Below are 72,089 nucleotides of genomic sequence, written 5' to 3'. Positions count from 1 at the left end.
CACTGCCAGAGGGCACAGACGATTTTGTGGTTTACTGTGATGCATCAATTCAAGGTCTTGGTTGTGTATTGATGCAACGAGATAAAGTCATAGCCTACGCCTCACGCCAACTCAAGGTTCATGAAAAGAACTACACTACGCATGATTTAGAGCTGGGAGCTGTTGTTTTCGCACTTAAGTTATGGCGGCATTACCTATACGGAACCAAGTGCACAATCTACACCGACCACAGGAGCCTAGAGCACATATTCAAGCAGAAGGAACTGAATATGCGGCAACGACGATGGGTCGAGCTGCTGAATGACTACGAGTGCTCCATCAGGTATCACCCGGGCAAGGCCAACGTAGTGGCGGACGCCCTCAGTCGAAAGGACACTGCGCCTAAGCGCGTAAGAGCTTTACAACTCACGATCCATTCTAGTCTACCTTCACAAATACGAGCTGCTCAGATAGAAGCACTGAAACCAGAAAACGTTAGAGCTGAAGCCCTACGCGGGTCAAGGCAACGCTTAGAGCAGAAGGAAGACGGTGCTTACTACGTAACAGGACGTATTTGGGTCCCACTCTATGGCGACTTACGAGAACTTGTGATGGACGAAGCGCACAAATCTCGCTACTCGGTACACCCTGGTTCGGATAAGATGTACCACGATATTAAAACTACGTATTGGTGGCCTAGCATGAAGGCCCACATAGCAACTTACGTCAGCAAGTGTTTGACTTGTGCGCGAGTCAAGACGGAATATCAGAAACCCTCAGGCCTACTTCAGCAACCAGAGATACCACAATGGAAATGGGAGCAAATTTCCATGGACTTCGTTACTGGCCTACCTAGATCCCAGCGCGGAAACGATACTATCTGGGTGATTGTGGATCGACTCACGAAATCCGCACACTTTTTGGCAATTAAGGAAACAGATAAATTCTCCACCCTAGCGGAAATATACCTCAAGGAAGTTGTTTCGAGGCACGGGGTGCCCACCTCTATCATCTCTGATCGAGATGCACGTTTTACTTCGGAACTGTGGCAGGCAATGCACAAGTCTTTTGGCTCACGTCTAGATATGAGCACAGCGTATCACCCACAGACGGACGGGCAGTCCGAACGCACTATCCAGACCTTAGAAGACATGCTTCGCGCTTGTGTAATCGACTTTGGCAACAGCTGGGAAAGGCACCTGCCACTCGTGGAATTCTCGTATAATAACAGCTACCACACCAGCATTAAAGCTGCTCCGTTCGAGGCATTGTACGGACGTAAATGCCGGTCACCTCTTTGTTGGGCAGAGGTGGGGGATAGTCAAATCACTGGTCCAGAACATGTGGTGGACACTACTGAGCGGATTGCTCAAATACGACAACGCATGGCGGCCGCTCGAGACCGTCAGAAGGCCTACGCCGATAAGGGCAGGAAACCACTTGAGCTCCAGGTTGGGGAGCGGGTATTACTCAAGGTTTCACCCTGGAAGGGTGTAGTTCGTTTTGGTAAACGGGGCAAACTCAACCCACGATACGTTGGACCTTTCGAGGTCATTGAGAAAATAGGCAAGGTGGCCTACAGACTGAACTTACCAGCAGAACTCGGTGCAGTTCACAACGTTTTCCATGTGTCGAATCTGAAGAAGTGTCTGTCAGATGAGACCCACGTAGTTCCTCTGAAGGAACTCACGATCGACGAACAGTTGAAATTCGTCGAAGAACCAGTCGAAATCACGGACCGGGATGTTAAGGTCCTCAAGAGCACTAGAATACCTCTCGTTCGAGTTCGTTGGAACTCACGTCGCGGCCCAGAGTTTACCTGGGAGCGCGAAGATCGGATGAAACAAAAGTATCCCCAACTGTTTGAGAACAATACAACCGCTACTGAGGCTGAAGCTACGGAATTTCGGGACGAAATTCCAGATCAACGGGGGGTGGATGTGACACCCCAGGATAACCAGGAAAACCTTACCACTTAACTAGCTTCCTCAGTGAGTGCCATCAAATTTCGGGACGAAATTTCTTTCAACTTGGGGATGATGTGACAACTCGAAATTTAGAACCTTTCTTGTGCCTCGATGTAACATGCTTGTACGTTATGTGATTAGTTGACTGATTAAACTTATTAATAAATGTGAAGTTTTATGTGATTATGTGTTGTGTTGTATGCATATATGTATGTGTATATGTGAACCGAGAACCCAACTAGAGACGACAAGGACCCGACTCGAGACCATGAGGTCTCGAGTGAACAGTAACCGGTTTGGGCCCTTGGCCGGTTGGGCCATTTGGGCCGTAAACCCCTAGCCGATTTATAAGCCCTTTAGGGTGAGCCATGAGGAACTAGTATATATAGCATACTCCTTGTCAACCTTACCACTCTTTGGACAACCACACTCACTCTCCTACATACATACTCTCCTACTAAAACCCTTAGAACACAAGCACACTTCCCCATTCTCAGATCCAATCGGTTGGTACTAGGACTTTCGGTTCAAGCTTGGAATCTACACTTGGAGTTCACCCTTCCCATCCCTCAACCGGTTAGTGTTCTTGATGTTTATTGTTGAATGTTGGTGATTCATGTTATGTTTAGTGTTTGAGTTGATGGTTAAGTTGTTTATACATGAGATGATTGTTTATCAAGATGTTTGTTTGATAAAATAGCTATTTGTTGTCAAAAGATGAAACTATATGCATGATTGTGACAAATCGGTTGATATATCTTGATTTCGGATACATTGCATGATGGGTTATGATATCTTGTGTTAAATAGAGTTTAAACTACTAGATTTTGATGATTCATGAAATCGGTTTACATATATCATGTAATCGACTTAGTATAGAGCCAAGCTTGTGGTGTTATGCTCAAGTGTTTAATGGTTGTTCATAGTTTTGGTTGAATAAGTGTTGAATGTATTATGAATATGTTTTGAATATATGAAGAACTTGATAAATGTGTTTGAATACATGAAGAACAACTTGAATATGCAATAAAAGTGTGTTGAATATTTGAAACCTGCATTGTTTGATCCATTTTTGGTAAATTTTGGACAACAAAACATGTTTAGTGGCTGGTACATATTTCTGCATGAATTCTATTGGATGGTACGATCTGCACAGAATCAGCAACTGTTGGGGAGTCGGAACCCCTGGTTGCGACTCGAAACCTTCAGGTTACGACATCGGTTGCGAGTCAAGAACGCCTGGTTGCGACTCGCAACCACAACATGATGAACCGAGACCACAGGTTGCGACACAGGTTACGAGTCCCGTTGCGACTCGAGACCAAAACATGACAAGCCGAGACCGTGGTTGCGACATAGGTTGCGACTCGCAACCACCAACGACCAGCATAGACGGCACAACTCGAAACCATGTTTGCGAGTCCGGTTGCGACTCGAAACCTCAATATGGGCTTGCTTAGTTACGGGCCTAAGTTAGTGGGCCGGACTTATGGGCTTCTGTGTTAACTGCTATTACGTGTTTTGGGCTTAAGTAGTTGGACTGAACTTGTGAGCCGTATGTGCTACTGTTGATTGAAAATACTGTGAACTGTTAAACGTGTTTGCCATACGTGTTGAACATACGTGCATTGCTGGCTTGAATCTGATACGAAAAATATCTGTGATAGGACCTAATTGATTACCTGCAATTGATTGACCTTTCTGTGTTACTACCGAGCAAACCAAGGTGAGTTCACACCCTCTACAAAGCATGGGATTCCCTGGGTTGGGAACGGGGTTAAGGAACGTGGATTCCTCGTCCTCCTTGGGTAGGACGTCAGTGGTTCAGGAATGTGATTCCTCGTCCGGATGGACGGATAACTCGTACTAGACTAAAACTCTATCACGAAGTCCCTCCTTTTTGTATCGACTAATCGCCGGGCCAATGGCGAGCGGGTCATTAGTTAGATAGCGCTATTTAGGTCTGACAAACCTCACACCGTGCCGCAGAGGACGGGCGTGAACTAATGGATCTGGGGCACGTCAATGATGATAGACATTGATGTTTTCAGGGCACATAAACATGACTACAGTCAGCAGTCGATATGGTAACGAGTCTAGTGTACGCATGGGGTAGCCCCCACGGCCGAAATGCCTGATAACTAACATGGGGTAGCCCCCACGGCTGGAGTGCCGGAGTAACTGGGAATGAACAAGTCACGTTTTTAAACTATGGGGTAACCCCCCACGGCAGGATGCCAGTTAAAGGAAACTGTTTTCGAAATAACTAAAACGAACACCCAACTGTGAACTCACTCAACTAGTTGTTGACTCGTTACTACATGCTTTGCAGGACCATAGGTACTCAGCTGGAGCTTGCATGGAGGGGAGTCGTTGTGGGACACGGATTGCTGCGTGTCGTGTTCTATTTGAAAACATTTGAACTTATGTTATAAATTTAACTTATGCTTCCGCTTGCAACTTAACTTGTTTGTTTTGAAACACCAATCGTATTGGTTAAACTTTTATAACTGTTTTTATGCTTGTTCAGTATGATTGGTGGCTGGATCCTGGTCAGTCACGCCTCCAAGCGGTAGTACTCCGCAGGTGGGATTTTGGGGGTGTGACATTGCGTACCCAGAGAGCCATGGAGGAGGACTGGCTCCATTTGCGTCGCTTGTTTTACACCCACTTTCCCCCTCCTCCACCGCCATCAGTGTAGAGATCTTCAGTACCGTACGGGTAGACGTTGGTGAGAAGACGGCGATTGCTTTGACCGCACAACATTTTTGGAGACTACATTCTGATTCTGACTTTTGTTGACATGTATATGGATGTATTGACACTGATTTGATATTCTTTTGTACTGGGGTGATATAGCCCTTAGTCGATGATGATGTATGACACTATTATGTACCTGTACAGTTTACTATGTTGTCTCGATATATGGCAATCGCAATATTCTCATCATATATGATGTTTGATTGATTATTTATGTTTTATGACATGGGATGTTGTGTGATTGATGTATTTATAACATGGAATGTTATGTAGATTGGTCTATTTGTAACATGAGATGTTATGTACTATTACTATCATTATATACGTACGCTTTATTATGGCCTGACCAACGTGAACACATCTTTTAGAAGATGCCGAGACGTCAAACGCCGATGCCTACCAATGAGGTAGAACTCCAGCAAATCATCGCTGCTGCCATCGCGCAATACGCCGCCTCTCAAGGAGGGACTAGTGGAAGTAATTCTGGCAATACTGGCAACAACAATCCACTTCATGGGTGCACCTACAAGCAGTTTCTAGACTGCAAGCCTGTCAACTTTGATGGCACTAGAGGTGTTGTCGCCTTTGTTCGTTGGGCTGAGAAAACTGAATGTGTTCTTCGCATGAGCAAATGTGCACCAGACCAGCAAGTCACCTACATTTCTGGGCTATTCTTGGATGGAGCCCTATCTTGGTGGAATTTGCAAGTGCAGACTCTTGGAGAAGCTGCTGCCTACGCACTAACCTGGACCGAACTGAAAGAACTTATGCGCAAAAAGTATTGCTCTCGCGCTGATATCCAAAGATTGGAAACCGAGTTCTGGCATTTGAAAATGGAAGGTCCGAAGAACGCGGAATATGTTCAGAGGTTTCACGACCTGTCGCATGTGGTACCTTATATGGTCACTCCTGAATTCAAGCGGATTGAACGCTTCATTTGGGGATTAGCTCCTCAAATCATAAGTATGGTGACCTCATCCAAGCCTGCGACAATCACTGAGGCAATTGATTTAAGCGTGGCTCTCGCAGAGGAGGCTATCCGCCTGAACAAGTTCGATGAGATCGAGGCAAAGAAGAAAGAGACTCACGTCGAGTCATCCGGAGGTAGCAAAAGAAAGTTCTCGAACTTCAAGCAAGGCACCAGTGGTGTTGTTTAGAAAGGAGAGTCAAGCGCGCCAGCTCAGGTTACAACTAGTAGTGGAAAGAAAGGAAAAGGATATATGGGCACCCAACCCAAGTGCAACACCTGCCAGCGTCACCATTCTGGCCGGTGTGGTTTGAAAGTGTGTGAAGCATGTGGGAAACCTGGCCACTTGAAGGATTCTTGTTGGGCCACTGTTGGCCAGGGAGGCCAAGGAGGATTTGGAAACAGAAACAATAACCGGGGTGGGAATGGAAATCGCCCACAAGGAAACAATGGAGGTAATGGGAATCGAGGCAACAATGCAAATCAAGCGGGCGCTGTGAATCGTAACCAAAGGAATAATCAAGCTGAGATAGTTTGTCACGAAAAGGTTGTTCGTATCCCAACCAAAGATGGTGAAACAATTGTGGTCCATGGAGAGAAGCGTGATACGCCGTTGAGAATTATCAGCTGCTTGAAAGCGCGAAAGTGTTTGCAGAAGGGATGTGCTGCCTTTCTGGCACACATTGTAGATAAGAAAGCTGCTGAGCTGAAAATCGAAGACATCCCTGTCGTGAGGGAATATCCAGAAGTCTTCCCAGAGGACTTGCCTGGATTGCCGCCTCTGAGGCAAGTGGAGTTTCACATCGATTTAGTTCCAGGCGCCGCGCCTGTGGCTAAGGCACCCTATAGACTTGCCCCGTCTGAGATGCAAGAACTGTCGACACAACTTCAAGAGTTGTTAGACAAGGGATTTATCCGACCAAGCTTCTCGCCTTGGGGAGCTCCGGTCCTGTTTGTCAAGAAGAAGGACGGTAGTTTTTGAATGTGTATTGACTACCGGGAGTTGAACAAGCTGACGATCAAGAATAGGTATCCTCTGCCAAGGATCGATGATCTATTCGACCAACTGCAAGGTTCAAGCTTTTATTCAAAGATCGATTTGCGATCTGGTTACCATCAGCTAAGGATACGGGAGGAAAGTATCCCGAAGACAGCCTTCAGAACTCGTTATGGGCACAACGAGTTTCTAGTTATGCCGTTTGGGTTGACAAACGCACCTGCAGTCTTTATGGATTTGATGAACAGAGTTTGCAAGCCATATCTCGACAAGTTCGTGATTGTGTTTATCGACGATATCTTGATTTATTCAAGGACAAAGGCTGAGCACGAACAGCATTTAAGAGCTATTCTGGAGCTGCTGAAGAAGGAACAGCTGTATGCCAAATTCTCTAAGTGTGAGTTTTGGCTACGTGAAGTCCAATTTTTTGGACATGTGGTAAATGGAGACGGAATCCATGTGGATCCCACCAAGATCGAAGCGATCAAGAATTGGGAAACGCCAAAAACGCCAACCGAGATTCGGCAATTCTTGGGTTTGGCTGGCTACTATCGAAGGTTCATTGAGGATTTTTCAAAAATCGCTCAACCATTGACGCTCCTCACACAGAAAGATAAGAAGTTTGATTGGGGAATCAAACAGGAAGAAGCGTTCCAGATATTGAAGGATAAGCTCTGCAATGCGCCAATCTTAGCACTACCGGAAGGTACTAATGATTTCGTGGTATACTGTGACGCCTCACGTCAAGGATTGGGTTGCGTGTTGATGCAACGCCAGAAGGTTATTGCTTACGCGTCACGCCAGCTGAAGGTACATGAAAAGAACTATACCACGCACGATTTGGAACTAGGCGCAGTGATATTTGCATTAAAGATCTGGAGACACTACCTATATGGTACGAAATGTACAATTTTCACAGATCACAAGAGCCTACAACACATATTCAATCAGAAGGAGCTGAATATGAGACAAAGACGATGGGTTGAGTTGTTGAACGATTACGACTGCGAGATAAAGTATCATCCAGGGAAGGCGAATGTGGTCGCCGACGCCCTAAGTCGAAAAGAAAGGATCAAGCCCATAAGGGTTAGGGCTTTAGAAATGATTATCCAAACCGATCTTTCCTTGCGCATTCGTGCCGCACAGAAAGAAGCTCTCAAGGAAGGAAACCTTGAAGAAGAATATCTCCGTGGGATGGAGAAGCTATTGGTGCCAAACGAGGAAGGAACATTATGCTTTGAGAAAAGGATTTGGATTCCTCTGTTTGGTGGTTTAAGGAAGGTTATTTTCGATGAAGCTCACAAATCGCGGTACTCTATCCACCCAGGAGCGGATAAGATGTACCAAGATCTCAAAGATTACTACTGGTGGCCTAAGATGAAAGGCGATGTTGCTGTTTATGTGAGCAAGTGTCTAACGTGCGCTAAGGTGAAAGCGGAATACCAGAAGCCTTCAGGACTTCTGCAACAACCAGAAATTCCCAAGTGGAAATGGGAACAAATCTCAATGGATTTTATTACAAAGTTGCCAAGAACGTCAAGAGGTCATGACACTATTTGGGTAATAGTGGACCGATTAACGAAGTCAGCGCACTTCTTACCTATCAGAGAGAAGGATAATACGAGCAAGTTAGCTGAAATTTACATGAGAGAAATTGTTACACGCCATGGAGTACCTCTCTCAATCATCTCTGATAGAGACGAAAGGTTCATATCAAGAATTTGGCAATCCTTCCAAGAAGCTTTTGGCTCGCAATTGAATTTGAGCACTGCTCTTCACCCACAGACCGACGGACAAAGCGAGCGAACTATTCAGACTTTGGAAGATATGCTGAGAGCATGTGTTATGGATTTGGGCGGTAGTTGGGATAAACATTTGCCATTGGTCGAATTTTCATACAACAACAGCTACCACACCAGTATTGGTGCCGCGCCATTTGAAGCTTTATATGGACGCAAGTGCAGATCACCGCTTTGTTGGTCTGACGCAGGTGATAGACAATTGGTTGGTCCTGATATGTCGAGGAAACCACAGATAAGATCGCACAGATCCGAGATCGCATCAAGGGGGCTCGTGATCGTCAAAAGTGTTATGCGGATCGAAGAAGGAAACCTCTAGAGTTTGAGGTAGGTGATATGGTATTGTTGAAGTTATCACCCTGGAAGGGTGTGGCACGCTTCGGGAAGCGTGGAAAGTTGAACCCGCGGTATATTGGTCCGTTCAGAATTTTGGAAAGAATTGGGCTAGTAGCATACAAGCTGGACTTACCTGCTGAACTGAATGGAGTTCACGATACATTTCATGTATCCCATTTGAAGAAAAGTCCAACTCAAGATACCTTAGTCATCCCCACCGACGAGATTCATGTTGACGACACGCTCCATTTCGTTGAAGAACCTGTTGAGGTTACGGATTGGAAAATGAACAAAACCCGCCGGAGCAGTGTCAAGCTCGTCAAAGTCAGATGGAATGCCAGACATGGTCCTGAATACACCTGGGAGCGTGAGGACCGGATGAAAGAGAAATACCCCCACTTATTTCCCAAGAACCCTGCTTCTAGAAGCAGAACTTAAAATTTCGGGACGAAATTTTTCTAACGGGGCGAGAATGTGACAACCCTCACTAATCAGGTATCTGTACGACTTGTTTTAATTATTAATTACTGCTTAATTACTGTGCTTACCTGAAATTGTGGATAAACTGCTACTTGAATTACTGATACATGTACATACCTGCATCATACTTTATTTACTGTCACTACATTATTTACATGCTGAACTTTAGTGACAAACATGATGCACAAAAGCACAGTAGCACAATGAACGGATAACCTATTGAACATGCTGATATAGCCAGCATCAGGCAGTCACTGCCTCTAAGGCATGTATGAGCCAGAGATAGTTACTACACTAATAGTGAGTGTAGAGATACAAGGGTTGTAGAACTGCGTCTCTAGGAATAAGTTACAGTGACAGGATGTGCCTAAAACGTACTCTAAGTACAAAATTCAGCACTCTAACTAAAAATTCAGCATTTGGTTAACTAATAAAGTGCCAAAACATGAGAAAAATATTACTAGACACTTTCCAAAGTGTCGGGAATAAGTTGTGTCACTAAAATTAACATAAACGACACTTTAAAGCTTTGTTAAGCGCTTTAACGGATTACTATCCAACCGAACAACCGGACTTTACCCGGAACATGAAAATATTGCCATTTACATTGTTTATCTTTTTCTGAGCCAGTTAGGGTCCCTGAATACCCTAACACCCGCTTTAACGCATAACACATTAGTAACCGAGTTAATCCCTAACTTAACTAACTAATGCTTAACTAATGGTTGAAATCAAACTAGATTACCCCCCCCCCCCCCCAACCGAATCGGTCACTATGTGACCACCCCTTGTCCTATTTTGATTAAAATAATCAATCATGTCCCATATCATCTAGACATATAATCCTATGGTTAATGATCTTGAACATTGTCTATAAGTACCAACAATTGCACACTTAACATTCACCAACACTTAAACTCAACACACACTCTCTCCCTCTTCTTGCATGCTCTCGGCCGAACCCCCCTTCACCATCCATCCATCTTTCGAGCTTTGATCATCTCATTCCAAGTGTATACAAGTGCTAAGGATCACATACGAGGAGGCTTGGTGCATTCGGAACTCGAAGGACCTCATCTCATTTCTTTTATCCACTCATTCTTCGACTAGAATCTTCCCTAGCCTCGAGCTAGTAGTAAGTTGCTTGAAACACCCTCTCGATCTATTCTAAAGTGGTTAAAACGATATATGACGGTTAAAACTCGTGAACATACAAGATGAAGTGTTAAAAGTCTATTAAAATGGTGAATATGTTGGTTAATAGCACAAGGGTTGTGTAAATCTTGTAAGATTTGTTTTGTGTAGTTATTTGAGGCCGATCTATGTTGTGGTAGCTCGGATCATCATCTAACCCGGATTAGTCATGATCATGGATCATGACATAGAGTTTGTTTAAGTATAAAAAGGGTTAAGTGATGAAACTCTACCACACACTAAACATGAACTTGTGTAAAATCGACTTTACTTATGAAATAGTGTTTAAAACTAGTAGATCTACGGATCTACAAATGGTATTTTCAAAGGACCAAGTGTCAAAGAAATCATATTTTCTAAAGCCGGATCTTACATGAACAAGAATGATTTTTAAACACACAAGTGTGTAAACACTTGTGTAACACTAAGTTTCGACAAAGAACTAGTTTTGTCAATTCTTACAAGAAGTTGTAAAGATAGAATTTCTTTAAAAGCAAGGTTTTTACGAAACCGGGTTGATTTATATAAAGATCCACTGAAAGTAATGGGATTTACTTCATAGTTTTGGAAAACTACAAGTTCATGTGATTCTTGCGATTTACATATTTATTGACTAGTTTGATGCTTTGGACATTGTTTGGTTGAATAAGAAAATTGTTGGTTTGATTTATAAAAGAAAATGATACGCTTGAAAGCGTGACCACCTCCAGTTACAGGGGAAACTCTGGCGAATTTTTTACAAAAACCTAACACTTAGGATTATTTTCACTACAAGTGTTAAAAATACATTTTAGACTTGTTTTCGAATCATAGATTTCACCACGACTTTATTTACAAAATATCGGAGGTGGGATTTCACAAAATAAAACTCGATAAAAATATATATTTAGTATATATTTTCATAACAACACTTGTGAATTTTTATGATTATTTTGTGAACTATACAAATATTATTTTAGGGTAAAAATAATATTACCGAATGTTAACGAATCCAAAATAATACAAACGCCTCTACGATAAATATTTAAGTTACAACGGTATAGTTAACACCACCCGATCTTTAAAACGTAACTTACGCATTTTAAAACATTTATGAACGCGTATTTTGCAAGGTATTATTTTGGAAAATCATGTGAAATAGAATATAATATTTTTGAGGAAAATATTTATATTTTGGAGTTAGAAATAAAATATATATTAAGTGAGACTTAATAATATATTTCGAAGTTATACGAACCTACATGTATTAAATCCCCCATCCTTGGGAAGGAAAAGAATTACCAAGTATTTACAAAATATAAACACGAAATAGTTGTCTAACTATTTCCCAAAAACTTAAACCATGAAGCTAAGGCACGGCCGTCCGTCTAATAGAGTTAGTACGTGTAGGTCGTCGCACAGCTGCTTGATCAGGAGATATACTTGGTAGAGACGCACCACTGTGAGTTCATGTCCCCCTTTTTCTCTTAACTATTTTCAGTTTTCTAAACTGCGGGGGTGAAATACATGTTACTATGATTACGAATATTTCTTACATGGTATGGTTAGCGTAAGGAGGGTTATTATTTAGATCATGTGAGTGGGTAGGTGGAAACTTGAGGCCATTAATCCTCAGGGTAGGACCGAGGGGCAGGAGCGGTAGATCTATCTGGGTGTAGCGAGCCCAGCCCCAGGCCCAGCATAACGGACCTCGGGGTGACTTTGTACCCAACGCATAAATCTGCTAGGTTTGAGTCTTCCTACTTGCACTTCACACATATCAATGGCCTTGCAAACCATTGGTGATCTCTTTTTCCTTATTTGCTACATACCAGGATTTTATACATACAAAGGTTTATTTACTCACTTACACATGAACTCGCTCAACATTATTGTTGATTTTTCAACTTACATGTATTTCAGGGAATTAAAGGATCTGGCGCGGTATGACACGTTTTCCCGCTGCACTAGTTTCGAGGTCATCCGAGTTTAAGGGATGTGACTTTTTCCTGGACGAGTCACAGTTCTTAAACTGTGTTTATTTCTTATTGGTGTTGTGTCGTTTGAACACTATATATGTTGTTAGGATGTAATTTCCGTTAAGACAATGTTGTGTTACGTTTGTTTTAAAACTTAATCCTATGGATGATCTTGCATGGTTTTTATTTCATATAGCTTGTTATGATTAAGCTATGGTATTAAGAAGTCACACCAAAATTAACCACGCTTCCGCAAAGCCAGGGTGTGACAGGTTGAAAGTGATAGTGATGATGATACTGAATATTGGGCAAGAAAATTCAAAGCCGATATGAAGCTGATCGCTGAAAGTGATAGTGATGATGAAAAAGTTAAAAAGAAAAAGAAAAAGGTAAAAACACCAGTGAGCAGTGATGATGAAGATATGTTTGTAAACAGAAGGCAAAAGATAAAAGAGGTTCCAAAGTTTAAAGTTGATGCTGAAGTTAATGCTAAAAAGATTCCTGTGATGTGTGAAAACTGTGAAATTTTCAAAAAGAAAAACAGTGAACTGATTAATAACATAAATCGGTTAAAGGAATCTTATGATGTTCTGAACAAGTCCATAAATCAGTACAATCAATCAAGTGAAGAACAAGCTACTGCAATGAAGACACTTCAAGGAGCATTCATGATCAAACAGAAAGTTGTGAATAACTACATTGAGAAGTGTGCTGCTTTGGAACAAAAGCTTGAGTTGCAAAGAATTGAAACAGAAAGAGTTAACCGTTTGTTAAAAAGTTACTCATGTACTTCTTATGTCATTGACAAGATTTATCCGACAGTTGAAAGTATGAAGGCATGGGAAGATGAAGAGGTAACTGAAGAGAAGGAGGTTGGAAAAATTGCTGATGAAAAGACTTCTGAAAAGAAGAAGAATGACACGAAGAAAAAGACTGACAAGAAAGAGTCTGGTAAGAAACAAGGTGTCAGTTATAACAAGTGTCCACCCCCGCTGGAAAATGGATATTTGCCAAGATACCCAAACGATGAAAGAGTTAAAAAGGCAACAAATTTACAGTGGGAGTCGGAGTCATCAGTAAATTTGCCAGATAGTATTGATGTTGTGTTTACATCGTCTGACACTGATCAACAGTCTCAATTGATGAAGAAAGTTGTGGATCATGTGTTAGAAAACGATGAAATAGAGGAGTCAAAGTCGGAATTCGTGTCAGAGTCAAAGTCTGGGTCAAGCACTCCATGTCAAACAGAAAAACAGGACAAAATAGTTTATGATAGACAATTTTTGTTATCAAAATCTAATTTGGATGATGGATTGTTCAAAGTTGCATACACTTTGAATGATTCTGACAAATTATATTTTGATGAAGAATTTCCAATAAGAGGTGTCAAAACTGAATTGATAAACAAGGTTTTCAAACTCACAGAAATTAATATTTCTGAAATAAAAGACGTATGTCTTAATGAAAAACCAAGACCTTACACCTCAAGAGTTCAACAAAGATTAAACAAGAAAAAGAATTACACTTCTGGTTCAGGTTTCCAAAAGAAATCAAACCATAACGGCAATTTCAAAAAGAAAGGGTTAGGTTTTATTCCTACAGAAAAACAGAAAAATGAAAAATATGTTCGTGATTTTAAATCCAAAATGTCTTTTGTTTCAGGAACATCATCCGAGGAAGAAGAAAAGAAAGATTTCTGGAAGCAGTCAAATAATGAATTTCTTGCAAAGAAGCAAGATGATTTAAAGAAGATGGCTGAGGAGAATACAGATACGAGAACCTGTTTCCGGTGCAACACTGTTGGACATATTGTCCGAGATTGTTCTAAGGCAATACAATCAAAACAGGGAGTATCTCGTAAACTCAAAGAGAAAGTAGTTGAGTTTGAACCACCAATTGATAGAGAAAAATTGTTTAAAAATTCTAAATTTGAAATTGGTGAGTGTTCGAACAAGTTCTACAAGAAGAGAGCTAAATTTGACAACCAGAAATGGTTGTTAAGAAAGCTGGTGAAAGCTCTAGCGATGATTCTGATAGATCAACATCAGAGGAGCTATCTTCGGGCGATGAAACTGATTCCATAAAATCAGTTGAGCCACAAGTTGTTTCAAAATGTGAAGCTGATGTAAAAGTTGAAAGTTCGGTTCTGATTGTGAATGATGAGGAGTTTCCATCACTTCGGGCTGAGAATTATAAAAAGAAAATTGGTAAAATTGAAATTTCTAACCAATTTTATAATGATAAACAGGAATTTGATGCTGAGAAGGTCTTTAACTCCAAAGTTCAACATATTTTTGGTAAGATGATTGATCGAAAAGTCAAAGGGGTTAAAGAATTTTATGAGAAGAAAACAAAGAAAGAAAAGGTTGAACCATCCCTGGTTTGTGACTGGGATGGTACATATTATGAACAGTAAGTTTCAGGACTTGCCGGAGCTCCCAGGTTGGTAAGCGTGGAGCATGAATCGGCATCTTTCTTGAATTTTATTCGGTAACGTCAATCATACAAATGGTAAAGAGGTTTGTGTATGTTTGTTGGTTATATATACAAGTGGTTAGACGATTTGATTGAATATGGTAAATCAAGGACATTAATTTGTACTTGTATTTTCCTATAACTGGTTGGGAGACAAGATGATGAATCACATCCCCGAACATTCTTTTGATAAACCTACAAGTGGTAAAATCAATCAAACTTATTTTCTGGAAAAACCATTTTGATTAAAACAAACTTAAGTGTTTCGAAATCTAAATGGGAAAATAGTTTGTTGATAGGGGGAGTTCTGATTGTTTATGCGCTAGTGAATGGCGAATTGATGCAATTTGATATTGGTTGTCAAGTTTTGTATAGTTTGTTTTCTGATTCAAGTGTGTTTAGATCTTAGATAGTTTTCAAATTTCTTTAATGTGTTTGCATTTTAGGGGGAGTAGAAAATTTCAGAAAATCCAAAAACATTAGAAAATTTGAAAAAGCCAAAAACATGATAAAACTGAAAATGAGTTTTTTGTTGCATAAAAGAGGAAATGATAGTACATCAGTGGACTATCACAACACGCTAAAGAAATGTAAAGTAAAAACGTGATAAACAATCTTACTGCGGATGTGCCAGTAGGTTTTCACACACTTAGTAAATTAAAACAAGATATAAACCTAATTCAAACTTACTTGATTCGTGGGTAACTATTCTTGAACATATGGGTAACCCCCGAAATCTTGTTTGAAAGGTCCCATATTCTGAGATACTAGGTCTTTATACTCAGTGATATCTGGGGTATTATCCAGGGACTTCTGCTGTATGGAAGTACTGACCTAGTCCTCGGATAATACTTTCTGCAAAAAGCTTTGAAATATAAGCTCGCCCTCAGCATGCTGATGAAACAATAAAATTGATAGTCGCTGCTGTTGTAATCAAAAGATCCTCTAAAGGGGACCCACCTAAAGTCGAAGCCGTCATCTCTCTGCGTATACGGAAGTATCGATCTGAGCTCTCACGGCCCTCGCACATAACCCATTTACAGATATCATCTGTAGTATACTCACCTGTAAGACTGAATATTGGGATCTGGATACAGGAGTATATTCGAGTGGAGTGATACACAATTAAGTTTAAGTTTCTAAAACATTAATATCGTATCTCGAATCGATTGAAATTTGTGTGAAAATTTAAAGTGGATCAATATACTGACAATCTAGGTAAATTGTTTAGAACTAAAAATGTTTAAAGCTTAACGGTGTTAGTGATTTGTCTCATACTGATATGATCCTCTTGCACGAACTCACAAAAATACTTTATTTCAATCCAAAAAGATTTTTGGTGTGTTTTAGCATAAATCTTTTTGAAAAAGTCAAAAAGATTTTCGACGACTGATATTGAAAAACAAATTTTCAAAATTCCAAGTGCTAAACATGATGAACATATGGTTTGGGAGAGTGTGTTTGTTTTGATAAGAAACAGGATACAGTTCCAAGTGGTTCATCAGGATCTAGTTGGTTGATGTGTTAGTGATAGTTTGTTTGAGTAAATGTTTGTCATAAATCTTATGTTTGTGGTAGAATTTTGTGCAGAATGAAACAAGATTTGAGGGGAAGCATATGTTGATAATGAAGAATCTTTAAAGATGTTAACATTCAAGAAAAGAAGATTGTTGGTGATAAGAGAAAGAAAGAGAGAGAGAAAAGCCCAGAGACTGTTCAAGACTGAAGATGTGAAGATATAGCATTGTCGTGACTCGATGGACGACTCCGTCAACATCTGAGGGGGAGTCTGTTGGTGCACTAAATCTGTTGACTTCGTCTTGGATCGAGTCTTAGTTTTAGAGTATTAGATCAGTTTTACGAGAAAACTGGATATTGTATGTGTGTTTAGAGATAGGTTCGCTTATAGTAACATAGATAGAGGTCCGCTTATATGTAATCTAATAGTTCCGCTTCAATGTCACTTGTGAGGTTCGCTTATACGTACAATGTTGGTCCGCTTATTCGGACATGTACATTGAAGCGGATCCTCATGCACTATATATAGTGCCATTCAAGCGAACCAGAGTGAAGAAGTCTTGTAACTCGTACCGAAGTGCTGCCGGATCGAGATTTGATTGTAAATTGTCAGAAATCAATACAAAAAGATGTTTAAAGTGATTTGCAAGCTATTTCTACGTTGATTACTTGTTTTCCGCACCTGTAGTTGACGAAAACTTCTCTGAACGACTCATTTGGGTCGAAACACGATCCTACAGTATTGTACTAGTTATTTCCTACGAATAACGAGAGTATTGATATTATATATTTTATTATTATTTTTTGAGTAAACTGCAATTTGCGTCCTTGAAGAAAGGGCCTGGTGTCATGTTGAGTCCCTATTTTGAAAATTTGCTTGTTGAGTCCCCTGTCATGTAAAAGTGTTACACTTTGAGTCGCTGGAGTTTTGTTCCGTTAAAATATTCCGTTAAGTAGGTAACGGAGACTCAAAGTGTAGTGTTTTTACATGACAGGGGGCTCAACAAGCAAAATTTTCAAAATGAAGACTCAACTTGGCACCAACCCTTTCTTCAAAGATGCAAATTGCACTTTACTCTTATTTAGTTTTTATTTTATTTTTTTGATAAAAAGTGAATTTACTTCCTACAGACGTTTTCTTTGAGAAATCCCGAATAAACCCATAAAAGTGAGTACTTCCATAGGTGTTGTAGTCACGTACCACTTTAGAATTGCCAACAGTGTCAAGGATAAATTTTAGATCCCATGGAGTTCCAAAAACTGTATACTTCCGAAAACTAGACTTCATGCAACCAAATTAACATTTGGGAAATTTTGAATATAGCTTATGCCTCATTAAATCTTGAACACCTTCTAAAAACACATATATGCTTCCAACTATACCCAAATGTTTTCAGTGAAAACAATCTCGAACGATCAACAAAGGTCAACTTATTCGATTCATAAGATAATTAAAGGTCGTTGGTGCATTCGTTAATAATAAAAAAGAACATAACAAGAGATTCACATCAACCATACCTCGTACGGAAAGTCATCTCAAAAACATCTTCCTCTCTCACCTTCAATCTAATACTATTCATGGTTAAGGTATAGAGAATACCCAACTATAACTCTTTTTACTAAGGTTGTCAAATATGTATACAAAATAAAAATACAAAAAAAAAAAAAAATAAACGAATTGGATGACACATTAAATTTCGTTTTCTTGAAAAAAAAGTTACAATTGCTTTCGTGTCTGGTTTGTAAAATATGAAAATGAACGAATAGTCAAAAAGTAAGATATATACATTCTTCAATAAATTTACTTATTGGATTAGATTTTTTTTTTTGAGCGAAAAATTTGGATCACCGTCACTAGAGTATCATCGTGCCACGAGCGGAACCACCCGATCATATTCATCTCCACTAGGCATAATGCCTATACACCAATTCAGGAGGAAACCCAATAAATATGGGAAAACCCTCTTTGTGGGGATCGAACCCATGACCTATTGATCCTAAAATCTTATCTCACCCCAAGATACTACTAGGCTATAAAGCCATGGACACTTATTTGATTAGATACATATAGTAGTTTAATACATATATACAAATAATTTCTATAGTGTGATACATATAACGTAATTCCACCTGTCACAAACGGGCCGTGACCAAAGGATCTTACGGCCTCTCTCTCTCTCTTTCGCGTTTGCGACGGCTTCATAACATATAACATCTTTGAGGATCGACAGGTCCATCATAGATAATATAATGTGTTAAAACTTTGAACATGAACAAGAATGAAAAAAGGTTTTATATCTTGATAAGGGAGTTAATATTCAGACACTATTCTACTCTATATATATAGAGAGAGAGATATAGAATGAAAAAAAGTTGTGTGAATAAAATTTAGAGGTGTGGGAATATTGGAATGCGTTAATAATTAGAAATCCATAAGACCAAAGGGTATGGGGCTCGGCTTCCCCCCCCCCCCCCCCCCGTCCCCCACGTTCCGGATCGTCCCACACCGCCCCCGGCGGTCCGTCGGCGTCCCTCACGTCCCCCTCAAGACGGCAGCGACGAGCCAAATGGTGGGGCCCCCTTCATTTCTTCTCTCTCTCTCTCCTTTATTTTATGTATTAATTTTTTATTATTGGGTAGTCCCCACACCCTTGGGTAGTCTCTTTTAGATGGTTATTCATCGAATGTGACGTAACGTCTACGTGGCGGATAGTCACAAAGGGACTACCCAAACCATATCCTATGGTCTAACAAAAAGGTCTTTTATCTTCATTATCAAGCCATAACACTTTATTGACCTTTCGAAGCAGTCAAATCAAAAATATCGGCCTGCAGGCTGTAGCTTTCGAGAAAAACACAACACTCATGTCCTAATCCTGAAGTTTTTCAAACTGTGCTAGTTACAAGTTGAAAAGTGCACATATGGATTCTTTCCTATTACCAAATATTGACTATTATGCTCTATGATCAAATACAACTGATCAAAGATTTCTTATGGTTCCTAGCCATATTTTATGCTCAAGAGATCAATCTTTTTCTTTTTTTATTTCTCACATTCTACTTTAACACTAGCTTGCTTTTGTTAAAAACATCACCTAGACGGATGAATGTTGCACCATCAATTAAGAACACCCTGCAACGGTGGTGTGCCAACGACAAGGAGCTGATGGTTTAGTCGGCCCACATGGCCACATATGGAAGGGGACGAATTAAACAAAAAATATCCAACTTATAATGAACGATTCCAATAATGCCACATTTCACCCTCTACTTAAATCTCATAATTTTTTACTTATATCTTATTGGGTAAATTACATTTTTCGTCCTTTATGTTTATACCGGATTGTAATGGATACCCTTTAACTTCAATAATTATAGTCACAATTTTTTATTAGGAAACTCAGTATACCTGATTCTTCGTCTTTACAAATCTCCTCTCTCTCACCACACTTTTCGTCCTTTATTATTTTCTAAAACAAAATAAAAAAGGACGAAAAGTGTTGTGAGAGAAAGGAGATTTATAAGGGGAAGAATCAGGTGTACTGAGTTGTTATTGTTGTTGTTATTATTATTATTATTATTATTATTATTATTATTATTATTTATTTTAAAGTTTTTCGATTTTAATTTTTAATATTATATATATATATATATATATATATATATATATAGAGAGAGAGAGAGAGAGAAGATCATGCGAGAACCACCTCTTATTGCGAGAACCAATGTGAACACAACCAAAAATGCCTAAAAATAGGTAAAAATCACACAATTTTTTTTAATATTTTTTATATAAAAATCGCTGCTTTTCGAAGCAAAAAAAAAAATTAATTTTTTTTTAAAATTTTTTTGGCCACTAAAAGTAGCAATTTGAGCATAAAAAATATTAAAAAAAAATTAGATTTTTTTTTTGATTTTTTTTTAGATTTTTTTAGGTTTTTTGGGGTTTAGTTTTTAGCATTTTAGCTTGGGGGGGGGGGGTTAGGTTTTTGGGGGGTGGGGGAGGGGGGTTTAGGTTTTAGCATTTAGCTTGGGGGGGGGGTTAGGTTTTTTAAGGTTTTTTTTAGCTATTTTAGGTTGTGTTCACATTGGTTCTCGCGGTTCTCGCAATAAATGGAGTTCTCGCATGAGCCCCTCCCTATATATATATATATATACACACATATGTGCATGCATTATATATGTATCTTCTTCTAACTTTAATATTAATATCATATACTGTTTGTTTTGTGTGCAAGAAATAGTATAGTTTAAATTCTTTATAAAATTACCAAAAAAATTATATTATAATATTTAACGAATTTATTTCTTTAATTTTTTTTTTGATTGCTATACTGAGTATTAGTATCTGTAACCTCTAATCTATAATATATAAAGTTTTAGAAAAAATGTGGATAATTAGGTCCTAATTTTTTCAAGCAAGCCTGGGTTGACTGACAACCCAGATGATCCGACATAACGGACTATTACACATAGTTTACAGTTTAAAATAATAAAGTTTTAAACTCGAAAGCTTTATCATGCATTATCATGCTCTGTTCTTCACATGAACGTCTCCATGAAGATAGTGGTTTAATGGCGTTCGGTTCTTCGCATGATTGATCGTCCGTCCGACGATTGCTTTAGAGTTTACCTATCTAAACGCCCACAAAAAGGTTAGTGTTTATGTTAATAAGTGAGAAAATCGACAAGAAAACAAGTTCAGTTTGTCCGAGCAAAATGTCTGGCTTGCTAAGCATTGTGTTTGTCTCTTTAGTTATGTCAGACTCACTAGGCATAATGTCTGACTATTTAGTTATGCCTGACTAACTAGGCATAATTCTTGGCTTGCTATGCATGCCTGGCTCACTAGGCAAAATGTCGGACTCTTTAGTTATGTCAGGCTCACTAGGCATAATTCTTGGCTTACTAGACATAATGTTTTATAAATAGTCCAAAAACCTCATTACATCATAATCCATATATATTGCCTTCAATACGATTTCCGGAAACCCAATTAAGACCCGAACTTGATTAGGCTGCAATAAATCATTCATTGAGCGTTGTAGCTCTTTTTGGGTCAATGTGACCCGTTATGTGACTTGAGCATGCTAGCTCTAATCTCTAACAATCTTTTATTTATCATTTACTTTACCTGACCCCTAAGAAGGCATTGTGCATACGAGTTCATGCCTCCTATTTTCTTAGATTACCAAAATTATCAATTCTATCAAAGAACTCAATTTTAAATCTATCTTGCAGGTAGTTTGCCTCACATTTTAGTAAGTTTAGTCATATTTTCACATAACAGGCATGTCCTTGGCTTGAATGGTTGTTTTACCCAAAATGCTAAATGCACTTCACTTGGGTTAATCTAATACCCAAATTTGACCCATCCCTCTTTCGTCGGGCCATAAGCCCCTACCGAAAGCATGACGTTTTATACATACCTAGCACGAGTCAAAACCATGACCCGTTATCAATACCTAGAGATTCTACTTACCATCCATGACATTTCATGTCCATACATCATGCTTACCTTTAAGTATGAAACTTAACAAACAAGCATCAAATATCATATTCGAATGGTGATAACTTCATCATTCGACCCGTTTGACTCGGTTGTCCATTTGATCCATTCCTGGCTTGCCCTTTTTTGCATTTCAAACTAATCTTTATATTGTTTATCACCATGATGTGATTCAACGCGAATTTTAACCCATTTGACCCGTTATGGCTTACGCCATTAGGACTCCTTTTCATATTTCTCTGTCTAATCACTAACATGTGATTTACTTGCCGTTTCACTTATTTAACTCGTTATGGTTTACACCATAAGATCTTGTTTTGTATAATTCATTGGTTTACTACCAAAAACTCATTTTTTTCTCGTTTGACCCGTTTTGGTTCGCGTCAGCAACTGCTTACACTAAAAACTCATTTTTACTTCTTTGACTCGTTTTGGTTCGCGTCAGCAAGTGTTTACACCAAAAACTCATTTTTACTTGTTTGACCTGTTTTGGTTTACACCTTAGGGTCTAAATTCTAAAATTCTTTATTTGATCACCAAAGTGTGATCTATCATAATCTTACCCATTTTGACCCATTTGGTCTACACCATGGGTCCCGACTTTAACATTGTTTATTTCCAACTACTTCACATTTCTTATATAGTGATTCTATTATAAGATATGTAAGTTTTACATACCTTGCTCCCGATCATGCATTCTCGCATATTTGACATGCTTAACTCATTCATTTCCAAGCTCTCACCTAGCTTGTCAAGAGTCAAACTATCACATAACATCCACAAGATGGTTAGATTAGCCATCTTATATTATGACCATCACACCTTATGGACTTTTATACCATCTTTCTTATTCGATCTTCTTATAGGTCAAACTGCCATTTGACATATATAAATGCACTAACAAGTTCATGGAACTCATTTAGGCATTTTATCATATACTTGGTAGGCATCATTTTTTAGGCTATCATATTAAACAATTTTATCAATACTTGCTAACAACCATTCATAGGATTATTGACCAAAGCTTTTCATGTAATGTTAGCATCAAGATTTCACTTAGACATTTTACCAAACACCCTATGTGCATAATTTTTAAGCTTTTCTTATTAACTCAATTTGTCATTATTCTATGATGTATTGCAAAATACATCTTTTATTCGTGTCAGTTTGTATAGTTTTTCGTTACATTTAGTTTTGTTTTTCTTTAGAATATGCATACTATTGATAAAATTGTGTTTCACAGGTCTTGATGTTTAAAGTTGCTGGAAATGAGTAAAACGAGTTAAAATATTGAAAAGTCAAGTCTTGGAGCATGTTGGAAAGGTTGGGGAGTTGAAATAGAGTTAAAAAGCTGAAAAATCACTCTCTGGCACCCCGTGAGAAGTCTCTGGCACCTGGCGAGAGACTGAAGGATGTTATGCGTGTAAAAAAACAACGTGGCACCCCGCCACCCATTCCCTAAGTGGGTGGCGCCCCGCCAGAGGACGTAGCTGGTATATTTTTACGAAAATAATAAGGGGTTGTTATGGAAAGTGATATATATATATATATATTGATCTTAAACTTGGAAAAAACCCTAGTTACGAACTTGGGACATCTTGGGGTGATTGTTGAGCAATCTTGGAGCACTTTTGGAGATCTTGAAGCTTTGGAATCATTGGTACGCGTTCGGGACGAAGCATTGAAGACTTTATCGGGTTTCTCAATCCCTTGTTTTGTCGTTTTTCTTCTTGAAACTCGTTACAATGAATTCTTTGTTGAACATCTTTGATTTGTTTTCACGTTTTAACATGCTTGGCTAAACTTTTAAGCCAGCTAGACTTGATGAATGGATTAATATGAAGTTTTTACCGGTTTTGTTAATTGCATGATTTTTATGGATTAATTGTGATTTGTAAGAAGTTTGGTTTAATGATTTGATGTATATGCATGCTTTGATTTGGTTTGTTATGATCATTCGCTTCATATGATTCTTAGTGACGGTCTTTATCTTAATATAGAGTCATATTAGGGTATAGGATTTCGGTGAGTGTCTATATCACGTTAGAGAACCTTAATTCTTTAGGGAGAATCGGCCGATAACCCCTAGAAGTAGTTGATGTTAATTTACTAAGTCTTAGTGTTCTACTAGTCCTAATACCTGGAAAGTGAGGGGCTATTGGTAGGTCTTACCCGACGAATAGCTTTAGATAGTCCTTGGAAAAGGTTGTGTCTTAGTTGCCCCGTCGGTTTATTAGTCTATTAAGTCAAGTTAATTAATTCAAACTACCCTAGATCTATGATTGGAAAAGAGTAGGTCAACATTAGGGTACTTACACAATAATTAGACAACTGGAAAGGCGTCTAATAACCGGTAGAGTTAACAACCTAGGTAGTTCCACAAGTTTTTCCTTGAGAAGGGTCGAGGGGCTTAGTTGGACCTTAATAGGTTTAGTATCATATGATCCCGCTTCCATAATTCATGCATTTAACTTAATCGGTAATCCCTTAAAAACAATCCAGGATTCTTGTCTAGGTGGTCTCGTTTTCCATATAAGAAAAGCCTTTCAGTCTTCGTTCGTATTAATTTAATTCTAGTTTATATTTTTTGTTTAAATAGATTTCCTAGATTTTCCGTACCCCCCCCCCCAAAAAAAAACAATTAAACAAGTTAAGTCGTGTCTGTAGTATCTATTAGAGTCTAGTCTACGTGATACATAGAGTCTTGTGGTTCGATATCCGGACTTCCTAGGTTTATACTACAGTGATCGGTACACTTGCCGATTGTGTGGTTTAGGTCGAGTCTAGAATTTAAAGCTTTGTAGTGTCTAGCTTAGAGAGTCTAATTTAGTTAATTTTTATAGTCTGTTTAACACACATCAAGTTTTTGGCGTCGTTGCCGGGGACTCTTTGGCAATTGCGTTGATTACTTTATTTGAACTTAACTGACATCATACGTGTTACTTGCTTTTGTATATTGAGTCGTGGGAGTTTAATTGTTCGTGTCTTTTAGTTTTCTTTTATTTTTATTTTATTTTATTTATATTGAGTCTAGAAAATATGTGTGAAATTTGTGGAGGGCCCCATTTTACAGTTAAATGCCCACAATATGAGGGGTCCTCTGCATATTATTATGCTAACCCTTATGTCCAGCCGCAACCATATTTTTCACAGGGGTATTCCTCGTACCAGTATGAGGAACCGTATCACCAGCCCCAACAGCAAAATTCTGAAGTCTATGAGCAGGACCAGCTGGATAGGATAATGGGGTTGTTAGTTCAACCGGTAGCTACGGATGAGACTACTCAAAAAAATGATTCAAGAACATGAAGTCCTGTTTCAAAATCACCAGTCTATACTCTCAGACACTCGATGTTCAGTAGAAGAAATGTCTAGGAGATTAGAAGAAGTAATAGAAACTGAGAATAAGGGCATCATTGATTTTGGTTGTGAAGAAGAGGAGATTATGATGCAAATGGCTAATTGCGAGATATTGAGAGAGTGTGTGGAAGAAGTAGACGAGTGGCAAGTCTACCGGGATCATCGGTTAAGGGGGTAGATGTTGATGAGGAATTAGATTTAGGAGATTCCTTAGGTAGTCTGTTTGATGATGAGGTAGAAGTTGAGGTAGAGAAAAAAATGTTAAGTTGGGAAGATGAGTTTTTAGGGGAGTTAGAAGTTTTATCAAAATCTGAACAAGTAGGGGAATTTGATCCATTACGTGATTTAGCAAATTTAGAAGCCCTACTATAAGGTAAACCCGAGAAAATAAGTGAACCCACACCGCACGTAGAAATTAAGTGTGGGGATCTTCCCAAGGAAGTAGACAAAGTGGTGGAAGAGGAAGAACACCACAGCTAGCCCGTGCTACTTATAATAAACGAAACAAAAAAATCAAAACCACGGGAGAGGGCAAGGAAAGGAAAAATACAAGGAGGAAAGGAAGGAGCAATTGAAGCAAGACCAGTCTTCTCGTTACATGCCGCACATTCGGTTTCTTCCAGGTAAATTTAAATTCTGTTGGCCTGACCTGTTTCTAATTTTTAAAATATTTTATAATCCCACCACTAAATTTTTAACTATTTTTGTGGACCGGGTGGAATTAAATGGGTTAGACCGGGTTCAGATCAAAGAGAAGCCTCCTAATTAAATTCAAGCGTGGGGAGGTTTTGTAGAGTTTGTATTTTGAGTCTTTTATTTTGTATATTGAGTCTTATTTAGTAGTGTTTGAGTCGTATTTTGTTTAGAGTCAGTACTGCTTTGGTTTTTGCTTATTTTTGTTTATGTAGGTTTGAATCGTACCACCCGTACTCGATCTCCATTCAGGTGATTTTGGAGCTGCTTTTCAAATTTCAGTCATTTACCAAGTGTACACTACAACAAAAATGGCTTTTTAGGACCTTTTATGTGGGACATTTATAAAAGAGGGTCCTAAAAACTATTTAATATGACTAATTAACTTTTAGGGTCCTTTTATAATATACTCTACTAAACCGGTGTCCTAAAAAACTATTTAATAGGATGTTTGATTTTTTAGGGTCATATTATCATATAATTTAATAGGACAGTTAAAATGTAGATCCTAATAAAGTACCTTATAATACATTTAATTACTAATGTCCCATTATGTAGTACTGTATTAGGACAGTTGATCATCTGGGGTCCTATTATAACATAACTTAATAGGACACGTTATAGTTAAGTCATAAATGTTTAGTGTTATGGGACCCTTTCTAGTCGAAGTCATATTAGAACTTAACTTAATAAGACACTTGACACTTGGTTCTTAAAACTTTAAACTTTATAGGACGCTTAATTATTGTGGTGTTATTATAATACACCGTAGTATAACACTTGATATTTGAGTCATAAAATATTAGTTTTATAGGACGCTTATTCGCTAGAGTTTTATTATAATATAACTTAAAAAAACACTTGACACTTGGATCTTATAAATTTAATATTTATAGGACGCTTAATCATTGTGGTATTATTATAATACACTGTAATATGACACACTACAAGAAAAATGCCATATACTGGCACACATTTTTTATGATATTTAGGTTTTGTGCCACTAATTTATGTTTAGTGGCACTTTGTGTGTGTCAATTTTGATTAGCACATACTTTTAGTGACATTTAGCATTTGTGTTTATAGGTTTTTAGTGGCAATTTATGTATACTACAACACACATATTTAATGGAATTTGGCTTTTATGCTACTAATTTAGTTTTTTAATGTCGTTTTACCTATGCCACTTAAAAATAGAATGCTCATTTGAGAATTTATGTCTTTCCATCCTTAAAACACTTTACTAATGGGGTAGTGGTTTATTTACAAAAATAATGCCTTTAAACATGAGTTTTTTCCCAAAAGGGTGTTGGTGAAAAAGTTATTTACTAAAATGGGTGATTTGAAAAATAATTACCAAAATGGGGGGGTTTTTCTATATTTTTTTTATTTTTTTAACTAATCTGTTATAATTCTTCTATATTTATTTAATCAACCTATCACATTTATATTCTTTTCTTCCATCTAACCCATTATATAGATTTTTTTAACTAACTTATTAATTATTATATATATATTTTTCTTTTTTTTATAATGAAACCCATGTTAAAACAAACTAAGTGCTAATACCTCTCATCTACTGTTTTAATTTATTTTTTTTAGATTAATTTTTCTTTTACTATTGTTCATGTAGTTGATTACCAATTCAAATGAAAACCCATAATATAGTATTTCCTAAAGTTACACAAATTTTATTAACAATCAGTTGATGTAAACATGAACACATGCCTCATTTACAAAAAAAGAAAACCATGTTTGTGTTTGATTGTTTGTTCGATTAAAGTTAAATAAATAAACATGAACGTGCTACTTTAGTGATCGTTTACATCTCTAAAATTAGAATGATTTAGCTTACATAAATGTAAAAGGAAATAAAAGAAAAAATGTTATGAAAAAAGAATTATATTTTGGTCGGTTAAAAAGTAAATACAATATAAAGAGTAATTGTTTGGAGAAAATAAATTAAAAACATATTAGGTTAATTGAAAAAAAAAAGAAAAAAAATATAATAGATTAGTTAATAATAAAGAAATAAGAAATAACATTCATTTTAATAATTTTTTTTAAAAATCACCCATTTTGATAAATATTTTTTCCACCCTCACTAATTTGGGAAAAAAGTCATTGCAAACATCTATTTTGGTAATTATTTTTCAAATCACCCATTTTGATAAATAATTTTTTCACCTACACTCTTTTGGAAAAAAACTCTTTAAACATCTTGAGAGGAAGAGTTCTTAAGTTCAACTCTCAATAACTAGAAATTAGGTTGAAAAAAGATCCTTAAAACCCTGTAACAGCAATTTTTCCTTCAAATCATTACTCCCTCTAAGACTATCCACTATCACAACCCAACCCAACCCAATCTTTCATTAAAATATTAATTTCTCTCTCTTTCACTTACACAACCCAACACAATCTAATTTTTCACCCACATTCACAACCGAACCTAAACTAATATTTTATTATATAAATTTGATAGTACTATATATAAAACAATACAAATAATGCAAAAGAAAAAATATATATTATAGTATGTTTCAACCGGTTGCAACCTTTGGTTGCTTGAACGATCCGGTCGTAACACTAGAATAACTTAGTTTTGTCTTTTCTTGATATATGACAACCGGTTGAGGTTAAAGTTCACCATAGTGTATAGTCTAAAATTTCTTCTCTCATGTACGCAATTAACCCTGCTCACTCCCAATTCCCAAACTTTCTTTCTTTCGTGAAACCCTTTTAACAAAACCCTAGCCACATCTTTATGTAGTAGTTTTTTATTAATAACCTTTGATTTCACTAAAACTTACTAGTAAAATAGCACTAATTTATCTAGTTAATTTCGATACATCATACATACACGCATTCATAGCTATTTTTTTATGTAAATAATTATTAAGTAAAATTACAAATTTGATTTGTTTCAATTAAAATGTAATCAACTTATTAAAATATATTTATTATCATTTAATTTTCTCTAATTCTAAGTCACTCTCATCTAACACTATGGGGTATGGGGCGGGGTTGTGGCGTGGGTTGGGTACAAATGCCCAAGTCATCACCCCGGATGGGCTTGGGTTTCGGCGAGGCCTCTTGGGCGGGGGGTTCAGCCCGGGCGTTGGGCAGGGCTATCAAGATGACATGGCGAAATCTCATTGGCCAAGATAAGTAGCCTTTTGGGCTAGTCGTTGGCCAACGGCTATGTGTTTAAAAAAAATTATTTTTTCACTATAAGTACTCACACTTCTATTAATTTTTTACCACAACTACTCCATCTCTCCTATAATCATCTCCATCTTATTTTTTAAAAAAATCTCATCTAACCACAATACGAAAAATGAATCCTCATAATCGTGGTTTCAACCCGAACAATCCGTGGGCATACCAAGAAACACCTAGCCCACCATCCAATCGTCTAATTGCTCCCTTTTTAATACACTCCCTTATGCCGGATATGGCTGGTTACGCATCGTTTATCTCGAATCGTTTGTATACTAACTTCCCTCACACCGACGATTCTATACCTGGCCCGATTCCACAACGCCCATCAACCTTTCCCAAACCGAAACCGTCCCCGAAACTCAACCCCCCAACGATGGTTCTTCCGCATCCAAACCCATCAAGAATGGAAGTCACAAGAAAAAAAACCGAGGGCGAGAAAGCACTTGAAAGCGACAAACGAAAACAACAAAGATGGTGCTTAAAGAGGAAGTTGCATTGGCGATGGCTTGGGTTCAGAAATATCTACATCCAATTTTAGGTATTTTTAAAATTTTTGTAGCCCTTATTTTTATATTATTTTTTTATTATATAACTTTGTAATATATTAAATGTTATTTTTATTAAAATAGGAAATTCTCAACATAGAAACTATTTGTGGGATGTGGTAAGTAAAGCATTCCACGAAGAAATGGAAAGGGAGCTTTATCGTGAATATGATAGCTTATCCTCGAAGTGGACCGAGATAAGGGGACAACTCACCAAATTTAGTGGTTATATACAAAAGGCAAAGCAAAACCCAAAAAGTGGTGAAACCGAAGCCGACTTTGTTACAAATGCGTTGGTTACATACAAATCGAATGTGGGAAGCAACTTCCGTTTCATGCATTGTTGGGACATTTGTAAGTTCCATCCCAAGTGGGCGAATATCCCCAGTGGTAGCGAAACTAACACGTCTTCTAAAAGGTCAAGGACACCCTCGTCCCAAGCCCAATCGGATGCACGAGATCAGGAGTTGGAGGACGATGTGGATGATTCGCCAGACCGGCCAGAGAATACGGAAGAGATGCCGCAAAAAGGCGTGCTCAAAAATCAAGATCGGGTACGTCATCGCCTTCAGTTGAGAGTTCGGGTTTGCGTAGGGGAGTACACAGCGATCAGTTGGAAGACATTGCATGCAAGTTAGATACATTTAACGTATTCCAACAACAAAGTGCCGAAATTCGGAAGAGCAAATAAGATAGGGATGCCCTTAAACAAAGACGAGATGATATGAAATTTCTAGCTCAGTCCATCGATCACCTATCAGGTGAAGAGTTGGAACTAATGTTAGAGACGAGAGAAATGATAAAGAAAAAATATTCTAAGCACTAGGAATTTTTTTATGTAATATATTTTTATTTAAAAAACAATTAAAAAATATAAATTTGTTTCTAAAAAATATAAATATGGAGGTTTGGGCTGGCCACGCCCCAAACCCTCAGCCCACCAATGGGGTCAGCTTAGCAAATCTCACCCAAGCCACATGTCGGGCCAGCCCCAAACCCCCACCCCACCGTATCCTACGATCTAAATATGTTGAAGTTTCCCCGCCCAGTTTTCCCCCTTCATCATAAACCCAAAATTCCCCTCGTTCTCAAAACCTAAACTGAATCAACATCCTTCTATCACCCTCTTTTTTTTTTCTCTGTCGCTCTCAATCTTCCCTACCGCAACAACTCAGAGGTTGCTTCCACCATTCAAATCGTCTGTTGTGGGGCTGCTCCGGCGGTGGTGATGTTTAGGGCCGGCTCAGGATGTAAATGAAGTGAAGCGGTCGCTGGGGGATCTCAATTTTTCTTAGGGTTTTTGAGTTCTTGATAATAGTTATTCAGTGAAAGGGATAATAAAGTCGCTTGGAGGTAGATTTAGTTATTTTTTTCTGTGTTATTTGTTTCGTTGTGCCTATTTTTTAGTTTGGTCGTGTATATTCTTGTGGTCTATGGTAATGCCCTATTGATATGTGCTAAATACTTTGCGACAACGCACATAAGGTGTTTGATGCAATGCAATGCGAAAGAAAGATATGTTGTCTAAAATATAATTGGTTAAGTTTTATACTTAAGTTTGATATAATTCATATAGAGTTTTATGAAAGTGTTGATAACCATGTCCTTTTGTTATGCTACATGTTATCTTTCCCAGGTTCTTTGCAGACTTGGCAAGTCAAAAATTCTATTTCACAATAGTTAGTCGTTGAAGGTAATGTTTGTCAATCAACTGTTGGAATTTCGATATTTAGTGTACTCATATCTAATTAACTTTTAGTGTGAATTTACATGATACTGTTAGTTAAAAAATTTACTTACTTTGGTAATTAGTGTGAAGGAGCATGCTTCAACTCCAAACAAGTCTCAATCTAGTGCCAGATGACACTCAACTTGCTGTCATATGTATAAATCAAAGCATTTTTCCAAATGAGGTTCAATTTACTTGAAAGCCATGGGCCACTACCAATCACAGCTTCTTGACCTTGTGTTTCATGGGAGTAAGCCACTACCCTTGTCCATTCGAGCAGCTCTCAAATCCCTAATTGAGCAGGTTCATAATTACAATAAAGTGACATGGTTTTTATCATTGTGAATTTACATTTTTTCTCGTGAATTGGGTATTATTCAGTTGTCCTTATAAGAAATGAAAAGTTAAGTTGCTCACTGTGCAAATTGTTTTGTGGTACATTTAGATTACTAATTGTATGACAACTTGGCAATTGAAAAATTAAGCATTCCTTTTGACCCCACCCATTGAGACCTATGTTGTCAAAGACGCAAGGCGCAGGCGAGGCGCATCGGCCTCGCCCGGAGCCTAGGCGCAAGGCGCAAAAAAAGCGTGGGCTTTTTTAAGAAAAGCGCACATAGAGAAAAAAAATATGTTATGCTTTGAAAATAAATAAGATTCCACATATATAATTAAAAAAACTATTATACATGCCATTTAAGATCATGGAGCTAATAGTTAGTAGCAAAAGTTTAGGACTTATATGTTGTAAGTTTTGGGTGTGTGAATAAAAGTCTTAAAATGTGGTAAATACTTTGTCCCACATCGGTGTGGGGACAAAGTGAGTGGTTGTTTATAAGGTAAAGTCTTCACTACTCTATTGTAGCTTTATGACATGTTTTACCACAAGTCTTCACTACTCTGAGGTTGAATTTGGTTGAACTCATGCGTGCCCGCACCTGCTGTGCGCTGCGCCTCAGGCCGTGCCGTTTTTGTTTTTTGGTTGAAAAGTTAAGTCGCTCACTGTGCAAATTGGTTGAACTCATGCAGCTCCGAAAAGCCCGGACCCTCGTAACCCAGTTCAGTTTCGTTTTTTTTTAATTTTTTCTGCTGTGCGCTGCGCCTCAGGCCGTGCCGTTTTTGTGCGCCTTTTTTGCGCCTCAGGCAGTTTTTTTTCAAAAAAACCCATTTTTGCGCCTAGGCTGCCACCAGGCGCTATTGGTGCGCCTAGGCGCGCGCTTTTTGCGCTTTTGACAACATAGATTGAGACTTTACTTGTATAACTAATTGCATTTGCTTAACTGAGACTATTTTCTGTAACACGTTATTTCTTGCTTACAAGGTCAGTTTAAAATATCAATTTTGGCTTTTTTTTGTGATATTTGGTGTGGAATTATGCTGCCAACATCTAAGTTCAGTTACTTGTCTAGTGAAGAAGACCTTGTTTTACAACTAGGGGTGTAAAAGCCGGGCTACTCGAGATCAGCTAGCTAGTAGAAAGCTCGAAATGAGCCGAGCTTAATCGAGCTCAAAACGAACCTATTATATATATATATATATATATATATATATATATAATAATCTTAAAAGATTATGATAAAATAACTATTATATATTGTGTGCGTACATTATGTTATTGTATATAACCTTATAAAAATACTAATTAGAATTAGTAAAAGTTGATCAATGAATATTAATGAGCCTAGTCCAAGTTGAGCCATGATCTACTGTTGCATCCAAAATAATTTGACTCATTTACTTTTCCAGGTAGAAGAAGCTTAGCAGCAGTGGCGTGTGGCGTTTACTAAAACGAAAGACAAGCTGAAAATTTTGTTTAATGAACGATGAAAAGAGGCGAACATAGAAGAAATCAAGTGAGTAGTGTCTGGTTATGTTTTATATTGGGTTGGGTTGACCCATAGCCTATTTAATCTCTTAATGTAGTTTAATCATCCATTAATGGTTTCATATGCCTTTTCATATCATCACCTATTTTTTCTAATAGATCTGGTTTATAGACAAAGAGAGTGTACAAGGGATCGAGAGTTTGGTTTCATATGCAATTGTAAGTAATATGCTTATATATTCATACACATATTTTTTCTCTGTGTTCTTGATGCTGTTAAAAATACTTACCTTATTTTTGTTACTATGTCTAATATAGGCACAGATGCAACAACTTAGTTCTAATCTTCCCGAGGGCTCGATCGATAAGCCTGGACCAGATGATGTTTTTTTCTAAAGTAATGGGTAATGATCGAAATGGTGATGCCGTTATATATGGTCTGGGTGTTCGTGCTGCTGATGTTTGGGGTGTAATACCAAGTCATTCGGCATGTCATAGAGAAAACATCCAATTGAAGTCTCAATGTGAAGAACTTACTAGTACTGTGGTCCAGTTACGAGCCCAAGTATTAGAGATGGAAGGGTCGAGGGGTGGTTCTAGTGTTCAACCTCTTGCATCACAACATTTCCCCAATGTAACCAATGGACATCAACGTTTACGGGTATTTTTCTATATAAATCTTTAGTGTTCCACCTATTACATGACCACAATAGTAATCTGCTTCATCTTTAATCCTATTAGTTTTTCATCATGAATAACATCAACAACTAAAAGTTCCACTACAAAGGATTAGTGTGTAGTGTGGTGGTGGCTATTCTTGTTTGTAAATGTGGGATTAATAAAAACCATTTTTCCTTAGTTTATTTATAATAATGTTAGCCTGCTAGTGTAAAACTTTATTAATTTTTTTGTAAAATGATTTTTTGCACTATTATGACTAGAGTTTAATAAATACTTGTTGAAAACTAAAATCTAGGTCAGAGATGAAGTTTTTCTCAAAAGCATTCTAAACTCTACCGATACTGTAGCAAGAGGAAGGGTCCAGAGCTTGGACCCAATGATCTAGTTGGTGGTACAAAGATTGGACCAAAATGGTGTGAGGTAAACGTTCAAGTACCAATAAAAAAAGATGAAAACTTGGTAAGACCATATGGTTTATTTTCTACAATTCAAGATTGTATTGGTGCATCCATCGCATGGCCCTATCCATTCATCTCGGTATGTATTTGTTAAACTTGTGATATAAATAATGATAATATCATGGAACTTAATGCTTATACATGGATGTAGGTAGTCCATGATGATTGAGGACGCATGATGACTCAAGATTTTATGCTTCTTATTTCTTTAATTGCTCTTAATTTCTTTGTTAAATGTTAAGACTTTATGTTAAATAATGTTATAACTTATTATGGTTAGTGCTTTTGTTATAAACATGCTTATGTGAAATATAATGAAGTTTTATTTCTTTCATTAGTTGATGTTATACAATAACTATTAAGATATTATATGTTGATGATCTGTTTATAAAATTCTTTTTATACTCTTATTTGGGATATTAGGACTATTTTCTTGATATCAAAGTAACTATACCGTTACATCGTAAGGGTCCTATAAATTAATTTTTAAGGACGTTTGTATGTGTATCAAAAGATTAAAAGTAGGTAATCGCATATTAGAACATTGTAAAAGTGTCCTAATATGTTCTTGTTAAGACACTATTTAAGTTGTCTGTAAACATATTATGCGACCGTAAAATTGGTTTCATAATCTTATTTAGTCTATTAGGACCCTTTTCTTGGTACTAAATTAGCTATAATGTTACATCATAAGGGTCCTATCAATTAATTTCTAAGGACGTTTATAAGTGTATCAAAAGATTAAAAGTATGTAAGCACATCTTAGAACATCGTAAAAGTGTCCCAATATGTTTTTCTTAGGACACTATTTTGATTGTTCAAAGACATATTATGCGACCATAAAATTGGTTTCATAATTTTATTTGAGATGTTAGGACGCTTTTTTAGTTCCGGGACTTATTACGACCCCTTTACATGAAACGCTTTTACCGTTGGTCCTATTAAATGAAAGGTCCTATAAAATAGCATTTTAGGACGCTTTTGCGCGTACTAAAAACCCAGTTTTCTTATAGTGGTACCAGTCAGAGTCAAAGCCGATCGCGACCGAAATGCTATACGATCGAGCTGGAATGGACGAAAGTTTGTGAAGCTTATGCGTTATATTACCAGCTAAGTCCTTACCGATTTTCCCTTTGTCTTTTATTTCTTATTTATTTTAGTCTTTTGAGTCGGTTTCCATCCTACATTGAGGGCAATGTAGAGTTTAAGTGTGGGGATAGAAAACTATCATTTAGGGTCTTAGTTAGTAGAGTCTTGAGTCATAAAAATTTGAAAAATAAAAAAAAATAAAAAATATAAAAAAATAAAAAAAATTAATTAAAAGATTTAAAAATAAAAAATTTGAAAAAAATCAGAAAATGTCCTTTGAAATAAGAAGTTTGCAAAATTAATACGGAAAATGATAGAAAAGATGAGTTTTTGCTCGGGTTCAACTAATAATAATATGAGATTTAAATAAATCGAGCTTGTGTCTAGTTAGGGATGTGTGGATAGGCACGGGTTTGGTTTTAGGTCCCTTTGAGTTAATATTACCTTAATTGTCGGTCTATTAGTGGGTTTTCGCCTCGGAGATATGGGAAATCAAAACTGCCAATAAGAGTATAAGGGGCACCGTTATGAGTTAAAACCATTAGAGTTTGTGATCATGCGAAAAAAATATGAAAAAAATAATGAGCTATTAACTAAATGAAAGTAGCGCATTTCTATGTAGTCTGGGTTGGGGATAGTGACTCTACAGCCGGATTACCGCTAGGATGTGTGAAATCGAACTTGCAAAGAAAGTAAAAAAGTACCGAAGCCTAAGTAATCCGAGTTGGTGTAAGGCCCCAAACTCGGGAACCCAACTCGTTGGTAATACGATAAGCAAACATAGTTCTAGACCAAAATGTCATCAATACGCAGCGGAAAAATTTAATAAAGCACGAACAAACTTCAAAGTACTAAAACGACTAAAGTGTGTTAATTGTTCAAAACACGAGAAATGCCAAAACATTAAAAGATGCCGGGTAACCGCTGCCAATACCCAAGAGCCGCCAACATTCAAATCTTCTTCTTACCTGAAATACATGCTAAAAATCGTCAATTACATTGAGTGAGTTCTATAGTAATAAGTTTTTTTATAATGAATGTTCTTTTAAACATTTTAGTTCAAAACCTTTGAACCCATTCCGGTTCTAATAAAATAGTTCGCAAATCGTCATTTCCTTTTTAAAATACTAGTTTGGCATAAGTACAGGACTACATGCCTAGGTCACATAATGCGACCTAACACAAACCGTTGCGACCCCGAAGATCTCAACAACATCACACATAATCCGTCGCTACCCCGAAGGTAACGGCAATTGGGTCGCATCGACTCCACCGCTTGGGTTGTCGCTTCCCATCCCGCATAACCGTCGCCACCCCGAAAGCAATGACTGAGGACCCGATGCCCTCAAATAACTAAATAAATAAAATAGTACACGTAGGCAAACAATTATTTCAAATCAAGCTCTCGCACAAAATACACGTATGCCTACTAAATTTAGAATCACTTAAGCATGTATTTCAGCCCAAAACAAATAAAACATGGAAAGATGGGTGATAGAAGTAGCCTTAATGAAGTGCACAAGTTGACAAAGCTAGTAAACTGTAGAGAAGAACGAACCCTAGAACGAGCTCAACGACCTACACGTTTACAAACTGTATCATAACCTATTCGTCTGATTCATGTCTTTCATTTAAGTAGTTCCTTAACAATAACACCCTTCTGCCAAACCCATATAAGCTTAGTTGTATGCATGCCATAGTGACTTCATGCATGAAATTCATGCGTGAGCACCATACATATATAAATGGATATTTATCCTCAGTACCTTAAGATTCTATAATTATAAACCCATGAATGTCATAAAACACCCATATCCATGACTTACTTTAAACAACCCTTCCCATTCATTTTATTTACGATTCATGCCACTAATATTATTATCATATACATGCAACTGTTGATTTCTTCAAGCATGTATACAAAAAAAAAAAAAAAAACCCTGCAACATCCAAACCACACCCCAATCCCTTGCGCATGAACCATCACCATATGCACGACTACATCGTCAACCATCCGAACCGTATCCATATTAAACCCTTATCAGTTTTTACCCCAACCCCAAGCCATGAACTAATTATAAACACTACACACAGACGGGGTACCTATGATTGCTTGAGAGGATTGTCCAAAACCAAGATCGTTTCACGAACCGCGTGTGATCACCAACTAGAGACTCGCTTCTAACGGAGGAATCGTGCACCGTCAAGAACACACGATACCCTAAAGAATTATACGATCCATCGTTATTCGCTTCATAACGAGCCTCGGTCAAGACGATAAACTTACCCGTAATTTAAATCGAGATGTATGCGTTACCTCAGAATCGGAGGAGAACCAAGAAACCAACCGTCTTTCGTTTCTTTGCCTGTCGCTGTCTACCGCACCCCACGACACCCTAATCAATAACATTCTCGTTAACCTCCATATATAATTAAAACCATGACAAAGATCAAGTTCAATTCATCATCATACCTGGGTTTGATGAACCAGACGCTCGAAGTCTTTTCCTTCCTTTCTGATCAACGCCGCAAGGCTTGGTGAAAGTGGTTATGAGAATTGACGGTTCACGATGGTAGGTCTTAAATATGGAATGTGATAATGACACTTACATTAAAACCCCCTGAGTTAACACTTGTTGTAGCTTTCTTCCAAAGCTACATAACTTACAAGTTTTACTAATTACCACTTGCACCCCAAAGTTGTTTGGTATCCATAAATTCACAATATACATAATGTACAACATATGTGAGAACTAGGGACGTTACAAGTCTAGCCCCTTAAAGGGGTTTCGTCCCCGAAACCTTCTGTACTAGAAAACAAATGCGGATAGAGCTCTTGCATCTCTGCTTCAGGCTCCCAGGTAGCCTCAGACCCCTTCCTGTGCCTCCATTGTACTTTAACCAAAGGAATAACTTTGTTTCTTAAATGCCTTTCCTTCCGGTCCAATATTGCTACCGGTTGTTCGATGTAGTTCAATCTCTCATCAATTTCTACGTCATTCAGCGGTAAATGTGCATTTTCATCCGCTAAACAGTTGCGTAGGTGGGACACATGAAATGTGGGATGTATCCCTGCTAACTCATCTGGCAATTCCAATCTATAGGCATCCTCACCAATGCGTGCCAAAATTCTTAACGGTCCAATATACCGCGGTCTTAACTTGCCTCGCTTCCGAAACCTGATAACACCTTTCCATGGGGAGACTTTAAGCATAACCCGGTCCCCAACATTGAATTCTATAGGTCGACGTCGTTTGTCAGCATAAGACTTTTGTCTATCTTGCGCGGCTTTCATTCTAGCTTTAATCTCATCAAATTTTTCTGATGTGGCCTTAACCACATCCAGACTCCCTAACTCTTTCTGACCAATTTCACCCCAACACAACGGGGTTCTACACCTCCGCCCATAAAGCATCTCGTAAGGCGACATCCTAATGGTGGCATGATAGCTGTTGTTATAAGAAAATTCTGCCAATGGCAGATGGCTATCCCAACTACCACCAAAATCAATAACACAAGACCTAAGCATATCTTCAAGTGTTTGTATAGTTCGTTCCGATTGTCCATCAGTCTAAGGATGGTATGCGGTGCTAATATGCAAACGAGTCCCCATAGCTTGGTTGAACCTCTTCCAAAATTTAGACGTAAACCGTGTGTCTCTGTCCGACACGATTGACACTGGTACCCCGTGTCGAGCAATAATTTCGTTTACAAACAAGTCTGATAGCTGCTCAAAGGAGAATGCTTCACGGATTGGCAGAAAATGAGCGCTCTTTGTTAGTCTATCTACAATCACCCATATAGTGTCATGACGCTTCGATGTCTTTGGTAGTTTTGTGATAAAATCCATAGTAATGTGTTCCCATTTCCATTCGGGAATCTCTAACGGCTGAATCTTCCCATACGGTTTTTGATGCTCTGCTTTCACCTGGAGACACGTCAAACACTTTCGCACATACTGGGTCACGTCATACTTCATACCCGGCCACCAGTAATCCCTCCTCAAATCCTGATACATCTTGGTGGCCCCTGGATGAATCGAATATCTTGACTTATGAGCCTCCTCGAGTATCTTCTCTCTAAACCCACCGAAAACCAGCACCCACATGCGATTACCCATCGATCTAATACCTTGGTTATTTTCGGTCAACATCCCGTGCTGGCCGAATACTCGTTCGCCCTTCAACCTATCCTCACGCAATGCCTTAGTTTGCGCTTCTTTCAACTGTACCAAGAAATCCGGAGTTACAATCAATTGGCATGACCTTACTCGAATGGGTGCGTGTCTCTCCTTACGACTCAATGCGTCAGCGACCACATTCGCTTTCCCAGGGTGATAAAGGATTTCACAGTCGTAGTCCTTAATCAATTCGAGCCATCTCCGTTGTCTCATGTTCAACTCTTTCTGCTCAAAGAAATATTTCAAACTCTTGTGGTCCGTGTATATAGTGCACTTTATACCGTACAAATAATGTCTCCAAATCTTAAGGGCAAACACCACTGCCGCCAGCTCCAAATCATGAGTAGGGTAGTTAACCTCATGAGTTTTCAACTGACGCGAAGCGTAGGCTATCACCCTCCCACGCTGCATCAAAACACAACCCAGTCCCTGTTATGAAGCATCTGAATACACTACTAAGTCATATGTTCCCTCCGGTAATGTCAAAACCGGAGCTTTAGTCAATATCTTCTTTAGCACCTCGAATGCGGTTTCCTACTCCGCACCCCATACAAATTTGGCCTCTTTCCTTGTCAACCGAGTCAATGGCGTTGCTAGCTTGGAGAAATCCTGAATAAATCTCCCGTAGTAGCCCGCGAGACCCAAAAAGCTGCGAATTTCTGATGGTGTCTTAGGAGGACTCCACTTCACTATTACCTCTATCTTAGCAGGATCCACCATGATCCCTTCTGAATTAATAACGTGCCCCAAAAACTGAACCTCGCGTAACCAAAAAGCACACTTGGAGAACTTAGCATAAAGTTTCTCCTTCCGTAGCATCGCTAACACTTCTCGCAAGTGAACTGTGTGATCCTCTTCACTCTTAGAGTAAATCAAGATGTCGTTAATAAACACAATCACTGACCGATCCAACATCGGGCGGCACACCCGATTCATCAAATACATAAATGTCGCAGGGGCATTTGTTAACCCAAACGACATTACCAGAAACTCATAATGACCATAGCGCGTACGAAAAGCTGTCTTCGGAATGTCTTCCTCTCTTACCCGCAACTGATGCTAACCTGACCTCAAATCAATTCGCGAAAACCACTTCGCTCCCTGTAGCTGATCAAATAAATTGACGATGCATGCCAAAGGATATTTGTTTTTCACCGTGAGTTTATTCAACTCCCAGTAGTCAATGCACATACGCATGCTACCATCTTTTTCTTCACAAACAACACCGGAGCACCCCACGGAGAGATGCTCGATCAGATGAATCCTTTATCCAAAAGGTCCTGAAGCTGCTCCATCAACTCTTTCATTTCGGTCGGAGCCAGACGGTAAGGCGCTATGGCAACTGGCTGAGCTCCTGGCAGTAAGTCAGTTTGGAACTCAATTTCCCGTTCTGGTGGCACTCCCGTCAAATCATCAGGAAAAACATCAGGGAAGTCACACACCACAGGCATATCTGCCAACTCCTTACGTTCCACAACATCATCGATGACATATACCAAGTAAGCTCCACACCCTCGCCTCAAGAATTTTACCGCCTTCATCATAGAAATGATTTTCGGCGAAGAGCACACCTTATCGCCATAAACTGTCACAAGACTCCCTTCTAATGACGTCAATCGTATCAATTTTTCCCGACAAACGATATCTGCATTAAATGCGGACAGCCAATCCATTCCCAATACCACATCAAAGCCACCCAACGTAATGATAAACAGTCTAGCAGGGAACCTATGACCTTCCAAATCAATAAAACAATCATCTAAAGCATCAGTCACACTAGTAGGTTGACCCACAGCAGTTTCAACACAAAATGGTTCCTCAATGTTCCTAGGCATTCTACGCAATTTACCATAAAAGGAATGGGCCACAAAGCTCCTACTGGCCCCAGAGTCAAATAACACAGAAGCAGGAACATCATTAACCAGGAATGTACCTGAAACAACATTCGGATCAGTCTTTGCCTCAGCCTTAGTCATCGTGAAGGCCCGTGCATTTGCCTTCGGTTTCACATCGTCTTTCTTGTCCTCAGCATGACCCTTGCTTGACCCCTCGCCCTTTTTGCCCTTGCATTCTCTGGATATGTGCCCAAAACCCCCACATTTGTAACACTTGGGGCCAGCCTTACAATCATTAGCAAAGTGTCTCGTTTGCCCACAACGGAAACAAAGAATGCTCTTCATTGAGCACTCCCCAGAGTGTGTTTTTCTGCACTTCCTGCATGTACCCAAGTTCTCAGTTTTAACCCGCTTATCAACTGTATCCCCATGTTCACCCCTAAACCTCTTATTCGACCCAACCCACTTCTTTTCTGGTTCCTCCATCTTCTCTTCAACTGCTAATACATCATCGTAAAGAGTCGCACTTAGCTCAACTGCTGCATCAAAATCAAGAGGAGCATGAGCCTTTACCAAGTGCCTATCCTTATCAGGCAACCCCTGAATGTAATGTTTCTTCCCCATTTCATCATTCCTAGACATGTACGGTATGAGACGTGCCATCTCAATGTATCTGGAAGTATACTCCTGGTGTGACAATTTCCCTGCTTTGAAAGTTAGGAACTCTTTCTCAATCTTCTCAATTTCGTTAGGAGCACAAAATTTCTTTTAAATTCTCTTGGTTTTGATATAAGATAGTTGGGAATTGGTCCAGTGATCGTTCCTTTTGTTCTATAAGCTTGAGGTGGGATTAGTGGACCGTAGATCCTAGCGTGAGACCCTAGGTAGATTGACCGCACTCAAACTAAATTCGCATGATAAGGGGCTTAGAACCGGATTTGGGTTTAAAGGGACAGGCATATTTGCAATCGCGGCTAACACAAGTTTTGATTTTAACAAGTATAAATAAGTTTTTGACCCGAGTATTTATCTGTCTCTGATTCCGTTGCATAATTCTTTTTCAAGGACGAAAACAGAGTAAGTGTGCGGAAGTTTGATGTATTGCAAAATACATCTTTTATTCGTGTTAGTTTGTATAGTTTTTCGTTACATTTAGTTTTGCGACCCCTGGATAATAGAGTGTGTTCTGTGGACCTGCATTGCTTTTGCGACTGGTGAGTTGGTGGAGATGTGACCATTTACTGTTCTCACATTGCTTTACTTCACCTCCTCAGCTTTTTAACCTTTGAACCGTTTAACCCTTTGGCCACTTATGTATTTTAGTCATTTTATTTTGTCTTGGGCTACCCCCGTTAGTCAGAGGTTTTTGGGAGATCAGCTCAAAGACTTCTGACTTTTATACACGTGTTTTATTGACTAAAGGCTTTAAGGGTTCAAAGCTTGAAGGCTTAAAGGGTTGGAGGCAGTTAATTTTTGAAATTTAAATCTCTGACAACTGACTTGATTGATGTGTGGCAGTTCATAGGGCGGCGGTTTTGCAGAAAGTAACCGTTTGCAATTATCACTACTATTTGAGTTTTATATTTGGAGATATCATTTAATTTCCACGTTATCTTTTCAAGTTTTCTCTACAATTTCCCTTCTTCTCTTCAAGGTTAGTTCCGACTTCATCTTTATTTCCTTACTTTCTTCATATTTTCTTGTAAAATGGGTGCTCGTAAGGATTTGGCAAAGTCCCTTTCTCGATTAACCCAAGAAGAGGTAGAATTATTTTGTAAGGAATATGGTATTGGGAAAATGTTTAAACCGACTGCTCTTGCTTGTGATGTTCCTATTGACAAATGTCCGGCTGGTCTTATTGCTCTTTACTGCCGTCATTTTGAGTTTTCGAATCTCCGTCATCCGTTTTCCCTCTTTGTTCTAAATTTATTGGAGTATTACTGAGTCTCTTTTGGCCAGATCCACCCAAATGGTATGGCTAGGGTTTTACATTTCGAAGTTTTATGTCATGCCCTTGGGTATGATCCTTCACTTTTGCTTTTTCGCCGTTTTTTCCGATTGGCTAAAAACGGTGATTGGTTCACCTTTGAAACTTCCAAGGCTGATGCTTGTCTTATTTCGTCTATGGTTACAACACTCGGAACTTAGAAGGATCGCTTTTTCTGGGTTTCTGACTGTATTCTCCCATTTAAAATGGTGTGGAGGCACCCGGATGTCATTCTCAATGAACTGGAGCCCTCTGAGTCTAAGTTGAATGACGCTTTTCTCAAAGCCATCCGGGTATGCCCTTCGAGGGTTCGTCCTTTCCCTGAACATTTGCTAGTTATGTTAGGGGTTAGTGATTTGTGGGAAAAGGCCGATCGGGATCCGGTTCTAATGAGAAGTGGCACCGATATGCATTTTCCTTGTTTGCCATCTTTGCATTCTTCTTTATTTATGTCTTATGAATTTTGTTTTTTGTTATTTGTAGTTATGTCTGCCCTGGATTTTATCAAGAGTGACGACACTTCTGATGTTGTGTATGAGGATGTCCCATCTGTTCCTTCCTGATGAAAACGTTGTAGTTAGGACTGCTGAACTAAGGTTCGATGGTTCGGGTTATGTTAGTGTTTCCAATGTGAAGGGTTTTTCCAAACCTATTGTTCCCAAGGCTTCAACCCGGCGATCTACCCGTCGTTTGAAGGGTGTTCCTCAATCCACCTCTACCGAACCGGTGGAGTTGAGCGATGATATCGAAGCTTCTGGGGATCAAGGTGTTGAAGTGGGTTCTGAAAAAGAGAAGAAACTAGTTGTTCATGGCAAAAAGGCTTCAGCCAAAAAGGTTATTGCTACCCCTGTTCAGGGTTCTTCAAGCAGGGATGTTGAAGGGTTGGATTCGGATGCAGTTTATGTGCCAGGTTGGTCGGTGAAAATTGATAACAGTTTCAAGGATGCTGCTGTTTGTGAAGATGCTCTGAGTCACATTGTTCCTCCTTCAGTTCATAATACTATTTCTGAGATGGATGATGACATGATGTTATCTCACATGATTCTGAGTACCTGCAACCTTGCTGCCATGCTTCCTCAGGGTGTTGCCCGTTTTCATCAATGGATGGAGGAATATGAAGAATTTTCTAAGAAGAAAGATAAGATGAAATCTTCAATGGCCGCGATGAAGAAGGAGATAAATGGATTTGCTGAGAAAGAAGAGGCTTGATCAAAAAAGGTTGATGATTTGTCTAAGCAGCACGAGATTGAAATGAGTGATTTTAAGAAAAGCTTTGAGGCCGATCGGTTGAAGCTCAAGGCGGGTAAGGAGGCTTTGTCTGTTGCTTAGAAAGCCTTTGATGAGGAGAAGGAAAGCTTGAAGGCTTTGGTTTCCCGGGCTACCAGCGATAACCAATGGTTGATTGAGCAGGGTTTTCAACAAGTTGTTACTTATCTGCTTCACTCTGCTGAATTTAACTCTGCTCTTTGTGAAGTTTATACTAAGTTGCTTAGCTTGGGAAAACATCAAGGTCTCATCGCTGGTTATAAGAAACATGAAGCTGGGCATCCTCTGGAAAAGTCTCCTTTGTTTCGTCCTGAAGCTTCTGATGTTTTTTAGGGCTCTGTTGAACAGATGGAGAGGCTGACCTATCCTTATATTCATCAGGTTTCTTCTTGTTTTGGTAAGCCTCTTGCTGTGTTACAGGACTTGAAACCGGAGGGCCTTAATGAAAAAGTCTGTGCTGAAGTCTTGGGTTCTCTTTCGAAGAAAAGATCCTACTCAGGAGATAGTGATGACATTCTTTCAAGTGTGCCTGATGCTTCGAACGATGCAAGCTTGGAGGCTTCAGCAGTAGGTGGTGATGGTGGTGCAAAAGCTAAGAAGTCCAAGAAAGCAAAGAAGGCCAAGGCTGAAGGTTCCGGGGTTTCCAAGCCTTCTGCCAATGTTTAACGGATATTCGTAGCTTTCTTAGCACTAAAAAAGCAATTTGTGGTTTGTAATGCTAACTTTGAACAATATTAGGTTTTGCAGGAACCCCTAAGGTTCCTGTTATGTGGTTGTGCTTTTAGGCCTGTATGGCCGCTTTAACAATATCCAAACTTGCAAGTCAGTAGGACTTGTTTTAACTTGTGCTTTGTTGAAAGTCTTTCAGGGCTTTCTTTGTTATGATATTATGTTCAACTATTTTTTTGTGTTTTTATACTTGTGCCTATTTTGTTAAGGCAGCTTGGTTGGTCTTAAACTTTTAAGCTTTTTGGCTATCTATAGATAGATTGAAACCTTTGAGGTTTCAAGTTGTTATCTCGGGGACTTGAAGCCTTGAAGGCTTCCTAGTGCTTTGGTTTGACTTTGTTTGTGTTTAAAATTTTTCATTCAAGTTACATTGTTTTGTTTTCTTATAACTTTGTCTTTGTCGAGTTTGTGTTGTCCTTATGTTTTTTATACCTTAAAGGGTTCAGTGCTATAGTCACTTAGCCTTGGTATTTTTAACAAGAAGGCATAGCACCTATCCTATTTGTTTTCTTGTTTTTGTTTGATTTCGTAAGCCTGTTTCTAAGGCTTAAGGAACATTTGGGGTAGGCTGTTCAAACCTGTCTATGAGACTTCTTTGCTATTGATAATAAGTCTCATGGAGTTGTATTGATCTAGGAACTCACCCCTTATATAGGTCCATTCAACCCTTGAACCTATCGAGTCTAGAATTTAAAGCTTTGTAGTGTCTAGCTTAGAGAGTCTAATTTAGTTAATTTTTATAGTCTGTTTAACACACATCAAGTTTTTGGCGTCGTTGCCGGGGACTCTTTGGCAATTGCGTTGATTACTTTATTTGAACTTAACTGACATCATACGTGCTACTTGCTTTTGTATATTGAGTCGTAGGAGTCTAATTGTTCGTGTCTTTTAGTTTTCTTTTATTTTATTTATATTGAGTCTAGAAAATATGTGTGAAATTTGTGGAGGGCCCCATTTTACAGTTAAATGCCCATAATATGAGGGGTCCTCTGCATATTATTATGCTAACCCCTATGTGCAGCCGCAACCATATTTTTCACAGGGGTATTCCTCCTACCAGTATGAGGAACCGTATCACCAGCCCCAACAGCAATTCTGAAGTCTATGAGCAGGACCAGTTGGATAGGATAATGGGTTTGTTAGTTCAACTGGTAGCTACGGATGAGACTACTCAAAAAAATGATTCAAGAACATGAAGTCCTGTTTCAAAATCACCGGTCTATACTCTCAGACATTCGATGTTCAGTAGAAGAAATGTCTAGGAGATTAGAAGAAGTAATAGAAACTGAGAATAAGGGCATCATTGATTTTGGTTGTGAAGAAGAGGAGATTATGATGCAAATGGCTAATTGCGAGATATTGAGAGAGAGTGTGGAAGAAGTAGACGAGTGGCAAGTCTACCAGGAATCATCGGTTAAGGGGGTAGATGTTGATGAGGAATTAGATTTAGGAGATTCCTTAGGTAGTCTGTTTGATGATGAGGTAGAAGTTGAGGTAGAGAAAAAAGTGTTAAGTTGGGAAGATGAGTTTTTAGGGGAGTTAGAAGGTTTATCAAAATCTGAACAAGTAGGGGAATTGGATCCATTAGGTGATTTAGCAACTTTAGAAGCCCTACTATAAGGTAAACCCGAGAAAATAAGTGAACCCACACCGCACGTAGAAATTAAGTGTGGGGATCTTCCCATGGAAGTAGACAAAGTGGTGGAAGAGGAAGAACACCACAGCTAGCCCGTGCTACTTATAATAAACGAAACAAAAAAATCAAAACCATGGGAGAGGGCAAGGAAAGGAAAAATAAAGAACCGGGATTGGTTGCGGGTCAAAAGCTGGTACAAGGAGGAAAGGAAGGAGCATTTGAAGCAAGACCAGTCTTCTCGTTACATGGCGCACATTTGGTTTCTTCCAGGTAAATTTAAATTCTATTGGCCTGACCCGTTTCTAATTTTTAAAATATTTTATAATCCCACCATTAAATTTTTAACTATTTTTGTGGACTGGGTGGAATTAAATGGGTTAGACCGGGTTTAGATCAAAGAGAAGCCTCCAAATTAAATTCAAGTGTGGGGAGATTTTGTAAAGTTTGTATTTTGAGTCTTTTATTTTGTATATTGAGTCTTATTTAGTAGTGTTTGAGTCGTATTCTGTTTAGAGTTAGTACTGCTTTGGTTTTTGCTTATTTTTGTTTATGCAGGTTTGAATCGTACCACCCATACTCGATCTCCATTCGGGTGATTTTGGAGTTGCTTTTCAAATTTCAGTCATTTACCAAATGTACCAGTCAGAGTCAAAGCCGATCGCGACTGAAATGCTATACGATCGAGCTGGAATGGGCGAAAGTTTGTGAAGCTGATGCGTTATATTACCAGCTAAGTCCTTCCCGATTTGCCCTTTGTCTTTTATTTCTTATTTATTTTAGTCTTTTGAGTCGGTTTCCATCCTACATTGAGGGCAATGTAGAGTTTAAGTGTGGGGATAGGAAACTATCGTTTAGTGTCTTAGTTAGTAGAGTCTTGAGTCATAAAAGTTTGAAAAATACAAAAAATAAAAAATTTAAAAAAATTAATTAAAAGATTTAAAAATAAAAAAAATTGAAAAAATCAGAAAATGTCCTTTGAAATAAGAGGTTTGCAAAATTAATACGGAAAATGATAGAAAATATGAGTTTTTGCTCGGGTTCAAATAGTAATATGAGATTTAAATAAATCGAGCTTGTGTCTAGTTAGGGATGTGTGGATAGGCCCGGGTTTGGTTTTAGGTCCCTTTGAGTTAATATTACCTTAATTGTCGGTCTCTTAGTGGGTTTTCGCCTGGGAGATATGGGAAATCAAAACTGCCAATAAGAGTATAAGGGGCACCGTTATGAGTTAAAACCGTTAGAGTTTGTGATCTTGCGAAAAAAATATGAAAAAAATAATGAGCTATAAAGTAAATAAAAGTAGCGCATTTCTATGTAGTCTGGGTTGGGGATAGTGACTCTACAGCCGGATTACCGCTAGGATGTGTGAAATCGAACTTGCAAAGAAAGTAAAAAAGTACCGAAGCCTAAGTAATCCGAGTTGGGGATAGCGACTCTACAGCCGGAATGCCTCTGGGTTAGGGAAAGCAACGTCTACGCTTGTTAAAAGAAAAAAAAGGAATGAAAAGAAAGAAAATGATGAAAAAAGTTTGATTTTAAATTCTCTTGGTTTTGATATAAGACAGTTGGGAATTGGTCCAGTGATCGTTCCTTTTGTTCTATAAGCTTAAGGTGGGATTAGGTGGACCGTAGATCCTAGCGTGAGACCCTAGGTAGATTGACCGCACTCAAACTAAATTCGCATGATAAGGGTCTTAGAACCGGATTTGGGTTTAAAGGGACAGGCATATTTGCAATCGCGGCTAACACAAGTTTTGATTTTAACAAGTATAAATAAGTTTTTGACCCGAGTATTTATTTGTCTCTGATTCCGTTGCATAATTCTTTTTCGAGGACGAAAAAAGAGTAAGTGTGGGGAAGTTTGATGTATTGCAAAATACATATTTTATTCGTGTCAGTTTGTATAGTTTTTCGTTACATTTAGTTTTGTTTTTCGTTAGAATATGCATACAATTGGTAAAACTGTGTTTCGCATGTCTTGATGTTTAAAGTTGCTGGAAACCGAGTAAAACGGTTAAAATATTGAAAAGTCAAGTCTTGGAGCATGTTGGAAAGGTCGGGGAGTGTTTTTCTTTTTTTTTATTTTTTTTATTTTTTTGAGTTAAAAAGCTGAAAAATCACTCTCTGGCACCCCGTGAGAAGTCTCTGGCACCCGGCGAGAGACTGAAGGATGTTATGCGTGTAAAAAAACAAGGTGGCACCCCGCCACCCATTCCCTAAGTGGGTGGTGCCCCGCCAAAGGACGTAGATGGCATATTTTTACGAAAATAATAAGGGGTTGTTATGGAAAGTGAGATATATTGATCTTAAACTTGGAAAAAACCCTAGTTACGAACTTGGGGCGATTGTTAAGCATTCTTGGAGCACTTTTGGAGATCTTGAAGCTTTGGAATCATTGGTACGCGTTCGGGATGAAACATTGAAGACTTTCTCGGGTTTCTCAATCCCTTATTTTGTCGGTTTTCTTCTTGAAACTCGTTACAATGAATTCTTTGTTAAACATCTTTGATTTGTTTTCACGTTTTAACATGCTTGGCTAAACTTTTAAGCCACCTAGGCTTGATGAATGGATTAATATGAAGTTTTTACCGTTTTTGTTAATTGCATGATTTTTACGGATTAATTGTGATTTGTAAGAAGTTCGGTTTAATGATTTGATGTATATGCATGCTTTAATTTGGTTTGTTATGATCATTCGCTTCATATGATTCTTAGTGACGGTCTTTGTCATAATATTGAGTCATATTAGGGTATAGGATTTCGATGAGTGTCTATATCACGTTAGAAAACCTTAACTCTTTAGGGAGAATCGGCCGATAACCCCTAGAAGTAATTGATGTTAATTTACTAAGTCTTAGTGTTCTACTAGTCCTAATACCTGGAAAGTGAGGGGCTATTGGTAGGTCTTATCCGACGAATAGCTTTAGATAGTCCTTAGAAAAGGTTGTGTCTTAGTTGCCCCGTCGGTTTATTAGTCTATTAAGTCAAGTTAATTAATTCAAACTACCCTAGATCTATGATTGGAAAAGAGTAGGTCAACATTAGGGTACTTACACAATAATTAGACAACTGGAAAGGCGTCTAATAACTGGTAGAGTTAACGGCCTAGGCAGTTCCACAAGTTTCTCCTTGAGAATGGTCGGGGGCTTAGTTGGACCTTAATAGGTTTAGTATCATATGATCCCGGTTCCATAATTCATGCATTTAACATAATCGGTAATCCCTTAAAAACAATCCAGGATTCTTGTCTAGGTGGTCTTGTTTTCCATATAAGAAAAGCCTTTCAGTCTTCGTTCGTATTAATTTAATTCTAGTTTATATTTTTAGTTTAAATAGATTTCCAAGATTTTCCGTAACCCCCCCCCCCCAAAAAAAAAAAACAATTAAACAAGTTAAGTCGTGTCTGTCAGTGTCTATTAGAGTCTAGTCTACGTGATACATAGAGTCTTTTGGTTCGATATCGGACTTCCTAGGTTTATACTACAGTGATCGGTACACTTGCCGATTGTGTGGTTTAGGTCGAGTCTAGAATTTAGAGCTTTGTAGTGTCTAGCTTAGAGAGTCTAATTTAGTTAATTTTTATAGTCTGTTTAGCACACATCATTCTACTACCACTTTACAAGTCAACCATTTCATACCTCAAGTAACAATTAATTAACATGTAATTTCAGTTATTATAAGCAAATACACAATTTGACCATCATAATCATGGGTTCAACTCTTATGTCAAAACTCACTTCTAATCACTTATGAACACTTAACAAAATTCCTAATATATTCAAGTAGTTCATACATACGAGTTAGTATGACGTTTATAAACACCAATACAACATCAATCTACATTATCTGGCTACAATTTCCACTAGACCTTTCTATTTCATGGATTCTCTAAACTAGAAAATCCATCATAAGTGAAGTTGTAACATACCTTAGGCTTAATATATGTTAGATGGCCTAAATTCTTCAACATGCAACTTGATTTCACCTTTGATTCTTGTTGAATTTGTATACTTGATCAAAAAGAGAACCCTTGTTCTCTTTCTCTCATCTCATAACACACACACACCCTAAGTGTGTATTTTAATTTTATTTAAGCTTTTAATCTTTTAACTTTTCATTTATCCAACTTTAGTCCCTTGGGTTTAGGTTAGTGTTTTGGTTTGTTCATAACTCACTTACTTCATTAATAAACAACTATATTAACTAGGTTAATATTCCTAGTTATACATTTCATATCAATTGTCAATTGAACATGGTAATTCAATTTACCAAGTTCGGGAATGTTATTACCCGACTTAGATTAAGTCCCGATAATCTGAGGCTTTTATAAACTTTATTTTCTAAAGACATTTACTCGCCTTTTATTTAATATTAGATTTATTTATTTAAATCCTAATGTTTATGGGTTAACCTTTTACTAGTAACAGTATTTTACCCGCTCATCCCTAGTTAATTTGGTTTAATTACCAAATTTGATTTTGTGATGTTACAGTATCATAACGATCCAAACCTATAACAATCGAAACTGAATTCCCGTCGTATTATGCGCGAGGGATTTCAGTAGTTATTACTTTGCATACAAGGAAATATATAAAAGTCAAACATAAAAAATTGTGTTGATATATTGAACAAATAAATAATTAAAAAGAAAAACATAAAGGATTAATATTATGTTTTTATTAAATAACAAAAGATAATGCAATATTTTTATATATTGTGTATATATCCATGTATTAATAAATTGGATGTTAATATATAATATATTAATAATAATAGTAATAATAATAATAATATTAAACTAAAGGAGAGTGTGGCACGTGTTATTAATTGGAAGTTTATGATTTACCTTTTTTGATATTCAACCCGTGTAATACATGATTTTTTTACTCCTATAAATAAAAATAGTAGTCAACTTTTTTATATTTAACCGTGTAATACACGTGTGATAATTCATGGATTATGAATGTGTATGATTATAATAATATGACATTCTTTATTGTGTATAAAGATTATATGAAAGTTTATGATTTACATTGATTCGCCATTCAACCCATGTAATACACGGGTTTTTAACACCTATAAATTAAAATAATAGTCGATCTAAACATACCATTGCATAGATAACCGAAACTCTAATCTACTAAAAACAAAGCCTCTTTTGTCACACCCCCAAAATCCACACGCGGAGTACCACCGCTTGGGAGCGTGACGTGACCAGGATCAAGCCATCAATCATATCAAACATAGCATTTAATAATAAAAAAAAGTCATTAAAGTAGTTCATCATGACATGATCGATGTTTCAAAACCAAGCATTGTTTAAGTAGCGGAAGCATTATTGTAAACCCAAGTTAAAAGTACTGAAATGTCATAAGTGTCTAATCAAAGTAATACGATCCTTGTCCACAACGACCGGCTCCTCTTTGTGCAAGCTCCAAGTACCTAACGATCTGCAAGGCATGTAACAGAATGATCAACAAACTAGTTGAGCGAGTTCACAGTAAGTAAGTGCGTAACAGTAAGTAAAGAGTGGCTCTACTGGGCCGATAGTAAGTTGTATAGGTGGGGGCTTCCCATGTTATGTGACCACTAGACTATTCGTATCAACTACTCGTATCATCCCTGTTCTTCTTCCGAGAACAGTAGCGCGTATGGGGTGTACGTAGGTTTTACGTACGTATCCTTCACAACCGAGGATAGGAGACGCGGGGGTGTACGTGGGTTTCACGTACGTATCCTTTGTACCGAGGATAGAAGTAAGTAATGCGTACACGTAGGTTTTACGTGCGTGCCTGACATCCGAGGCAGTGATTGGCATATGACCACGTAGGTGTTATCCTAACCTACGGAACCGTCCTGACATCCGAGGATCATGGTAGGTGATAGTCTAGGAAAGCATATGTACGTTCTAAGTCAATTGTAACCTTTAACCCATTCCCACGACCCGGGAATCCCATGCCTTAGTAGAAGTGTGAACTCACCTGGGTTTGCTCGGCAGACAATAAAATGCTCAAGTATACAAGTAAGGGATCAACCACGTCCTATCATGGTTACTTATGCAAGTTAGGTTCGTATGTAGCACGTTTGTATCACGTATGGTATCAAGTATGATCATGGCAAATCACATAAACGTATCAGCAGTTCATATCAAGTAACGAGTCCAAGTAGTCGGCCCAATTAACATAAGCAGTCCAATTAGCATCTATGCAAACAAGTCCAATAACATAACAGTCATAAGGTTGGGCCCGTGACAGCGTAGGCCCAAAACAGTGTGCGTGTAAATGATGGTCTCGAGTCGCAACGGAGATCTCGAGTCGCAACCGGAGATTACGAGTCGCAACAGCTGGTTACGTGTCGTAATGGAGATCTCGGTTCGTCATGGTCCGGTTACGAGTCGCAACGGGACTCGCAACCATGGTCTCGGCTTGTGCTGTTGTGGTTTCGAGTCGTGACCACGAGGTTTCGACTCGCAATCTGAGTCGCAACCGTGTGTCGTGTGTGTGTAACTGGTTTTCCTGATTTCATGCTGATCGGTTACAATCACATAATAGTTTCCAATTATACTCAACTCAATCAACAGATTTCTAACAATTCGTTTAGCATGATATCGATCAAACAAGGTATTTTATCAAGAACTCTCATGAACCCTAACAATCATATGAACAATTCTTAACAATTCGCATGAACATATATCATAACATTTAATCCGAATCGTCTAGCACATCGACTGATTACAAGCATTCCGATTACCATTTAACTTATATCATACCATCCGATTTCTTGTGACCCTTGACTATACACATGAGCCGTTTAACATCATACAAAACACATATATCCGATTTCATGAGCAAGCCAATTACATGAACATTATCTATCATCGACCCAATCTAATAATATCATACACAACAAGTTTCGGTATCAAGCAATCATCAACATACAAATCATAACACACAATCAATCAATACATAATCACTAACCGGATTGGAGAAGAAACAAGGGTGATCCGAATATAATTCTTGTGCCGTCGGGTTCCAAGCAACGAGAGGGAGAGAGAGTTTGTGTGTGTGTTGCAAAGATTGTAAAACTAAAACCCTAAGATGTGTGTATGAACATATACGTGTGAGGTGAGGGTGGGCCGAGACCTCACTTGGGCCGGCTTGTGATCTCGAGTCCCTTACATGGACCGAGTGGGTTTGCAAACAATAGTAAAGCCCAATTGATTTATGGATCGGGTGTAGTGTTGTGTGATCCAATAACGCAACATTTAAACATTTAACCGTAACATTCATTTAATCAAATAAGGTTCACATAAACACATATCGTTACACAAAGCAAGTCTAAAGTTCGAGTTGTCACATTATCCCCAACTAATTGGAAATTTCGTCCCGAAATTTGGTATGCACTCACTGAGGAAGCTAGGTAAGTTATAGCGTTCACTGGTTTTCCTGGGGTGTCACATCCTCCCCCCGTTGATCTGGAATTTCGTCCCGAAATTCCGAAGTAGTAGCTTCAGCCTCAGTAGTGGTAGTATTGGTTTCGAATAACTGGGGGTACTTTTCTGTCATTCTGTCTTCGCGTTCCCAGGTGTACTCTGGGCCACGTTTGGAGTTCCAACGAACTCGAACAAGAGGGATTCTCTTGCTTTTGAGGACCTTCACATCCCGGTCCGTGATTTCTACTGGTTCCTCGACGAACTGCAACCGCTCGTCGATAGTGAGTTCCTTGAAAGGAATGATGAGGTTTTCATCTGATAGGCACTTCTTTAAGTTCGATACGTGAAAGACATTGTGAACTGCTCCGAGTTCAGCTGGTAGGTTCAACTTGTAGGCTACCTTGCCAATCTTTTCTAAGATTTCGAATGGTCCGACGTACCGCGGATTCAGTTTGCCCCGTTTGCCAAAACGTACCACACCCTTCCAGGGTGAAACTTTCAATAAAACCCGGTCTCCGACCTCAAATTCCAAAGGCTTTCTACGCTTGTCCGCGTAGGCTTTCTGACGTTCGCGTGCTGCCGCCATGTGTTGCCGTATCTGTGCTATCTTTTCTGTGGCGTCCACAACAATCTCTGGACCCGTAATTTGACTATCCCCCACCTCTGCCCAACAGAGAGGTGACCGGCATTTACGTCCGTACAATGCCTCGAATGGAGCGGCTTGGATGCTGGTGTGATAACTGTTATTATACGAGAACTCCACCAAAGGGAGGTGCTTTTCCCAGCCGTTGCCGAAATCGATGACGCATGCCCGAAGCATGTCTTCAAGAGTTTGGATCGTTCGCTCAGACTGCCCATCCGTCTGAGGGTGATATGCTGTGCTCATGTCTAATCGTGAGCCGAAAGATTTATGCATTGCTTGCCAAAGCTCTGACGTGAATCGTGCATCGCGATCCGAAATAATAGAGATGGGCACTCCGTGCCTCGAAACAACTTCTTTAAGATAGACGTCTGCGAGAGTGGAGAACTTGTCCGTTTCCTTAATCGGCAGGAAGTGTGCAGACTTGGTGAGTCGATCAACGATCACCCATATGGTATCATTTCCCCGCTGGGATCTAGGTAGGCCTGTAACGAAATCCATGGAAATTTCTTCCCATTTCCATTGAGGTATCTTAGGCTGCTGAAGTAGGCCAGCTGGTTTCTGATATTCAACCTTGACTCTCGCACAGGTCAAACATTTTCCAACGTACTTAGCGATGTGGGCCTTCATGCTAGGCCACCAATAAGTAGTGCTGATGTCGTGGTACATTTTATCTGACCCTGGATGTACCGAGTAGCGAGACTTGTGAGCTTCATCCATTACAAGTTCGCGTAAACCGCCATAGAGTGGGACCCAAATACGCCCCGCTACATAGTAGGCGCCGTCTGCCTTCTGTTCCATTTGCTGTCATGAGCCGCGTAAGGCTTCAGCCTTAACATTTTCGGGCTTCAATGCTTCTACCTGAGCATTTCGTATCTGTGCTGGAAGGCCAGACTGAATCGTAAGCTGTAGCGCTCGCACGCGCTTCGGTAAGGTGTCCTTTCAACTTAAAGCGTCAGCCACAACATTGGCTTTGCCTGGATGGTACTTGATGGCGCATTCGTAGTCGTTAAGTAACTCGACCCATCGTCGTTGACGCATGTTCAAATCCTTCTGCTTAAGGATATGCTCGAGACTCCTGTGATCGGTGTAAATCGTGCACCTGGTACCGTACAGGTAGTGTCGCCATATCTTAAGCGCGAAAACAACAGCTCCCAGCTCTAAATCATGCGTCGTGTAGTTCCGTTCATGAACCTTGAGTTGCCGAGAAGCGTAGGCTATCACTTTATCACGTTGCATCAATACACAACCCAGACCCTGTATTGATGCGTCACAGTATACCACGAAGTCATCTGTGCCCTCTGGCAATGAAAGAATAGGTGCGCTGCAGAGCCTATCCTTTAGATACTGAAAAGCAGTTTCTTGCGTGTTGCCCCAACGGTAGGTGACACCCTTCTGTGTCAGTAGCGTAAGTGGTTGCGCGATCTTTGAAAAGTCTTTAATAAACCGTCTGTAGTATCCTGCCAAACCCAAGAATTGGCGTATTTCTGTCAGTGTACGCGGTGCAGGCCAGTTTCTAATCGAATCTACCTTGGATGGATCGACGTGAATCCCGTCCTTGTTCACCACATGGCCTAAGAAGTGGACTTCACGAAGCCAGAAGTCGCATTTTGAAAGCTTGGCGTACAACTGTTCCTTTCGAAGGAGTTCCAATATCAGACGAAGATGCTGCTCGTGCTCCTCCTGACTCTTGGAGTAAATCAGGATGTCGTCGATAAATACAATGACGAACTTGTCGAGGTAGGGTTTGCACACCCTGTTCATAAGATCCATAAATACTGCAGGTGCGTTCGTAAGTCCGAACGGCATAACCAAGAACTCGTAGTGACCATAGCGAGTTCTGAATGCTGTCTTAGAGACGTCCTCCTCGCGGACTCTCAGTTGATGATAACCTGACCGTAGGTCGATCTTGGAATAGTAACATGACCCTTGCAACTGGTCGAATAAGTCGTCTATGCGTGGAAGAGGATAACGGTTCTTTACCGTCACCTTGTTCAGTTCCCTGTAGTCTATACACATCCTGAACGTACCGTCTTTCTTCTTCACGAAAAGTACTGGAGCTCCCCAAGGCGAAGAGCTTGGACGAATGAAACCCTTTTCCAAGAGTTCTTGCAGCTGCTTTGACAGTTCTTCCAATTCTGATGGAGCTAGACGATATGGTGCGCGAGCTATGGGTGCTGCTCCTGGAGCGAGCTCGATCTGAAATTCGACCTGACGATGAGGCGGTAAGCCAGGTAAATCTTCAGGAAACACCTGAGGGTAATCACGTACAATTGGAATATCCTCCAATTTCTTTTCCTTTGCTGTTGCGTCCGTAACGAGTGCCAGAATGGCAGTATGGCCCTTTCGTAAGCATTTATGAGCCTTTAAGAATGAGATGATGCCAACCACAGCACCACTCTTGTCGCCTTGAACTTCTAAAGGTTCCTGACCCAAACGAGGAATGCGAATAATCTTCTCGCTGCATAGGATTTCTGCCTGGTGTTGGGATAACCAATCCATCCCAATCACGACGTCGAAACTTCCCAAAACTATGGGAATGAGATCAATAGAAAAGGCTTGACCAGCTAGAATAAGGTTACAACCCTGAACTACGTGCGTGGCTTCTAGACTTTTACCGTTAGCTAACTCTACTACATGTTTGGTGGGTAAAAGTGTTGGTGCACGTTTTAGCAGTTGACACATTTTCACAGACATATAGCTTGTATCCGCACCCGAATCAAACAAAATAGTAACGTAAATATTGTCGAGGAGAAACTTACCCATAACAACATTAGGATCGTTCACTGCGTCGCCACGACCTAGTACGAATGCACGGCCCCTTGCCTCGTTGCCGTTGTTGTTTCCCCCATTGTTGTTGTTGCCATTGCCCTGATTGTTGTTGTTGTTGTTGTTCTGGTTCCTGTTGAGCTGTGGGCAGTGTCTCTTGATGTGACCTTCAGCACCACAATTATAGCATCCCTTGTTGCCCTGTTGTTGGTTAGGCTGAGCGTGAGGCTGCTGCTGATTTTGGTTTGCAGGACGAAGGCTTCTACAGTCTTTGGCCTCGTGACCCATCTTGAGGCATCTTTGACAACGACCCCTGTTACACTGACCGTTGTGGTGCTTGTTGCAGTTGTTGCACTTTGGAAGATTTCCGCGATATCCACCCTGCCTGTGGCTACCTGACGACTGCTGGTTAGGGCTTTGATAGTTGTCAGTCTTTCGCTGCTGATTCTGAGACTGAACCGAAACTGATGCTTTGCTTAAATCCCCCTCCCATTTCCTCTTGTTGTCACTGAGGGTAACGGGAGTAGCTGAAGGAGTGACTGTAGTAGTAGCACTGACACGCTTAGGCAGTTTATTCTGTTCCACTGCCTGATCGGTGATGCGATGAGCGAGGCGTTAGATTTCCTGGATGTTTTCGAGGTTAGCCGACGTCACGTGGCTCTGAATTTCTGGCGCCAATCCCTTGAGATACAACTCAATGCGCTTGTATGGAGGGTCCACCATAGTTGGACACAGAACGGCCAGCTCGTTCGACCGTTTAGTATACGCTTCGATCTCTGACCCAACCATTTTCAGATTATACAGCTCGTCTTCTAGCTTGTGAATGTCTTCACGCGTGCAATACTCACGCTTGATGAGTTCCTTAAAATCGTTCCATGGGGTGGCGTTAGCAGCTGCCAACCCAAGAATCTGCACCTGCGCGTTCCACCAGGTTATGTAACACCCCGAAAACGGGTTTGGTAATTAACCCACGTTAATACTAAAAGACGGGTAAAGTATCGCTAGTAGTAAAAATAACCCGGTAAATATTTGGGATTTAATAAGAAATCCTAATATTAAATACAAGCGAAACAAAGTTTTAAGGAATTGAGTTTATAAGAGCCCGAGTTAACGGGATTTAAAACACTACGGATTGTAACTCCCGGAACCCACCAAGTTAACTAGGTAAAATTAACCTAGTTAGTAAAGGGTAATTAAATAATAAACTATGAGTTATGGTTTCATATATGAATCTCTAAACTTGAGGGACTAAACATGGGCAATTAGAATAGTGTTTTAATAAAACACTTATAAAAAAAAAATAAATAAGAGAAATCAATACACACACATACGTATGCGACCAGAGGAAAGCTCCATGGGAGCTCAAACCCTAACTTCAACAAATCAACAAAATTGAAGGATCAAACCAAGTTCAAATCGAAAATGGAGCATAGATTACTGATCCTCATCACAAGAGGATCACAAGGTATGTGAAATTTCATAAAAACTCTCAACTTGAAATTCTCATGTAATTGGGAAAATCTGAAATTATAGTTGCATGTATGTCATATGATGATCTAGGAACAACTATAGTGTCTAGGGAGAAACCCTAGACAAATACAAGTTGAAAATCATGTGAAATTGTAGTGAAACCTATGAACACCATTGTAGGTGATTGATGGTTTATGTGAAATTTGATGAACACTAGGAAATAGAGTGTTGATCTAGTATAATGTGACAATTTGAAGTGATTTCAGAAATTATGGAAGTTAACACTTTGTGAGATGGTTGATTTATGTGAAATTTGGGGTAAGAGATAAGCTAGAGACATGATAAATAAACATGTAAAATTCTGCCCTTAAGGTGTTTGTTGAAATGCCTCAAAGAAGGCTCGAAACTAGAATTTTTGTAGTTAAAACACCTAGTTGTGATGTTTCGACTATTATGCAAAAAGTGATTAAAGAGAGTTCTAAATGTGTTAAACGCGATTAGAACTTTGGTTAAAACGGAGGTCTAAAGATAACGCCTACCGAGTAGTTAAAGAGTGCTAAAACTAGTTGATAACTCGAAAATGCAAATTAGTATACTAATGGGCACTTGACTGTTAAAAAGGGTCAAACTGACCTATAATACGATAAATAGCAATTTTGATATGAAATGCATAAGGTGGAATAATCGTATTAGAGTATGATTAAACTAACCACTTTGAAAATGATGATGATAGTTTGACGCGTAACAAGCTAGGTGGAAGCTTGGAGTGAAAGCGGGTCAAACAAGTCAAGTATGGAAGAAAAGCGTAGCTCGGATGCAAGGTAAGTGAAACTTACATAATTGTGTAGATTGCTTGTTCATTCTATACGTTATAGATGTAATAATGCTAATATTGAAAATAAGGATTTCCGACGCGATTAATACGAGTCGGAACATATAAAGATGATAAAAACCATGGTTTATGGCAAAAAGGGCAAAACGGTAAATTAATTATGTAAAGACTAGGAAATTATGAATTTCCGTCAAAGTCACCTTGTAATATAACCTAATAATGATAGAAAGGGTAAAATGGAAATTGGTCAAGTATTGACTAATGTAAACCGAAGCCTAAAGGAAACTTTTGGCGTAAGCCGAAACGGGTTGAAATTGCAAGAAAAGAAATTAAGAGAAAGTGGGATTCAGTAATGAAATCCGGGACGGGATGGATGTATGAATTAGAAGTCAAAAACCCTGTTTTTGATTTAATAGGCAACGTTGGGCATATAGGCCGAACGGGTCAAATAGTGGTGATAACACTATTTGACAATATCGACTAATGCGATTGTCAAGTCTTGTGTTAACAGGAACGATTAGCGATTCAGTTAATTTCGCCCACACTAAATGTGATAATAAAAGCGAGGTATAAATTGGGTCTATATGTTGACCCTAGCCAGGTACGTATGCATATGATTATAGTTAACATACAAACTTGGTCAAATATGTAGCGAAAGCCCTTCGTAGTAAATGAGGGGCTAATGTCGACTAAAATGCCCTTGAAGGGTAAATTGAGCAAACAACTTATAAAGGTTGTTTAGGAACTTATCTTACGATCTTGTAACCTTTAGACGCGCATGAAAGTTGTAGACATAAACTATCAAGAATTAAATGCTTAAATTGTGTGTTGCCGCAAAAATAACACATCCGTAGGATTTAACTCGGAATAAATAGTCCATTTCGTTAAATCCACCACATTCATAGTTGTGGTGGAAGACTAGCTAATAACAAATTGGTGGAACTATGAGGTACATGAGAAATGAGCACCGTTCGTGCTAAAATGGTCGTAAATACCCTTGACGGGTCAAAATAAGATTTTAAACAAAAACGGGTAAATAATTGCGTAGAAACCCGTGTTCAGTACTTAATATGATTGACAATATTAGAAATTAAGGGTTCATGATGAATGGTGGTCAAACAAACATGTTTGTTTGATAATCACATAGTCGGGTCGAAAATTGTTGAAAAGATAATAAGCCGAAGGCTTAAAAGTCTCAATTTTATTTAATCCGGATGTCAGATCTTAACTCCATATAATGGAGAATTAAATTACAAACATGTAGGAAGAAACGGTAGGTCAAACGGATAAGCGGTTTGAAAGATACGAAAGATTTCGTGTCAAATTACGGCAAAATGGAAAGGCTGAACCCAGTGTCCACCGTAAATTACGGTCCCACCGTAATTTACGGTGGAGATGATTTGTTTACGGTGAAGGTCTACTGTTTTACGGTAGAAAAGCTTGAACCCAGGTGCCACCGTAAATTACGGTCCCACCGTAATTTACGGTGGAGATTTTTTTATATATATTTTGTTTTTCATTAGAAAATCAATTGTTTCCCGGACATCGTTCGGACATGATTTAAACCCCGTACGACTAAAGCATTTCATGTGTATGAAATGTAGGTACACCTTGGATGCCGGAAGACGATCAAGCTCAGCGAAGAACCGAACACGATAATGATACACGCTTCCGCACTTTGCTACGTTGTAATTTTTAAACAACGAATTCGATCACGTTATGTAGAATAACTTATGATTTATAAAAGTTTTAATAAACCCGAATTTCTGTAATATGTGTTGTCTTAGTTACACACTAATTGTTGGTAATTACATACAAAATCGTTAATTAGTAACTAGGGTGTTACAAGTTGGTATTAGAGCCTTGGTTTAAGAGATTCGAGTATGGTGGGGAGGAACCATGCTTGGACTTAAACCTTATGCTCTTGATAAGGAATAGTGTTCGGTTCGAGGCTTGATCGCAAATCCGGTAAGTACGCGTATGTTAATAGTTTTGTATGCTAAGTTGTTGTAAATAACACATAGGGCTATCGTGTAAAGCATGTTACCCCAATTAAACGATAGATGTGGTTGGCGAAAATACGCGCGTTGACGCGTATAGTAGAAAAAGCCTTGTATTATAATCCGGGCGATTATTAAAGCTGACGTTACTAACTTTTGTGAATGTTATAATTGAAGGACACTCGCGTTTGAAGACGACGAGAGTCAAACAAATTGCGGATATGATGATGAAATGGTCCGAAGTATACAAGAGGAGCATGCTCACCAAGGACTAAATCGCGCAACGACCGTGAACAAGGTTATTGGCAAAAAGAGCCTGTTAAAGCAAACTTTATCAGGTGCACACTTTTAAATTTAAATGCACAAGTAGTAATATGCAACAAACACGTAAGTAATGACGGTTGCATACATATATGATAGAACTTGGAAAACCTGATTTCCAAGAAAAATTTAATAGAAAATGTGTTATTCACGACGATGAATAACAAATGAGTAACAAGATTTGTTCACATGGAAACTTGGATTGGGGTAATTATCCAAGTGGAAAACTCTCAATTCGATGCTATTGAGAAAAGTAGCAATCACGTTAACAAATGTGATTATATATATTAGTTTGATAAAAAAAAAGAGAAACATTGTATATGTTTAGGAATGAAACCTATAAATCTAATAATTGTTAAATAGTAACTGAATAAATGGTTGCCAATGAAAGTCAAGAATATAGAAAGATTAGAGGCGTCACTTACATGGGGTGTAGTGCGGAAATTATGAAAAGGTCATGTGCGTCATGTGTTGATCGCTTACTCTGGCCAAGTAAGTAGTGAACACATGATGTTATGAACTTTTTATGATGGACATACTTACATTCGATGTAGTAGGGACGGGGTGAATGGGACTAGCATAAAAAGTACCCAAATGAATCAGATAAGCAAAATATTTGATTATCATGTAAACGCACAGCTGAGTGACAGAAGCGTATTATATTAGAAAAATGAGCCCGAGAGGGGGGGGGGCAAAGAAACATGTAAAATGATTAAGATATGCATTGGGAAGGAGTGTACTTACACTCGAACCCGGAAAATGCAAACATGTAGAATGATCAAGATATGCATTGGGAAGGAGTGTATTTACACTCGAACCCGGAAAATGCGAATACGTCTCTAAATGGGTCGTTTTTGTAAAACGCCAAATTCGAGAACAAAGTAGGAATATAAAGGCGAAAGGAAGTCATAATGCATACCGTAAAGGTTGCAATAATAACGACTTCGGTAAAACACCCGGTTGGTGGGTAAGGATTTAAACACATGCGTGAACCGAGAAACGGGAACTCGGATGGAAAGTTAAAAGACTCGGGTTTTGAGTCTTAACTAAAAGACGACAAAATAATGTAAATAGAAATTTTGAATAAATTATGTTCAGCCATTTCAAAGCTGAACAGGTCAAACAAAGACTGAAGTTTGGCATTCGTAAGCGATGAATGTTCACACGAACAAGTCAAACAAATCTAATAAAGGATGACACTTGCTAAATTAAGTAAGTGTGAATCGAATAAATAAAAGTGCAAAATATTAATAAACCTATGTAAAGGAGTTAAAGGCGTTAAAAACACTGAAATAAAAGAACCCGGGTAATGGGACGTAAGGAAGTACAGGTAAGAACCGGGTAACGGTAAGTGTATGGAAAACCGACGTGTAATTGACGTTAGAAGTCGAGAAGTCGGAAAGATGATTCGAAAGAAAACAATGTAGCCTTAGATTACGGTCAAGGTCAAATGAAATCCAAAAAGTAAAAAGATAAATAATTATAAACATAAAAAGGGATGCCTTAACTCCATATGCGTATATAAACGTATACACATTTGAATAAAGACTAGAATAAAAGATGATCTACGGGATCATCATAACCTACGGGATGTTAATTAGGGTAAAGGTCTACGGAGCCAAAATGACCCACGGGACACGAATTGAAGCAAAGGGGTCATAAAGGCCTCGTCTTAAAAAGGTGAAAAATCTAAAGAAATAAGCCTACGAGGCTGAGTGAAAGAACCTACGGGTCAATAACGTGAAGTGAGGAAAATGGTTAAACTTCTCGTGTAAAATAAATAACGGAAGGTAAAAGTAGTATAAAAGCGAGGGGTTTCGCTAACTTAACTAAGTGAGTTAAAAGCTAAGGGATCGATAAAGGCCTGGTTGACAAAAGTGAGGGATTTCACTAAAACATCTAAACGGACAGAAATATTACCGAAAAGACAACGGAAAGAAATGAAATTTCAGACGAAAAGTCCTGGAAATGAGTAAAAGATGTAAGACAAGGAGAAAAAGGGAAAGCTAAACAAGAATTTAGTTTTAGTAAGAAATAATGTTTTAACAAATATGGATATTACGAGAGAGATTAGAAAATAGTTAACATCAAAGAGCATGGGTCTCGACATTGATAGGTGCGAGACAATACATTCGAAAAAGAGAAGTAGGATGAAGAAACGTTAATATAAATTAAACATGACGTGACACGATCGCGATCAAGAAATGTAATGTGAAGTAGAATCACATTATAGCCAAGCAAGCGGTAAAAAGTAACTGGACTAATAAGTCGAGTAAGCGAGACCGGTTAAGGTCATTTAAGTAATTTGGTTGTTTGTAAGCGGTGGATTCGGTATAACTGAACCGAATAAATGAATTAGAAAATAAAAGAAATTGTTGCTAAAAGTGAAAGATTTCACTAAAGACCTTTAAACGGTTCAAAGTAACGGATTCATAAGGAATTCAATGGTATATGAAAGCGACGGATATCGCTAAGTTAACTAAACTAGTGGAAATAACGAGATTACGTTATTTCGAAGCTACATTATGTCATAGGAGATACGTAGAGGTTCTGTAACCGAAAAGGCATTACCATAATTTTTCCTGGTAATGCTAACAATTGGTTAAAGTATGAGTAATGCTTAAGAGATTACTCAAGTCAAACGCATTGAGTTTAGAAACTCAATGAACTAGGTAAGCAAGGTTTCGAGGACGAAACCTCTTTAAGGGGGGTAGACTTGTAACACCCCGAAAACGGGTTTGGTAATTAACCCACGTTAATACTAAAAGACGGGTAAAGTATCGCTAGTAGTAAAAATAACCCGGTAAATATTTGGGATTTAATAAGAAATCCTAATATTAAATACAAGCGAAACAAAGTTTTAAGGAATTGAGTTTATAAGAGCCCGAGTTAACGGGATTTAAAACACTACGGATTGTAACTCCCGGAACCCACCAAGTTAACTAGGTAAAATTAACCTAGTTAGTAAAGGGTAATTAAATAATAAACTATGAGTTATGGTTTCATATATGAATCTCTAAACTTGAGGGACTAAACATGGGCAATTAGAATAGTGTTTTAATAAAACACTTATAAAAAAAAATAAATAAGAGAAATCAATACACACACATACGTATGCGACCAGAGGAAAGCTCCATGGGAGCTCAAACCCTAACTTCAACAAATCAACAAAATTGAAGGATCAAACCAAGTTCAAATCGAAAATGGAGCATAGATTACTGATCCTCATCACAAGAGGATCACAAGGTATGTGAAATTTCATAAAAACTCTCAACTTGAAATTCTCATGTAATTGGGAAAATCTGAAATTATAGTTGCATGTATGTCATATGATGATCTAGGAACAACTATAGTGTCTAGGGAGAAACCCTAGACAAATACAAGTTGAAAATCATGTGAAATTGTAGTGAAACCTATGAACACCATTGTAGGTGATTGATGGTTTATGTGAAATTTGATGAACACTAGGAAATAGAGTGTTGATCTAGTATAATGTGACAATTTGAAGTGATTTCAGAAATTATGGAAGTTAACACTTTGTGAGATGGTTGATTTATGTGAAATTTGGGGTAAGAGATAAGCTAGAGACATGATAAATAAACATGTAAAATTCTGCCCTTAAGGTGTTTGTTGAAATGCCTCAAAGAAGGCTCGAAACTAGAATTTTTGTAGTTAAAACACCTAGTTGTGATGTTTCGACTATTATGCAAAAAGTGATTAAAGAGAGTTCTAAATGTGTTAAACGCGATTAGAACTTTGGTTAAAACGGAGGTCTAAAGATAACGCCTACCGAGTAGTTAAAGAGTGCTAAAACTAGTTGATAACTCGAAAATGCAAATTAGTATACTAATGGGCACTTGACTGTTAAAAAGGGTCAAACTGACCTATAATACGATAAATAGCAATTTTGATATGAAATGCATAAGGTGGAATAATCGTATTAGAGTATGATTAAACTAACCACTTTGAAAATGATGATGATAGTTTGACGCGTAACAAGCTAGGTGGAAGCTTGGAGTGAAAGCGGGTCAAACAAGTCAAGTATGGAAGAAAAGCGTAGCTCGGATGCAAGGTAAGTGAAACTTACATAATTGTGTAGATTGCTTGTTCATTCTATACGTTATAGATGTAATAATGCTAATATTGAAAATAAGGATTTCCGACGCGATTAATACGAGTCGGAACATATAAAGATGATAAAAACCATGGTTTATGGCAAAAAGGGCAAAACGGTAAATTAATTATGTAAAGACTAGGAAATTATGAATTTCCGTCAAAGTCACCTTGTAATATAACCTAATAATGATAGAAAGGGTAAAATGGAAATTGGTCAAGTATTGACTAATGTAAACCGAAGCCTAAAGGAAACTTTTGGCGTAAGCCGAAACGGGTTGAAATTGCAAGAAAAGAAATTAAGAGAAAGTGGGATTCAGTAATGAAATCCGGGACGGGATGGATGTATGAATTAGAAGTCAAAAACCCTGTTTTTGATTTAATAGGCAACGTTGGGCATATAGGCCGAACGGGTCAAATAGTGGTGATAACACTATTTGACAATATCGACTAATGCGATTGTCAAGTCTTGTGTTAACAGGAACGATTAGCGATTCAGTTAATTTCGCCCACACTAAATGTGATAATAAAAGCGAGGTATAAATTGGGTCTATATGTTGACCCTAGCCAGGTACGTATGCATATGATTATAGTTAACATACAAACTTGGTCAAATATGTAGCGAAAGCCCTTCGTAGTAAATGAGGGGCTAATGTCGACTAAAATGCCCTTGAAGGGTAAATTGAGCAAACAACTTATAAAGGTTGTTTAGGAACTTATCTTACGATCTTGTAACCTTTAGACGCGCATGAAAGTTGTAGACATAAACTTTCAAGAATTAAATGCTTAAATTGTGTGTTGCCGCAAAAATAACACATCCGTAGGATTTAACTCGGAATAAATAGTCCATTTCGTTAAATCCACCACATTCATAGTTGTGGTGGAAGACTAGCTAATAACAAATTGGTGGAACTATGAGGTACATGAGAAATGAGCACCGTTCGTGCTAAAATGGTCGTAAATACCCTTGACGGGTCAAAATAAGATTTTAAACAAAAACGGGTAAATAATTGCGTAGAAACCCGTGTTCAGTACTTAATATGATTGACAATATTAGAAATTAAGGGTTCATGATGAATGGTGGTCAAACAAACATGTTTGTTTGATAATCACATAGTCGGGTCGAAAATTGTTGAAAAGATAATAAGCCGAAGGCTTAAAAGTCTCAATTTTATTTAATCCGGATGTCAGATCTTAACTCCATATAATGGAGAATTAAATTACAAACATGTAGGAAGAAACGGTAGGTCAAACAGATAAGCGGTTTGAAAGATACGAAAGATTTCGTGTCAAATTACGGCAAAATGGAAAGGCTGAACCCAGTGTCCACCGTAAATTACGGTCCCACCGTAATTTACGGTGGAGATGATTTGTTTACGGTGAAGGTCTACTGTTTTACGGTAGAAAAGCTTGAACCCAGGTGCCACCGTAAATTACGGTCCCACCGTAATTTACGGTGGAGATTTTTTTATATATATTTTGTTTTTCATTAGAAAATCAATTGTTTCCCGGACATCGTTCGGACATGATTTAAACCCCGTACGACTAAAGCATTTCATGTGTATGAAATGTAGGTACACCTTGGATGCCGGAAGACGATCAAGCTCAGCGAAGAACCGAACACGATAATGATACACGCTTCCGCACTTTGCTACGTTGTAATTTTTAAACAACGAATTCGATCACGTTATGTAGAATAACTTATGATTTATAAAAGTTTTAATAAACCCGAATTTCTGTAATATGTGTTGTCTTAGTTACACACTAATTGTTGGTAATTACATACAAAATCGTTAATTAGTAACTAGGGTGTTACAGGTTAGCGCGATTCCTTCCAAGGTGCCAGTAGCAAACTTGACCTTGCGAGCCTCAGGGCACTCGCACATCTCGAATACTGATTCTAGCTTCTCGAACCAGTGGAGGAGTCCAACCGCTCCTTCTGTGCCACTGAAAGAGTTTGGACGACAGTCCATGAAGTTCTTGAAAGTGCAGACAGGCTGCTGCGCGTGTTGACCTATTGTGTACGAACAGGACGAAGTTAAATACAAGAGTGAATGTAGGATCTAGGGATCCTAGTGTGTGCCTATACTGCAGGATATACTACCTGCTTGAGCTGCTGCAACTGCCGCAGCAACTTGGGCTTGAACAAGAGCCTCTAGCTGGGCTTGTGTCATGTTAATTCTTCCAGCCATTGATCTTCATGTCAAAGGCGAAATAGGTGAGAAAAGTTCGCGAATAGTGCGATGACAGAAAAGCGTAAACACGTAAGGGTTCTTAAGCAATAGCAAATAGTGAGCATTGTAGTCTAAGCATACCACGAGCAAAGTTATATGTAATTCTAGCAAGTAGGCAATAAACATAAACCTTATTACCTAAGATGTCGAGTCTTGCACGTGGAGCGAAACGTCGTTGTGGATCGTTGAGAGCACTGTTCTGGTTATAGTCCGGTCTTAATAAAAACGTTTTCCCATATTAAAACCAAGTTCTCTATAACCAATGGCTCTGATACCAATCTGTCACACCCCCAAAATCCACACGCGGAGTACCACCGCTTGGGAGCGTGACGTGACCAGGATCAAGCCATCAATCATATCAAACATAGCATTTAATAATAAAAAAAAGTCATTAAAGTAGTTCATCATGACATGATCGATGTTTCAAAACCAAGCATTGTTTAAGTAGCGGAAGCATTATTGTAAACCCAAGTTAAAAGTACTGAAATGTCATAAGTGTCTAATCAAAGTAATACGATCCTTGTCCACAACGACCGGCTCCTCTTTGTGCAAGCTCCAAGTACCTAACGATCTGCAAGGCATGTAACAGAATGATCAACAAACTAGTTGAGCGAGTTCACAGTAAGTAAGTGCGTAACAGTAAGTAAAGAGTGGCTCTACTGGGCCGATAGTAAGTTGTATAGGTGGGGGCTTCCCATGTTATGTGACCACTAGACTATTCGTATCAACTACTCGTATCATCACTGTTCTTCTTCCGAGAACAGTAGCGCGTATGGGGTGTACGTAGGTTTTACGTACGTATCCTTCACAACCGAGGATAGGAGACGCGGGGGTGTACGTGGGTTTCACGTACGTATCCTTTGTACCGAGGATAGAAGTAAGTAATGCGTACACGTAGGTTTTACGTGCGTGCCTGACATCCGAGGCAGTGATTGGCATATGACCACGTAGGTGTTATCCTAACCTACGGAACCGTCCTGACATCCGAGGATCATGGTAGGTGATAGTCTAGGAAAGCATATGTACGTTCTAAGTCAATTGTAACCTTTAACCCATTCCCACGACCCGGGAATGCCATGCCTTAGTAGAAGTGTGAACTCACCTGGGTTTGCTCGGCAGACAATAAAATGCTCAAGTATACAAGTAAGGGATCAACCACGTCCTATCATGGTTACTTATGCAAGTTAGGTTCGTATGTAGCACGTTTGTATCACGTATGGTATCAAGTATGATCATGGCAAATCACATAAACGTATCAGCAGTTCATATCAAGTAACGAGTCCAAGTAGTCGGCCCAATTAACATAAGCAGTCCAATTAGCATCTATGCAAACAAGTCCAATAACATAACAGTCATAAGGTTGGGCCCGTGACAGCGTAGGCCCAAAACAGTGTGCGTGTAAATGATGGTCTCGAGTCGCAACGGAGATCTCGAGTCGCAACCGGAGATTACGAGTCGCAACAGCTGGTTACGTGTCGTAATGGAGATCTCGGTTCGTCATGGTCCGGTTACGAGTCGCAACGGGACTCGCAACCATGGTCTCGGCTTGTGCTGTTGTGGTTTCGAGTCGTGACCACGATGTTTCGACTCGCAATCTGAGTCGCAACCGTGTGTCGTGTGTGTGTAACTGGTTTTCCTGATTTCATGCTGATCGGTTACAATCACATAATAGTTTCCAATTATACTCAACTCAATCAACAGATTTCTAACAATTCGTTTAGCATGATATCGATCAAACAAGGTATTTTATCAAGAACTCTCATGAACCCTAACAATCATATGAACAATTCTTAACAATTCGCATGAACATATATCATAACATTTAATCCGAATCGTCTAGCACATCGACTGATTACAAGCATTCCGATTACCATTTAACTTATATCATACCATCCGATTTCTTGTGACCCTTGACTATACACATGAGCCGTTTAACATCATACAAAACACATATATCCGATTTCATGAGCAAGCCAATTACATGAACATTATCTATCATCGACCCAATCTAATAATATCATACACAACAAGTTTCGGTATCAAGCAATCATCAACATACAAATCATAACACACAATCAATCAATACATAATCACTAACCGGATTGGAGAAGAAACAAGGGTGATCCGAATAGAATTCTTGTGCCGTCGGGTTCCAAGCAACGAGAGGGAGAGAGAGTTTGTGTGTGTGTTGCAAAGATTGTAAAACTAAAACCCTAAGATGTGTGTATGAACATATACGTGTGAGGTGAGGGTGGGCCGAGACCTCACTTGGGCCGGCTTGTGATCTCGAGTCCCTTACATGGACCGAGTGGGTTTGCAAACAATAGTAAAGCCCAATTGATTTATGGATCGGGTGTAGTGTTGTGTGATCCAATAACGCAACATTTAAACATTTAACCGTAACATTCATTTAATCAAATAAGGTTCACATAAACACATATCGTTACACAAAGCAAGTCTAAAGTTCGAGTTGTCACATCTTTCCCCTATGTTCTGAGTAGAAAACCCTAATCTACTAAAAACAAAGCCTCGCCCCCTGGGGGTCGAAAAGTTGCTTTGAACCACACGCTGAACTCTAGCCAAGAACCGTGAGCGTTAACTTTTTAAAAATTTAATTCTTCAAAGAAACCTCTTAGAGTACTTTGAAAGCTTCACTTGAGTTTACCTTAATGAATATTTCATGTAGATATCGATTAGAAAACAATATCAAGTATATGTTTACCTAACTCTACAACAATAACTAGAGTCCTGTGAGTTGTTAGCCCGACATAGGATAAGTACACTTAAATAGTCTAAACACTTACCAAAATATTAAAACAAACATAAAATGTGAATCATTCTATATTTCATTATATAAAACAAAATGTACATGTCTAAAGGCTATAGGTGATAATAAATATAGACCATCATTATCATTTATCATCTGAAACCTTGACATTAGCTGCCAGATGGTGGAGGTCCTGTTAACTCAAGATGTAGCTCACATGGACTCGTTTCCAACTACTTATATCAAGAGGTGGTTGCTTGTTAAGCCCGTATAGTGTTGGTCCATCATAGTTTTTGGATGGTTGCTTGTTAAGCCTGTATATTGTTGGTCCTTCATT

General features: G+C 38.6%; 2 protein-coding genes and 1 long non-coding RNA gene across 8 annotated transcripts; 1 reads left to right on the top strand and 2 right to left on the bottom strand.

The window, feature by feature from the left end:
- The first annotated feature begins 30,801 nt into the window (after positions 1-30,801).
- On the top strand, positions 30,802-34,786 carry LOC110943614. Of its 6 annotated transcripts, none has more exons than XR_002594932.2 (8): positions 30,802-31,112; positions 31,396-31,452; positions 31,572-31,738; positions 33,235-33,341; positions 33,473-33,532; positions 33,632-33,974; positions 34,290-34,531; positions 34,604-34,786. XR_002594932.2 is itself a non-coding variant. In XM_035977979.1 (6 exons), exons 2-5 carry the CDS (start codon positions 33,312-33,314, stop codon positions 34,377-34,379), a joined length of 510 nt encoding a protein of 169 aa, XP_035833872.1. In that variant the 5' UTR covers positions 30,802-31,112; positions 33,235-33,311; the 3' UTR covers positions 34,380-34,531; positions 34,604-34,786. The 6 variants fall into 6 exon arrangements, 1 of the variants encoding a protein (XP_035833872.1); XR_002594933.2 differs by having other exon boundaries at positions 31,572-31,791; positions 33,486-33,532; XR_002594935.2 differs by having other exon boundaries at positions 31,572-31,791; positions 34,295-34,531.
- Positions 34,787-36,328: 1,542 nt separating this feature from the next.
- On the bottom strand, positions 36,329-38,096 carry LOC110935057. The gene is made up of 4 exons (XR_002588835.1): positions 38,015-38,096; positions 37,859-37,937; positions 37,645-37,762; positions 36,329-36,509 (listed from the first exon to the last, which is right to left on the bottom strand). It is a non-coding gene; the product is annotated as an uncharacterized LOC110935057 (long non-coding RNA).
- Positions 38,097-40,974: 2,878 nt separating this feature from the next.
- LOC110928338 lies at positions 40,975-42,219 on the bottom strand. Its single transcript, XM_022171402.1, has one exon. The coding sequence runs from the start codon at positions 42,217-42,219 to the stop codon at positions 40,975-40,977; it is 1,245 nt and encodes a 414-aa protein (XP_022027094.1).
- Positions 42,220-72,089: the final 29,870 nt, after the last annotated feature.

The sequence above is a fragment of the Helianthus annuus genome, chromosome 1 (genome assembly GCF_002127325.2).
Source record: "Helianthus annuus cultivar XRQ/B chromosome 1, HanXRQr2.0-SUNRISE, whole genome shotgun sequence".
Taxonomy (NCBI): Eukaryota; Viridiplantae; Streptophyta; class Magnoliopsida; order Asterales; family Asteraceae; genus Helianthus; species Helianthus annuus.
Note: the sequence above shows the minus strand (reverse complement) of the source record. Positions and strands in the feature narration are given on the sequence as shown.

Coding starts and splice junctions, on each gene's coding strand:
- LOC110943614 (XM_035977979.1), top strand. CDS start 33,312: ATGAAAAGAGGCGAACATAGAAGAAATCAA. Junction 33,533..33,631: donor GTTTGGTTTCATATGCAATT/GTAAGTAATATG, acceptor TGTCTAATATAG/GCACAGATGCAACAACTTAG. Junction 33,975..34,289: donor ATGGACATCAACGTTTACGG/GTATTTTTCTAT, acceptor ACTAAAATCTAG/GTCAGAGATGAAGTTTTTCT.
- LOC110928338 (XM_022171402.1), bottom strand. CDS start 42,219: ATGGCACGTCTCATACCGTACATGTCTAGGAATGATGAAATGGGGAAG.